General features: G+C 33.7%; 3 protein-coding genes and 1 non-coding gene across 8 annotated transcripts; 3 read left to right on the top strand and 1 right to left on the bottom strand.

Annotated features, from left to right (window-relative positions):
- Nucleotides 1-6,664: 6,664 nt before the first annotated feature.
- On the top strand, nt 6,665-6,737 carry trnav-cac (transfer RNA valine (anticodon CAC)). Its single transcript has one exon. It is a non-coding gene; the product is annotated as a tRNA-Val (tRNA).
- A 344-nt stretch (nt 6,738-7,081) lies between these two features.
- On the top strand, nt 7,082-17,671 carry LOC127152234 (guanine nucleotide-binding protein subunit beta-2-like 1). Its single transcript, XM_051092771.1, has 8 exons — nt 7,082-7,288; nt 8,830-9,001; nt 9,080-9,227; nt 11,282-11,377; nt 13,173-13,283; nt 15,933-16,073; nt 17,026-17,136; nt 17,225-17,671. The coding sequence occupies exons 1-8, from the start codon at nt 7,180-7,182 to the stop codon at nt 17,288-17,290; spliced, it is 954 nt and encodes a 317-aa protein (XP_050948728.1). The 5' UTR covers nt 7,082-7,179; the 3' UTR covers nt 17,291-17,671.
- Nucleotides 17,672-18,977: 1,306 nt separating this feature from the next.
- hnrnpabb (heterogeneous nuclear ribonucleoprotein A/Bb) lies at nt 18,978-24,107 on the top strand. Of its 3 annotated transcripts, none has more exons than XM_051092770.1 (9): nt 18,978-19,114; nt 19,539-19,703; nt 21,039-21,207; nt 21,282-21,440; nt 21,515-21,646; nt 22,250-22,343; nt 22,426-22,590; nt 22,674-22,757; nt 23,461-24,107. In XM_051092770.1, the coding sequence occupies exons 2-8, from the start codon at nt 19,558-19,560 to the stop codon at nt 22,742-22,744; spliced, it is 936 nt and encodes a 311-aa protein (XP_050948727.1). In that variant the 5' UTR covers nt 18,978-19,114; nt 19,539-19,557; the 3' UTR covers nt 22,745-22,757; nt 23,461-24,107. The 3 variants fall into 3 exon arrangements, with proteins under 3 accessions (XP_050948727.1, XP_050948726.1, XP_050948725.1); XM_051092769.1 differs by having other exon boundaries at nt 21,515-21,670; nt 22,426-22,575; XM_051092768.1 differs by having other exon boundaries at nt 21,515-21,670.
- A 3,665-nt stretch (nt 24,108-27,772) lies between these two features.
- LOC127152232 (zinc finger and BTB domain-containing protein 7C) lies at nt 27,773-62,290 on the bottom strand. 3 transcript variants are annotated; one of them, XM_051092767.1, is made up of 4 exons: nt 62,155-62,284; nt 45,887-46,060; nt 33,140-34,472; nt 27,773-29,920 (listed from the first exon to the last, which is right to left on the bottom strand). In XM_051092767.1, exons 3-4 carry the CDS (start codon nt 34,456-34,458, stop codon nt 29,347-29,349), a joined length of 1,893 nt encoding a protein of 630 aa, XP_050948724.1. In that variant the 5' UTR covers nt 34,459-34,472; nt 45,887-46,060; nt 62,155-62,284; the 3' UTR covers nt 27,773-29,346. The 3 variants fall into 3 exon arrangements, with proteins under 3 accessions (XP_050948724.1, XP_050948722.1, XP_050948723.1); XM_051092765.1 differs by lacking the exon at nt 45,887-46,060 and having other exon boundaries at nt 62,155-62,290; XM_051092766.1 differs by lacking the exon at nt 62,155-62,284 and having other exon boundaries at nt 45,887-46,151.
- Nucleotides 62,291-72,089: the final 9,799 nt, after the last annotated feature.

Here is a 72,089-nt window from a genome sequence, read left to right as displayed (position 1 = left end):
TTTATTTTAAAGCACTGAATCAACATCCATATGCAATTTGTATAGTGTCCACGCTGTGGTTCCAGAAATAAAACTAACCAGATTGCAAAACTCTGAAATGCTTTCTGACATGCATCATAGGACAAAACACTACCCTGCATTGTATCTGAATGAAATCCAATGCGTTCCTTACTAATCTAGAGCTGCTTATTTCAAAAATAGTGGCTTTTTTGTTTAAACACGTCACACTTTCTTACCAAATATGATGCATTTTGTTGCATTTTTTGGTTTCAGTGACTACTTGTGTGGTGAAGAAGTTTCATACCCTTACCCTTAAGTTTATTTTATTAAGTATACTTAAGTAAAGTTCAAGTATATTTTTAAGTATACTTCATGTAGTAAGTATACAAATATCAGCATACTAGTAGTATACTTTCCAGTGTACTACTTTAATACTTCTTGGGACTAAATTGGCCCACTTTCTACTACATAAAAGTATACTTTAAGTATAACAGTAGTAAACTTTGAGTACACAACTAGTTTACATCTGTTTTCAGTTTGTACTGCAAGTATACTAAAAGTGAACTAATAGGTATACTGATTAAATACTTTTTATGCATTTTTAATACACTTTGAAGTATAGTCTCAGTAAAATACTAGATTAGTAGTTTTATATCGTAAGTATACTCATAAGTTTCCTTTAAGAGAACTTTATATCATACTTTAAGTATACTACTATATTCATATCTAGGTATTCACTTCCATACATTTTGTTATATGAGTATCTGAATATACAAAACTTTATGAATAACTTAGTCTAATATGTAGACAATGCTGTCTTTGTTTGGGGATGAATATAAGTGATCGAAAGTATCTAGGCCTCAAAACTAGATACACAAACCTCAAGAACGGTGGCAATCAGCAAATACTAAAAAGATTAGATCTTTACATCACAGTACAACAAATAACTAACAATAATGACAAAACAGCAACATAAAAGTTTAAATGCTTCTTTAAATGCTTCTAGTCAGCAAACAGCAAAACAATAATTCTATAACAATAACTGGATAATTTATTCAGGCTGCAATGCATGCTGGGAACTTACAAAGCCTTAAAATTTCAACAATATGAAATTCTTTGCTCAGACAACTGCGTTTGACTAGTTGGGACAACATTTGCGCAATTTTGTTGGTCTGGCAAGGGTTTTTAGTTTCAAGAAAATAGCATTTTTTTAGTATTTGAGACTCAAAATATTTCGTAAAATGGAAAATATGTATTTGCATTTTTTGCAGTGTGGAAGCATCTGTTTTTTGTTTCTTCTTCACTTGTGTTTTGGAAATTTTGTACAGAAGATGTGTAATAGCATCTCTCATGTATAACAATGAAAACAGAGCACAAGTATAGCTCAAATATACTTAGACTTTTTCTAAGTATAAATCAAGTATACTTAAATGTCATTTTAAGTATATTTCTGAGAAGTACATAAAAAGTAGACTTTCCTATTTTTAGTTTAAAAGAAGTATACTAATAGCACACTTGAATAAACGTCTTTTTCCTAAGGGTATTCCCGCTTAATTAGCAGGAAAAAATGTAAAAGTAACATTCGTATAATGTTTGCAAAATGTTCCTTATGGAACGTTCGCAAAAGAACATGTTTTTGTTAGTTGGGATCAAATTGTTTTTGCAAATCAGCAGAACTTCTTCATTTTCTTATTTGCAAACAATGCTAACCTATCCATTTACATGCAACGTTTGTTAAAAACTCAAGCAAGCTCCCAGATGTCCCAGTCACTGAGAGTTTGAGGTAAAGCCCAGCCTGCCTTTGAGTTTTTCTGGTATGAATCAAAATAGAAAGCCAGGAAGAGGAGGAGAACATCTCTTTGAGCGTTAGAGAAAGCCTGCGGCCGCGCAGTATATTAGAAACGCGGTCGGTCTCCGAGGCAGGAGCCACCCTGAGCGGACGCTAGTGAGAGCAGCACATGAAAGGGATGCGGTTTCCATGAGACCCAAACTCTCCATCTGAACGCAGATGTGCTGGCGCTCCCGACTGCTGACTGCTTTGTTTCGCGGGCAAAGACAAAAGCGCCTCACCAGAAAACACTTATAATTATATTAGGGCTGACTGGATGTAAAAAGCTCTGGGAGGAGGGTTATGACGGATTTAATCTGAAGGGTAAAAGTTGTCAAATTAAGTGCCACAATTTTTCGTCTTCATTTTTAACACTAGGTTACATCTCATTTCAAACTATTATATAGGTATATATTGTAAATGTTTTGCTTGAAAAGTCTGCTTTGTTACGTTTAATCAAAATAAAAGACATTTTATACCAAATACACTGAGATTCAGAATTTAATGTGAATGGGCGTCCGAATACTTTTTGGAGCCGCTGTTGATCTTGAGCGACATCTTCTGGACATTTGTTGTTATTGATTTGTTTCTCTTTTTTTGTAGGAAACACAATATACAGGTGCTGGTCATATAATTAGAATATCTTCAAAAAGTTGATTTATTTCACTAATTCCATTCAAGAAGTGAAACTTGTATAATGTACACATTCATTCCACACAGATTGATATATTTCAAGTGTTTATTTCTTTTAATTTTGATGATTATAACTGACAACTAATGAAAACCCCAAATTCAGTATCTCAGAAAATTAGAATATTGTGAAAAGGTTCAGTATTGAAGACACCTGGTGCCACACTCTAATCAGCTAATTAACTCAAAACACCTGCAAAGGCCTTTAAATGGTCTCTCAGTCTAGTTCTGTAGGCTACACAATCATGGGCAAGACTGCTGATTTGACAGTTGTCCAAGAGACGACCATTGACACCTTGCACAAGGAGGGCAAGACACAAAAGGGCATTGCAGGTCATTTACAGAGCTCTGTGTCCAAGCACATTAATAGAGAGGCGAAGGGAAGGAAAAGATGTGGTAGAAAAAAAAAAAGTGTACAAGCAATAGGGATAACCACACACTGGAGAGAACTGTGAAACAAAACCCATTCAAAAATGTGGGGGAGATTCACAAAGAGTGGACTGCAGCTGGAGTCAGTGCTTCAAGAACCACTACGCACAGACGTATGCAAGACGTGGGTTTCTGCTGTCGCATTCCTTGTGTCAAGCCACTCTTGAACAACAGACGGCGTCAGAAGCGTCTCGCCTGGGCTAAAGACAAAAAGGACTGGACTGCTGCTGAGTGCTCCAAAGTTATGTTCTCTGATGAAAGTAAATTTTGCATTTCCTTTGGAAATCAGGGTCCCAGAGTCTGGAGGAAGAGAGGAGAGGCACAGAATCCACGTTGCTTGAGGTCCAGTGTAAAGCAGGGGTGCTCAACCCTGGTCCTGGAGATCGACTTTCCTGCAGAGTTCAGCTTTAACCCTGACCAAACACACCTGAACCAGCTAATTAGGATCTCAAGGAGCACTTGATAATTACAGACAGGTGTGTTTGATTAGGGCTGGAACTAAACTCTGCAGAAAAGTCGATCTCCAGGACCAGGGTTGGGCCCCCCTGGTGTAAAGTTTCCACAGTCAGTGATGATTTGGGGTGCCAAGTCAAGTCAAGTCACCTTTATTTATATACCGCCTTTAACAATACAGAATTGTGACAAGGCGGCTGTACAGTATTAAATAGGAAACAGTACATCAACAATGCCAAAGCCAACAGTAAACACTCACTTTTTAGGTAAAGGTAGTTAATCAAAAACAATAAAATAAAATGCAATATTGTGTTAAGAGAAAGTGTCCCCAACTAAGCAAGCCAGAGGCGACAGCGGCAAGGAACCAAAACTCCATCGGTGACAAATGGAGAAAAAACCTTGGGAGAAACCAGGCTCAGTCGGGGAGCCAGTTCTCCTCTGGCCAAAGTTCCCATGGTCTTGTGCCGACAGCCGTCTAGGTGATGTGGTCTTCACTGTGGATCCGTCTCTGGGGCTCATCTAGTTGATGTTGACTCCGCTGACATTCAGGGCTGTAGAGGTCGTCTCTAGGTGCTGATCCACCATCTGGGCTGGGTTCGGACTGGATCCGGGGGACTGCAGTGACCATCTGATCTGGATACAGACTGGATCTGGTGGTTAATGTGACCTCGGAATAAGAGAGAAACAGACTAATATTAGCGTAGATGCCATTCTTCTGATGATGCACTGAGTACATCGGGTGTTATGAGAAGTGTTCCCAGTTCCAGTTGACCTAATTAGTGCAGCCTAACAATCCTTTAACGGATTTGAATTATAAGAATACGTTGATTTGTTATGTGTAAGCAAGGTTAAAGAGATGGGTCTTTGATCTAGATTTAAACTGACAGAGTGTGTCTGCGTCCCGAACATTGTAGGGTAATGCATGCAGCATGTCATCTGCTGGTGTTGGTCCACTGTGTTTTCTGAGGTCCAAGGTCAAAGCAGCTGCATACCAGGACGTTTTAGAGCACTTTATGCTTCCTGCTGCTGACCAACTTTATGGAGATGCAGAATTCATTTTCCAACAGGACTTGGCACCTGCTCACAGTGCCAAAGCTACCAGTACCTGGTTTAAGGACCATGGTATCCCTGTTCTTAATTGGCCAGCAAACTCGCCTGACCTTAACCCCATAGAAAATCTATGGGGTACTGTGAAGCGGAAGACGCGATATGCCAGACCCAACAATGCAGAAGAGCTGAAGGCCACTATCAGAGCAACCTGGGCTCTCATAACACCTGAGCAGTGCCACAGACTGATCGACTCCATGCCACGCCGCATCGCTGCAGTAATTCAGGCATAAGGAGCCCCAACTAAGTATTGAGTGCTGTACATGCTCATACTTTTCATGTTCATACTTTTAAGTTGGCCAAGATTTCTAAAAATCCTTTCTTTGTATTGGTCTTAAGTAGCATTCTAATTTTCTGAGATACTGAATTTGGGGTTTTCATTAGTTGTCAGTTATAATCATCAAAATTAAAAGAAATAAACACTTGAAATATATCAGTCTGTGTGGAATGAATGTATACATTATACAAGTTTCACTTCTTGAATGGAATTAGTGAAATAAATCAACTTTTCGAAGATATTCTAATTATATGACCAGCACCCGTATATATAAAACGTCAGGGCAACGTATATCCAGTGTTGGGAAGGTTACTTTGGAAATGTAATAGGTTACAGGTTACAAGTTACTTGATTTAAAATGTAATAAGTAGTGTAACTTTTCAGTTACTCTATTAAAGTAATGTAACATTACTTTTAATTACTTTTTGATTACTTTTCTAATATTTTCAACTGTTAATGATTTTGAAACATTTAAACCAGGCAGAGTGAACCTTACAGGAGCACTCAACACTGATTACTGTCAGACTTTCAAAATCCTTTATCATTTGAATTAAGATCATAATAAGTAAGGGATAATATACATCTTTATTTTGCGATAACAGCTGGCTGAATGTACATGATCTCACTTATTACACAGCTGCTTGATAGATTATTAGATGTTTTGTGTCAAAATTATTAGACAGAGTTGAATTATTTGAACACAAAGCTTCCATGAAGAAATCAGTTGCTAGCAAACGGCAAGTTCAAACTAGACATTTTAGGGATACAGTGCAGTCATACCACTTTTCTTACACAGCATTTCACCACATAAATAATTAAGTAGTAGTACTAGTTTGTTAGTTATCTTAAAATCCATTACAGTGTACAAAAAATAAATAAATAAATAAATAAATAATGGTAGCAGCTGCTTTGTATGAAACAATAGAGCAAGTCCACGATACCCAGGATGACAGAAATAAGAAATTGTCCACATAATATTGAATTAAGCTTTAATATTTTATTAGCTAACCAAATGCAAAGCTTCTGCCAAGAAAAATTATCAAGCATATAGCACTGACTTAAGTTGCCCCGAATGAGTCTGAGCTGTGTAATAATTTAAAGCACAGCCACCACAAATTCAGACCTTTTTACTTATATTTTTGGGCTTTTTATGCCTTTTATTGTGATAGGACAATAGAGAGATGACAGGAAAGAGCTGGGAGTGGGATCAGCAAAGAACCTCGAGACGGGAATCGAACTCGGGTCATCGTGAGCGCTATATGTCATAACAAGATCATAACATAAATAACATCATAACAAGAAATAGTTTAATCGCTATGATACTGGGTTTGAAATCAAATGTTTGCATAGTTATGACAGAAAACACTAGCATCTAACAATGCCTTGGAAAAAAACAATCTTAAAAAATAAAGTTTATGCATAAAACCAAATAGGAAATAAAACAGTTATCGAATAAGCATGTGTCCTATTCTGTGTCCTAAACTCCTGAAACATTGGTGTCTCATTTTAGAGCAGTCAATGCAATTTAAAAGAAGTCAATTAAATGACATTTTTCAAAAGTAACTGTAATTTAATTACACATTTTTTCTCAGTAACTGTAACTAATTACAGTTACATTTATTTTGTAATTAAATTACGTAATTCCGTTACATGTAACTAGTTACTCCCCAACACTGCGTATATCACACAGGAGACAAAAAAGAACAAAGATAAGCAATCTAAACCAATTAATAAAATAACAAACTATAAATATAATTAAAAATATATATATAATTAATAAAGAATTAGAACAAAATTATTTTTCCACCGTACTTAGACACGTCGTTCACGTTATAGTAATGCATTTCAAATGTCAAAACTCGAGATGGGCGTCCACGCAAGTTTCCGTAGTGTAGTGGTTATCACGTTCGCCTCACACGCGAAAGGTCCCCGGTTCGAAACCGGGCGGAAACACGGAGTTTCTTTTATGTCCGTTTTTCTCACTGAAGCGGTAGATACGAAATAAAAGTCATAAAATGTGGACACACAAGAAACATTACTAGTGTTCTGTGTGTCATAATAGTAAAACGGTATGTAACGTTACTTTGTTTCCTGATCATTTTGACGAAACTTGTCATTATGATAATGATTATTATTTTGTATTATTTTGTACTGATATATTATTGTTATTATTAACATTATTAATATAATAATGAGTGATGTACAAAAAAATAACAAAAAAACACGACGTTCTGAGCCGGACTACAACTCCCACAATGCACCGCGCCATCGCGCAGGCATGAATATGTACTTCCGCCGCTAAGCCGGTCCTTTTCCTGCGCTGTAAACTTGAGTAAAGCGGCTCTTCAGCCCGACCAACTCAATCTACAGCCATCGACCGGTACCGATCGCAGAGATGACCGAACAGATGACCGTGAGAGGGACCCTAAAGGGCCACAACGGCTGGGTGACCCAGATCGCCACGACCCCGCAGTTTCCGGACATGATTCTGTCCGCGTCCAGAGGTGACAGATGATACTGTTTATCCCGCTCAGCTACTACAGCTGTCTGACGTAACAAGTACTGTGGTGGTACATTTACCGTGGTATTTCCGAGGTAGTTCAATGAACTTTTATGAAAGGAAAAAGTTAAAGTTTATTTAATAAAGAATGATGAAATATTCCTTACAAAATGCACCACGTATTCGGATGATTCTGACAGCTGTCAGTGAAACTTTTAGACTCCTCCTTCTTATTCTTGTTATTTATATGGTTGTAATTATTATTGAAAACAATGCATCAAAATTCACTTATGTTGCATGTTTTATTTTCTAAAATTAAATGAGTCTCTTTAAATAATTCCATATATATATATATAAATACACTACCAGTCAAAAGTATTTGAAAAGTACGATTTTTTTGTTTGTTTGTTAAAGAAATGCATTTAAAATGCAGCAAAAGCAGTAAAATTGTCATTTTTTTCTTTTACTATTTAAAATATCTGTTTTCTATTTTAATATATTTTAAAATGTAATTTATTTCTGTGATCAAAGCTGATCATTACTTCAGTCTTGAGTGTCACATGATCCTTCAGAAATCATTCTAACATGCTGATTTGCTGCTCAAGAAACATTTGTTGTTATTATTATTAGTGGTAGTATTAGTTCTTTTTTTCAGGATTCGTTGATAAATAGAAAGATCTAAAGATCAGCATTTGCCTAAAATTAACAACAAAACAAAAAAATTTCTGTAACATTATACACTATAGCATTCAAAAGCTTGTCAGTATAATTTATTTATATATTTAGGGGACAAAATGATAGAAATTAATAGTTTTATTTAGCAAGAATACTTAATAAAAGAATTTATAAAAAGTGATGATAAAGACATTTATAATGTTACGAAAAATTTCTATTTCAGATAAATGCTGTTCTTATGAACTTTCTATTCATCATAGAAACCTGGAAAAATTTAATAACAATAATGCATGTTTTTTTGAGCAGCAAATTAAAATATTAGAATGATTTCTGAAGGATCATGTGACCGGAGTAATGATGCTAAAAATTCAGCTTTGGTCACAGGAATAAATGATATTTTAAAATATATTCAAATACAAAGCAGTTATTTTAAATAGTAAAAATATTTTACGTTTTTACTGTTTTTGCTGTGTTTTGGATCAAATAAATGCAGGCTTGGTGAGAAGAGACTTAAAAAAATCTTTTGATTGGTTGTGTGTATATATAAAATATTTGTATTGTTTTATAAGTATTTTACAACATGGATGTTTATATGAATTATGTAAAAACGCAGCAAAATTAATTTGTGTGTTGTAAAATAAGTCTTTTAAAATAATTTTAACTGCTTTATTTTACTCAGAAATCAGAGATATTCAGCCTTAACTGTTTAATATTAACTAATAACTTAGAAAATGGCTTTTAATGATGCTTTATGAATTTTGACTGTTGTTTTGGTTGATAAAGCCTCATATGTGTCCTGGTTGCTCTAACATTGTTTGAACAGCTACTAACTAGTCACTTGCTTTACTATCTCTGCTCTTGTTTCTGTAGATAAGACCGTCATCATGTGGAAGCTCACCCGCGACGAGACCAACTACGGCATTCCTCAGCGAGCCCTGCGTGGACATTCGCACTTCGTGAGCGATGTGGTCATCTCATCGGATGGTCAGTTCGCTCTGTCGGGCTCGTGGGACGGGACCCTGCGTCTGTGGGATCTCACCACGTGAGTACGGGACGGACGCTGTGCTTTAAATGCTGTCGCTTTAAGACATCAAACTCACTCTTTAAATGTTGTTTATAGTGGAACCACCACCCGTCGGTTTGTGGGTCACACCAAAGACGTGCTGAGCGTCGCCTTCTCCGCTGATAACCGGCAGATCGTGTCCGGCTCTCGGGACAAAACCATCAAGCTGTGGAACACGCTGGGCGTCTGCAAGTACACCATTCAGGTGAGAACTAGGGTTTGGAAATGTGATTGTTTTAGCGGTGGTATCTAGGCCTGATCTGACTTAAAGGAGGAGTTTACTTCTAGAACAAAAATTTACAGATAATGTACTCACCCCCTTGTCATCCTAGATGTTCATGTCTTTCTTCAGTCGTAAAGAAATAGTTTTATATAGCAAGTTTGAACTTCCAAAATGTAGTTTAAATGCAGCTTCAAAGGGCTCTGAATGATCCCAGACGAGGGATATATAATTTATATACTTTTTAACCTCAAATGCTTGTCTTGTCTAGCTCTGTGTGAACTCTGTGTGTGTATTCCGGGTCAAGACAGTTAGGGTATGTCAAAAAACTCTCATTTTCTCCTCCAACTTCAAAATCGTCCTACATCGGTGCAGAAGTACCGACCCAGAGTTTACAAAGTAAATATGCAAAGTAGATCAAACACCCTTTACAGAAAAAGGTAAAACAGCAGGATGATTTTGAAGTTGGAGGAGAACATGAGATGGGAGTTTTTCAACATACCCTAACTGTCTTGAACTGCAATACACAGTTCACACATTTGAGGTTGAAAAGTATATAAATTGTCAGTTTTTTTTTTTTTTTTAAGAAAATAACAGTTTGTTTTGCTAGATAAGAGCCTTCTTCCTCGTCTGGGCTCATTTAGAGCAATCTGAATCTGCATTTAAACTGCATTTTAAAAGTTCAAACTCACAGACAACAAATCCTGAACTTTTTCCTCAAGAAAAATTTCTTTATGACTGAAGAAAGAAAGACATGAACGTCTTGGATGACAAGGGGGTAAGTAAATTATCTGTAAATTTTTGTTCTGGAAGTGAACTTCTCTTTTAACAAAGTGTTAAAACCTATTTGATATGCATATTTGAGAGTTTATACTTTTTTAGCAAATAAAAGGCCTTTTAGTGTAATAGTACAAATGTCCACCTTCATGGTGCTTCACGTGTCTTTTTGCTGTCAAGTCTTTACTTATTTTTATTAAGTAAACACAAGAATAACTTGAGTAATATTTCCAAATGAACACTTACTACTTTTTTAATAAAAACTAGTAAGTCTCAGATTTATGGAAGCCAGTTTCCGCCACTGAATAAAAAATAAAAAAGGTAATTGCGACTATTTATCTCACAATTCTGACTTTTTCTCGCAATTATGAGTTCGTATTTCACAGTTCTGACTTGTTTTCTCAGAACTGTGAGATATAAACACACAATTGTGAGAAATAAAGTCAGAATTGCAAGATATAAACTTTGTTTTTTAATGGTTTTGTGGCTCTTGCAGTTCTGATTTTTTTTTTAATCAAAATTGTGAAATATAAACTCTGCAATTGCAAGATATAAAGTCCATTTCTGAGGAAAAAAAACAGACCGATATGTTCACAGAATTGCGAGTTTATATCTTACAATTCTGAGAAAAAAAAAAGTCAGAATTGTGAGAGAAAAAGTCACAATAACCTTTTTTAATTCTTTTATTCAGTGGCGGAAACGGGATTCCATACAGATCTGATTATCATTATTATTATTATTACTATTTTTTTTTTTTTTTGAGGAACGTTTGTTTCCAGAAGCTTTACTTTCACTGTTCCTCAGTGGAGAAATGATCTTCCCAAAGCCTTTTGAGAAGCGTTTATTTGTTATCTCTCAATCATCATTGAATTTCATTGCATTATATATTTGGATCATTTCAATCTCATCTTACTAAGACATATTATTGGAGATATAGATTGATTACTGATATTTACATCATTTTATGTCAGTAGCTGTTGTTGTGTTATAAAGATCTCATTGATTTGCATTACAAGCATCAGAATTCACTACCTTTTCTCCCTATAAATATTAGCATTTGCACCAATTTTTGGTCTGTTTGGTTAATAAAATGTAGCTGTTTTTTGCTCCATATCCACATTATATCAGACTGTAGGAGCCATAAAAGCCTGATGTATCCAATATATAAACCAAAACACATGTAAACTTTTTTTGTATAAAGGTTCAATACATTATTCAAATAAGCGACTGTAATCTGAGCTGAGATGTTTGTTTTTTCTCAGGACGAGAGTCACACTGAGTGGGTTTCCTGCGTGCGTTTCTCTCCCAACAGCAATAACCCCATCATCGTCTCCTGCGGCTGGGACAAGATGGTCAAGGTGAGAGCTGAGTAGAATTTAAGAGCGTTTTCAGACAGGTTATTGGTTTTGTTTCTCCTTGGTTCTGATTGGTCAAAATGCACCATGTCAATGTTCTGAAATCAAGATGGATTAACAAGTCAGCTCGCACACACATACATATACAATTCATTTAGTTTTTCCTACAACAGTAAACGCAAGCATTTTAGCATCTACCTTTAAAGTGCCTCTATTATGGATTATGAAAGGTTCGTGTTTTGGCATGCATGCAAGGTCAGAAAACATTTTTATTGTCTTATAATATGCATTCTTTTTTTTTCCTTTTTTGCTCAATGACTCCCAAATGATTTACTCAAGGAATCCTTTGCGTGATGATAATGACCCTGTCTGTTGTGATTTGTCTACTGTGTGCAGCGCATGTCAGAAACAGAACTCCAATCACAATTACATTAAACACCCAAACAACCATGGTATATGCGTTAGCCCAATGCAGAAATTTATTAATAAAGCACTTCAGTTTGTGCACCAACGTATTGCTCTATTTTTTTTTTTAGAAATCCAAGTAATAACAACAACTAACATTCACTATTCATCAATGCATTTCTAGACAATTGTGAGCGAACAGATTATAGCCAACACAACTAAATGTGTATTTTGCATGCTACGCAGTACATGAGAGCGATTTTAAAGGATTACTCCACTTTTAGAATAAAAATTTCCTGATAATTTACTCACCCCTATGTCATCCAGGTTGTTCATGTCTGTCTTCAGTTGCAAAGAATTTAAGGTTTCTGAGGAAAACAATCCAGGATTATTCTCAATGTAATGTAGTGGACTTCAGTGGTGTTCAATGGATTGACGGTTAAAAATGCACTTTCAGTGCAGCTTCAAAGGGCTCTAAACAATCCCAGCCGAGGAATAAGGGTCTTATCTAGCGAAACGATTGGTCATTTTCTTAATGCTGATGTGTACTCAGTCTGTGTGTATTCTGGTTCAAGACAGTTAGTGTATGTTGAAAAACTCCCATCTCATTTTCTCCTCCAACTTCAAAATCGTCCTACATCACTTGTTTACCTTGTTTGTAAAGGGCATTTAATCTTCTTTGCACATTTACTTTGTAAACACTGGGTTGGTAATTCTGCAGCAATGTAAGACGATGTTGAAGGTTTTTTTCAAGAGCTTGACAAGATAAGCATTTGCGGGTAAAAAGTATATACATTGTCAAAAAAAAAAAAAAAAATTCAGCAAATAACCGATTGTTTTGCTAGGTAAGAACCTTATTCCTCGCCTGTGATTGTTTAGAGCTAAATATAAACTGCATTTTGGAAGTTCAAACTCGCGGGCACCATAGAAGTCCACTATATGGAGAAAAATCTTGAAATGTTTTCCTCAAAAATTTCTTTATGACTGAAGAAAGAAAGACATGAACATCTTGCATGACAATGGGGTGAGTACATTATCTTTAAATATCCTGTTCTGAAAGTGAACTACTCCTTTAAATTGTTACAATGTTGCATTTTCTCCTTGGTAACATTTCAAAGCATTCCAAAATGTATTTATTCAAGTCACATGAGTACAACTCTCCTCTGATTGGTCAGAATGCACCTAATGTTTATGTTCTGAAATCAAGATGTATTGACAGGTCAGTTTTGTAGACCAGCTGTCATTAGGCACATATATACAGATACAGTCTTTTTTTTCTACAATGTTAAACTCAAGCATTATACATCAGCCTTTAAATCAACATGTCTTCATAGGTTCATGTGGAATGTAAGTGTGAACAGTCTTTTCACTCGTAGTGTTTTGTGTCTTTCAGGTGTGGAATCTGGCCAACTGTAAGCTGAAGACCAATCACATTGGACACACCGGGTTCCTGAACACCGTCACGGTTTCCCCTGATGGATCACTCTGTGCCTCTGGTGGAAAGGTCAGTTTCACTGTGTATGGTCCTGTTTGAATGCCCCGATATACTTGAGATGAAATTAAAGAACAAACTCATATGACGTCATTTAGAACAAAATCAAAAGTTCGTTTTGGCAGTTTTAAAGTTTGGCAGTATGTTTTGGCTCCTAAACAAATTTGAGCTCATTTGGGCGATTACACAATCGGTCGGGGTGTTCTGGACAGAGATGCACCGATCAGTCAACCAGGGATCGGATTAGCCGGTTTTCCACGTGAATGGCCGGTCAGTTTGCCGATTCCTAGGTGATCCGTTTTGACATAACACTTATGGTTACTGATAAAGTATTTATGTCGTGACAGATGAAGCTTGCACAGCTTAAAATGTTCAGTAAACAAGACGTTTAAATTAAGCGACTTACATTTTGGACACAATATTGAATGTTTTTGCTCAATTTCATTGGTGAAAATAGTTCCAATCAAAGCCACAGCAGAACTGATGCATGACTCCGAGCAACACTGGTGTTTTGTTAATGAATCCACTTTTTTGAATGATTCAGAAACCCATTCATAAAGACTAAATGACTCGCTCATTAAAACAGTATTTTGCCACCGCCTACAGATGGTTTGGTTTCATATTTAAAACTATCATTACATTTTTTACAACGTTTCTTATTTGCATGTTTAAAAATTATTTAAAACATTAATCTTATAAAATTATTTATGCATTTGAAATTTTGCAGCGCAAATGCATTTATAGAGAATATCTTTAATTTAGTCCAGAGTGGGGGAATTGTAATGTTTAGTAATTTGTTTTATCATGTAAATTTTTTGGCATTGGAAAAAAGTATATATGTTATTTTTGTTTATATATGTGGTCAATTATACTTCTTAGAAAGAAAAGTGGCACCGGCAGGTCACACTTCGGAGGAAAAAAAAAAAGGAAATCAGAATCGGCCAAGAAAATTGCAATTGTTGTATCTCTAGTTCTAGAAACTAGAGTATTTCCCAGTGTATTGCTCGTTGCATGAAAATCAGACAAGAGAACAACCTTTTTAAACAACAGCAAGTTACTAGCAGTGTATCCGCACCTGTGCAATTACTTGCAGAGACTTTAAAGATTCCAAGAAGGCCTTTAATTCCTAGAAAACATTTGCAAGGAAGCTTTTTATTGAGATGACTCCTTTTTTTTTTAACATCAGCTAAAGTATTCAGAGCCATTCACACTTCCCATAGAGGACTGATTATGCTAATGGTTGGCTCTTTTGTATTGCAAACATGATACTTTGACTCTGAACTGCTGCTAATCATTCTTTTTCTGTCTATAATATTCTGACCGTTGGTACAGGTCTCACACCAGGATACACCGCCATCGCATCGTTGTTGTGTTTAGGGATACGTGCGAATGGTGCGACACACATTTACATTAATCCACACCCCGCCTTCAGCAGCATGGGGGTGTGGGAATTTTTAAATACAGTATATCGTTGCACAGCCTTTTCAGACTTCTTTTTACCCCCAAATAGGGATGTTCATTTAGGTTATTTTTCGTAACCCGACAGCTGACGCTTGTTAAACGATTATTAACCGTTAACCGACAAGAACTTTTAGAAAGGATAAGTGTCTGTGACCTTTTAAAAATACCAAAATTTGTTTTCCAGGGGTTAATTTTACATGCACAAAAGCAGCAAACAACAGAACATGAGGATTCACATGAACACATCACGCACCTGCAGCATTTTTGCGAACGAAGAAAAACATATATAATGAATGAATAGGCCTATACAATAAATATTTTTACTTGCTGTGCAATAAGTTGCTAGTATGCAGAGTTTTGGTTAATTTTTGTGCTGCACAAAAGGAAAACGGCTGAAAGTGGCATCCTATTTTTCTTTATTTTACAAAAGCACAAAGATTTGTTTTTATTGTGAATGTACACAAATAAAACTGTTAGACGGGAAAAAATCAAGTGATTGCACCACACTTCAGTGCAAGTGAAGCACAAAACTAGTTTTACATAATAATTAATATTTTGGCATTCAAATATACATCTCAAATGCATAAACATTTGGATTTGTGTCGTATGAGAGACCCAACGCTAATTTTAGTTTTGCTGTAGCCTAAATGAATTTGTTTTGGCTTGTTGTTTATATAGCCTAGGTTTTTATATTTTTCATTCTTGTTCTTTTCTGAATATTGTTGAATTGAAAGGATTTTTTGTGGAGTGAGGGGATCTAAAATAGCCTAGCCTAAGTTTATAGTGTTTGTAAACATTTCGCGTCGGCATCAGGTCTATTTCTGAATGTAATAATAAAATGCGACTTGACGTTATAGGCCTACGCGATTTATTTTTTTTTTCTCTCAAAAATGCAATTTTATTTTAACCATCCAGAAAATGTTTTAAAATATTTTGATAAATTACTGAAAAGAAAAAGTGAAATGAGGTTTTAAAGCGTTTAACTGATTGTATTAATCGGTCAGAATTCTTTCTGTCGGTTAATGGTTAACCAACCTCCAAACGAAGAACAAACTGTTTGAAGTATATCGGGTCCTAATCTGAACCTAGGACACATTATTTGCAGAAAATTTTATAGACTGAGCCAAACTGGGGCCTGCAAGGAAGTACTTGGGAGTCAGTGACAAAAAAATTTAAATAATTCTGTGTCTCTGTCTTTAGGATGGACAGGCCATGCTCTGGGATCTGAATGAAGGGAAGCATCTGTACACGCTGGACGGTGGTGACGTGATCAACGCGCTCTGCTTCAGTCCCAACAGATACTGGCTGTGTGCCGCCACAGGACCGAGCATCAAGATCTGGGTACCATCATTTATCACTGGTTTACACATTGTTCTTGGGAGGATGGTGTTCGTTTAGTGATGCTTTAATGCATTGCAATTTTGCTCTTTTTACCTCATGTATCATAACTATGTTTCAAATATATATATAGTTGATTCACAAATGAATCATTCGATTGACAGTTTGAACTGATTCACCTAAATTAATTGACCTCGCCAGCCCTAACACCATCTTTATTAAGTTTAACAATGAGTTTCACTTTAAAATAAAGTGAACGAATTCATTTAGGTGAATCAGTTCAAACTGTCAGCTGACTCTAATGATTCATTTGTGTCACCACTTAATGTTTATACTAAATCAAAATGCTATTTTTAATAAAAATGACTAAATGTGGCCCTGAACCACAAAAACAGTCTTAAGTAGTACAGGTATAGTTGTAGCAATAGCCAAAAATTCATTGTATGGGTTAAAATTAGCAATTTTTCTTTTGATTTTCGCCAAAAATCATTACGATATTAAGTTAAGATCATGTTCCATGAAGCTATTTTGTAAATTTCCCACCATAAATATCAAAACTTAATTTTTAAATAGTAATATGCATTGCTAAGGACTTCATTTGGACAACTTTAAAAGCGATTGTCTCAATATTTTTGTTTTTTTCACCCTCACATTCCAGATTTTCAAAGAGTTGATTCTCTGTCAAATATTATCCTATCTTAACAAACCACACATCAATGGAAAGCTTATTTATTCAGCTTTCAGATTTCCTTATGACTGTTTCGTGGTCCAAAGTCACAAATATCATACCCTATTTATAATTTTAGACTGATTGGAAAGATTTTACTTGCATTTTGAATCTGCTTGAATGTCTATGAATGTGATATCTGGCTTTTGAATGGTTTGATTTGGTGTCAGTTTGCACACCACTGACTCTTCTCTCTCATTACCATCATGTCTCTCTGTCTCTCTGCAGGATCTGGAGGGAAAGATCATCGTTGATGAGCTCAGACAGGAAGTCATCACCACTAACAGCAAGGCTGAGCCGCCCCAGTGCACGTCTCTGGCCTGGTCTGCTGACGGACAGGTGAGAGATTGGTGGATCATCTTAAATATAAACCAGTGGACAAACAAAAAGGGTTGTATTAATTACACTATATTTATTTTTTTCTCAGACTCTCTTTGCTGGATACACAGACAACCTGATCAGAGTTTGGCAGGTGACCATCGGAACCCGATAAAGGTGTACATCTCAAAGAACAGAATGCCAAATATGGAAAATTGAATAAAAAAGCTAAAAATAAAACCGATCTTGTCCTTGTTAGTATTTTTCTCTCGTGCTGATGTTAATTTGTATTACATCAATGCACTTTATGGTTATTCTTTTTGATGATTCTTTATCTAATGAAATCTGTCTTATGTTATATTACTCATGATGTAATATCATGATGATCTTGATGTATACATGAGGCTTTGCATCAGTTTGGGACGATAAGATAGACTGGATTCTGTGATTCCTGTAGGAATGATGTACCAGTTTATGTATGATTGAGCAAAGCTTTGCATTTATATACTTTCTGATTATATTTCTTACATAAAATGTTGCAGATTTTTGGGTTAAACATCTGATTTGTCTTTTTTTAAGTACTGTTTGTGACCCTGGACCTAAAAATCAGTCTTAAGTCACTGGGGTATATTTGTAGCAATAGCCAAAAATACATTGTATGGGTCAAAATTATGGATTTTTATTTTATGGCAAAAATCATTAATGTTCCATTAAGATATTTAGTAAAATTCCTACTGTAAATATATCAAAACTTAATTTTTGATTAGTAATATGCATTGTTAAGAACTTTATTTGAACAAGGCAATTTTCTCAATATTTAGATTTTTTTGCACCATCAAATTCCAGGTTTTCTCGACCAAATATTGGCCTGCCTTAACAAACCATACATTAATGGAAAGCTTAATTATTCAGCTTTCAGATGATGTATAAATCTCAATTTTGAAATTGACCCTTATGACTGGTTTTGTGGTCCAGGGTCACATTTGTCATTTTAATATTACCATTTTATTAACGTAAAAACCATTTTATTAACATTTTAATATTACCATTTTATTAACGTTGAGGGCGAAAGAGAAGTGTCTCTTTTGCCCTCAATTTTTAATGTTTTATTATATTAACAACTTATTATTATTAATATACAGCTTACAAGCTATGTAGCCTAATCAGTTGGAAGCTTGATCCATTTAACACACCCACAAAATACCTAATGCTACATGAAACAACCATTTCTGAATAAGAAACAGATTTATGTCATGCATAGGATGAGTCTGTTTATGAAAATGTATGTTAATATGCGTTATTTTATGTTCAGAAATAAGCAATGAGTGGTTTTGGTCTCTGCAAGCCATTTAAACTGTTTCAGTATCTCGTTTTATAGGAAAAAAGGTTTATAATAGAAGCAAATTAGATTTTATTGTCAGTGAAATGAAGGTGGTATACATGGTATAGTAATAATGTCTAAAAAAAGAGACTGTAATACAACAAAGGCCTGAAATTAGTCACGAAAACTGTTTAAAAGTCAGGGGAAATTCGAAAATGTATAAAATAATCGTCTTGATAACCTCAGCTCTGCTAGAAACTCCTCTTTGTGAGTGCAGCCCTTCATCGAACATTAGTGGAAATCGTTTAAAATTGATAAGGAAGCCAAGTTTATTTTTTTAAAGCATTACTACATATTATACACGCATATATTCATTATGTTTGATTGCACAACACCTTTACCATCATGTTTTATAGTGCACATGCTCTGGTACATCTCGTGCTAAACCGTTCGACCGTACAACAGAAAAGAACTGCGCAGGAGGAAACCATAGTGGGGCGGTGCTTCACCAACTCTGACCAATCATAGAACGCTATCATTGCCTAGTCACACGCTGCCGTCCAATCACAGCTTGGTTTATTCCACCGGACTCATCCGGTGCTATAAAGGTGGCCACGAGTTGGTACTGTAAGCGAGAGTCCATTTTGGAAAGCGGCTTTTCAGCGCCAATATTTTACAGTAAGCCGGTTAATTTGAATTTAATTCGCTTGGTTGCTTGTGTTGGGTGTGTTTATGCTTCATATGAATATTTGTAGAACAGCGTTTTAGGCTAAAAACCTGTTTTGTGCATTCGGCTTAGCCGACAAAATAACGTAAATGCGGTCGCGTAGCTAGCTTAGCTTAGCACGCTGCTTTAGTTTTCATTCCGCGGCATGAATGGATATTTTTTTTTGTGTTTGTTTTGAGCTAGATGCGTTTTATACGTTCCTAACACATTTTCACGCTTGGCTACATTTGTTGTTTATGCATTTTAATAAGCTAGGAGTGAATTTGAGCGTTTGCGCCAAATCCGATGGCGTAGCCATGCTGCTTCTCTATTATTCTAGCATCAACCGTTGTATCTCGCATTGTGAAACTAAAACAAATCATTTCTGACTTAAAGGTAATCTAAAGCTACCGAAATGGCAGACGCAGAGCACCAGTTCATGGAAACATCCGAGAATGGGAATGAGGAGAATCTGAACGGAGCAGAGGAGGCCGCGGATGAGGAGAACGGAGCCTCCGAAGGAGGACAGATCGACGCCAGCAAGGGCGAGGAGGATGCCGGGTGAGAATATTGAGCGGTTTATATTACGTTTTCACGTTTGTTGTAACGTTAGACGTTTTGTTTCAAGTCGTGTTGGTTGGCGCCGTGTGTCTTTGTTGATAGAGGGGGGTGGGGTGGGTTTCTGATCGTGTTCTTCTGTCCGGTTATTGTGTTCATTGTTAAAAACGAGGGTTGTTTGCGATTGAATCGGGCGCTGGCGGGTGGCAGCAGATGTTTGATCTGTCGATACACGAAGCGAGTGTTAAGATCACTAACAGTCCCTCTAAAGTCGCTTTATTACACAACTATGCAGTGCTGTTCATTCTAATGGTATTTTACTTCATTAGCCAAATTGTAGACTGTTTATGGTTGCCAAGCAACTGGATCTTAATATAGTTTAAGTGGATACGGTGCGTCCAATCAGAATTTAGAGTTGGTCCTATAGCGGGCAACAGTCCCCGCCCACTTTTCACCAAGCTCTTTTTTTCCCTCATTCGTTTTTTCCATAGGGATTTTTGAGGAGTCTTACAGGCAGTAGATCTATTACAAACTGATTTGAAGCAAAAAGTAATAATGTAAATGTCAGAATATGTATTTGGTGGCTTTAATGAATGGAAGAACTACAGTCCCTATAAAAGGACTGAGGTTGGCCTTTGTTTATATAGAAACAGTGTTTATTGCAAAATATGTACATGTAACTATTTGAGACTATATCTGCTTGTGATTTTCTGATTGGTGGAAATTTGTGGGGAATTCTGGGTAATGTAGTTTTTCACCAGGAATTCTTTGGCTGGGTAATAAGTTTTAATTATGTGCTGATGGCTTTAACAAAAAGCCATAAAAACAGCTTTAGACATAAGACATCTAGACATAAAAACAGCTTTTTCCCAAATGCCATCTCCACCTTAAACAGATAAACATGAATCATTACCTGGGTTCTACAATTCATTTCTGTATTTCTTTCTCCATTCTAATTAATGTCTCTTTCTGTAGTATTATGTAAATACTCGTGCACATCTCATTTATATAGCTGTGTATATAGAGAAAATAATGCACAAATCTGTACATAAGTCATCTGTTCCAGATTCATACATTAAGTTTTTATTTTATTTAAATGTTATGTATGTACCAGGAGCACCTTAAAAAACAACAAATTCCTTGTGTGTTTGCGCACACTTGGCGAATAAAGCTAATTCTGATTCTGAAAAGCATATAATCTATTACCAACCTTGTAGGTCTGTTTTGAACAGTTTAGGAGTTATTTATTCCCTTATGGATTAAGTAATTGTATTTAACTTAACTGTTTTTGTTTGATGTCAGTGTCTCATCAACTTGTGGTGTTGCTGTTTTGTGCAGTAAAATGTTTGTTGGAGGCCTCAGCTGGGACACCAGTAAGAAAGACCTCAAGGACTACTTCTCAAAGTTCGGCGAGGTGACAGACTGCACCATCAAGATGGATTCAAACACCGGCCGGTCACGAGGGTTTGGGTTCATCTTGTTCAAAGATGCCGAAAGCGTGGACAAGGTACGGATGCTCTCCCTTCCCTTGAATCCAAACTCTTGCATAGTGGCAGATATTCACGTCATCTCTTCAAAAAGGTGCTGGAGCAAAAGGAACACAGGCTAGACGGCCGGCAGATCGATCCCAAGAGAGCCATGGCCATAAAGAAAGAGCCAGTCAAGAAGATCTTCGTCGGTGGCCTTAACCCTGAAACCACAGAAGAGAAGATCCGTGAATACTTCGGAGCCTTCGGAGAGGTGAGTTTTGACTCTTGAGCATAAAACCCATGTTTTTAGTTTTTATTATTAATACTATATTATGACTCTTGCAGATTGAAACAATTGAACTTCCGACGGATCCAAAGACGAACAAAAGAAGGGGCTTCGTCTTCATCACATTCAAGGAGGAATCTGCCGTCAAAAAGATCCTGGAGAAGAAATACCATAACGTTAGCGGAAGCAAGGTGACGAACGGAAAGGAAGATGTTGTATGCATTTGTCTCTTCTTCAGAATTACAAAATATGAGTGCAGAGTTGTAAAAGTCAAGTCAATTATGTATTGTTTTGTTTTTGAGAAATTTGCAAGGAAAAGTCAAAATTGTGAAATTTATTCCAGATGCTAATTACTAATCCTATTCCCTAAACTGCAGTCTGAAAATTGTGAAGACATAATTCAAGTTTTACTTTTTACTTGATCACAATTTAGATTTACATTTACGAGTTGTAACTACCCTAATTTAATTTTTTTTATTATTATTATTATTATTATTATTATTATTTTATTTATATATGTAATATAATTAAATATAATAATAATAATAATAATAATAATAATAATTATATATATATATAATAATATATATATATATATATATATATATATATATATATATATTATATATATATATATATATATATATATATATTTTTTTTTTTTTTTTTTTTTTTTGGGGGGGGGTGCAGAAATTGGCTTTATTTATACACTCTTATTTTGGTGCATAACTTTTCTTTATCTAACATGTTAGAGTTTGGCTTTGCTCTTATTTGTTTTGTGCCTCTGATTCCAGTGTGAGATCAAAATCGCCCAGCCCAAGGAAATCTACCAGCAGCAGCAGTACGGCGCCCGTGGAGGCTTCGGAGGTCGCGGCAGGGGTCGTGGAGGTAAGCGGGGTGCTTTAGTTGCTATAGTGTATATACATTAGTACAAATCTCAGTCCTTGACCTAATGGTGTTTGTTTTTTAGGCCCAGGCCAGAACTGGAACCAGGGCTATAACAGCTATTGGAATCAGGGCTACGGAAACCAAGGCTATGGCTACGGTGGCCAGCAGGGCTATGGCGGTTATGGAGGCTATGGCAATTATGACTATTCCTCTGGCTACTATGGATATGGTGGTGGGTATGACTACAGTAAGTTGACATCTTCTAATTGCTGTCATGGTGATCCTGACTTCAATGCCATGTTCACTTTTTCACGTTTTGTTTTTCTCCAGACCAGGGCAATACAAGCTATGGGAAAACACCAAGACGTGGAGGCCACCAGAGTAGCTACAAGCCATACTGATCATGTAGAACAGGTAATGTATGAATTTATCAATGAATAAACATGCACATTTTCTTATTCTTGCTCATCCATTTAGAAATGGATTTGACTGCACTGATATCAAATGGGATCATCTTGAATTTAGGTTCATCTTGCTTTTTAGAGCTGCATTCTGCAGATCCTAAATCCTTTTCTGAGCTTTTGCAAATTGGGGCCTTAAATGAGAGCAGGAAGTCTTAATTTCATAGTCACTGCATTAAATGCAAAACAACAAAAATTACCATCTATGGTCCGTTTTTGTTTTGCAATATCAATATCTAAATATCCTAGCATTTAAAATGCTTTTACTTGATGTGAAAACTAAATGTTTACAAATCTTTGTAATAGGGCTGGGCAAAAAAATCGATTTTCCGATTTTTCTTTTTTTTCCCCGACATTTATTTACAGACGTGCAGATTCTAGCATCTCTGCAGCCTAACAGACAACCGAAGATTTATTTTATAAATGTAGGATTTGTATTAAATCTATATTCATTCATATTGTCAAATCAAGAATTGAAATCGAATCGAGAATCGGAATCGAATTAGGAACTTGAAAATTGAATCGGAACATCTGAATCGATACCCAGCCCTACTTTGTAAAAAGCTGCTCAAGATGCATGCAAATGCTGCTTTGCATTTGTTTGTCTTAACATTTTTCCAAGCTGCCACTGACCGGGGCTCTCCGTTTTCCATCAGGACTAAAGTATTCCCAAAAACCAGGAGTCTGACCGTGACGACGACAGCAGTTCACACACCTGCGGGCTCTTTCCTTTTACCGGATGAGATCATGACCCATTTGTACAGAACAGATGAATAGGGGAAGCAATGTCACACTTCCACATTTTTATTTTAATTTTATTTTCCTTTTGTCCACATTTCCAGAGATGGAAGTGTTATTTTTACTGTACTTTTTGGTACCTTTTTTGAATAATGTATTGTATGGTTGTATTTTACATGTCTACTGGATTTGCCACATGAGGTTCGGGAGCTGCCAGAGCTTTTGAAATAAAACGATTTTGAGTAAATTTTTCTCAATGTTTCCAGATGCTTGTTCTGCTTCCTGTTGTTGCGTAGCGTAGGAGAGCCGTTTAAAACGCCAGAGTCCCGTGAATGTCAGCGTTTTGGGTAATGCATCTAATAGTGACTGGAGATTTTCACTTTTGTTAGCTTTGATTTTTAAACTTTTTTTTTTTTTTTTTTTTTTTTTTGACTTGCTTTCTCAATTATAATGCTTAAGTTGAATCTTTTTGTCAATTAGGATACTTGCTAGCGACCAGCAATGTTGATCGTTGAAATCTCATTCCTATAGTGTTTTTGGTAGAAATAAATGATTTGTAAGTTTTTGGAAGTGTTCTTGTTTACTGGCTAACATTAATGTTAATTTGTCAATCTTAATGGTTTAAATGGTGACTTGTGTTGTGATACTAATTTTTATTATATAATTTTTTTTTTTTTTTTTTTTTTTTTTTTTGAAGCCAAGTTGTAATGATAGCTTTGCAAAAACACCTTTGTTTCAAAACCCTGATAACATTGCATTAACAAACATTCTTGCACTGTCTGAAAATCTTAATTGTGGCGTAAAACTGTATCCACCCTATTTTTCCAAAAGCAAATGCGTTTCTGTGACAGTGCAACTTTGTTTTGTGCTATAAGGGAATAACGTGCAACATACAGTACAACTTTGCTTTTTTTCAGTACAACTGCTACAGGGTTTTTGCAGGTATTACTTTCTTAATTGGCCTTTTCACAATTGAATCTTTGATCTTGATTCTTAAATCAGAGCATAAAATCATTGCTTTAAATGTTGCATAAACTGCAAAAGTATTTGTCTTGTTTTCCAATTAAAATACATTTACTTGAGATGGAAAATTAAGATTAGTCTTGAAGAAACTTAGTTTCATGCCCAAAGAGCAAATATCTGTCAGTGGGGTATGAAAACTAATCTTTAATTTTATTTTGATCTGGAATCTTATGTTTTGTTCTCAAACATGTTAATTTCACAATCTTTTGTTCTGACATTTGCACTAAGGAAAAAAAAGGGAGCACTTCCTTGAGGTGTCATTTAAAAGGTGTATCTGTCATATTTTTGCATTTAGAGAGCATGTTAGCATTTTTTTTCTTTTAATTCCTTTTCCTTTACTTGGCCATAAAGTATTCAATTTACCTTTAAAACCTGCAGAAACAATGTAAAACAACCTGAATATTTAAATCAGACATTCAAATTTAAAAACAAGTCATGCCCAATCTTGCTAAATATAAGGTGGATAATGCAACTAAGTCTTAAGCAAATGTTTTAAGGCTTTAATTGAATAGTTTCTGTGGTTAAGTCTGAAGTTATATTTAGGTTGGTGCTCAGTATCCCAAATATGCACAGTATGCACATTTTCTGTATACTTAGGATACTTGAGTAGTTGTCTTCATTTGCCAAAAGTGCATTATGTAACACGCACTGTACTGTAGCTTACAGTGCAATTCACTTTTGACCATTTCCAGTGTGATGAGACAGAAGTAACAGGCAAATTCCACTGGAAAGTCAGCATCACTATGCCCTACACACTATGAAGTGATCAGGGTGCAGGGCATTCTCATTGGCTGATGGGAAACCCCAGCACAGTCACAATATGCTTTTAAAAAAATTCAACTAAGGTTGTTGTAGAAATGTATAAGTTTGCATATATTTGACAGATTTTAACTCATCACTGTATCATCTCTTCCTTTGGCATTTGGTAAAATGTAGGCCATCCCGCAACTCCCTAGCTCTTGTCAAAAACACAATATACAATTTCCTTGAAAGTTTGAGTTAGAATACTTTGCAAAAGTGTGATTATAAACACAAACCAACTAGTAAGTAGATGAGTTTTTCTGCTGTGTGATGACGTAATGTCCCCAACAGTCCTATTTTAGCTATTTGTTAGCTACTGCCTTTTTCAAGACAAGTAAAGGCTTTAAAACAGGAATTATTTCTTATGTATTTTACGCCATTGAATATGACTTACAATCGTGTCAACCACAGTCCTTATTTAAGGCATTTAACCAAAAACCCACTGACTTTAGGATGACAGAGCTGGTTTTAGTTGGTTTATGGCCGACACTGGTCTAGGCCAGACTTCTTTGACCTCTCTAAAACCAGCAAACTGAGCAGACTAGCTAAGACCACTTTACCATTGACTCTTATGATAATATAAAATATCACTGTTTAAAAAGTTTTAAGTGCAATTATGTAAGTGTAATTAATAATAATTAACATTTCAACTTACTATTTCTAGGTAGTATGCCTATATAGTGTACACTATGCGGTATTTAGTACGTAGTAAGAGTTTTCCATTCTGTACAGAGTCAGAATCGTTTGAGCGAATCGATTCAGTCTGAGTTGTCGCTACTTGTTTATTCACATATTTTGTTAAATATTTAAAAACTGTTATTTATGATTACTTTTTCACTTAAGTCAAATTAATTGCGTTGTACGCCATGCATATCACAGTTTTACTCCTAAACAAAGTTCGTACAGGTAAAAGATGAATCGGTTCGTTCGAATCATCTGAAGAACCGGTTCAAACTAACGGTTCAATTTACCATTTGATTCACTTGACTTGTGAGAAAAGTAAACACGCGGTAAACGCGGTTGAGTTCCAAGACAAGAAATAAAAACATGGATTACAAAATAAGCAGAAAGCTTATGGATGGTGGCCAGAGGAAGTTTAGGATGTGTACAACTCAATGTCGCTAAAGAAAGGTGAGATTAACGAACTATTAGCAGGTGAGGTAAAGTTAAAACGATGGGAAAATACAGTTCAGAATCGCAGAACACTTGTTCAACACGCTGTCAGAATAAAATAATTGATATATTCATTAATAGATCAATTAACTAGCATTTTACTATCTTATATACGGTTGTTTACCTGAAACGCCGTCTTACGTTGTTTACAGGTAAACGGTTTTTAACGGTTTTTAAGTTAACGTTATTATCTGTGAAGTGACAAATATAGTGTTATATTTTTCTTAAGTAAATAATTTTAATTTGTTTTTATACCGTCAAGAAAAGTGTGAGAGAAAATATGTTTGAAGTTAAACGTTATAATTTTTTGTTATGTGTATTTTATCTTGATTTCCAGTAGAGGGCGCTACATAGCAATAAAAGACATGTCATATAAAAGTCGTATATAAAATACATTTTGTATTTAAATTAACAGAAAATAACATTGTATATCGTTTTAATTTTAGGGCTGTATTTTGTGCAATTGTTAATTCCCCATTTTGTATTTTTAACTTTTTAAACTTTGAGCACTGATAAATAAAGGCTAGTTGTGTTGAAGTAGGCCCTAATCCAATGTAAACTAGTAAACCTACTTTAAAATCTTTCAGAGAATTTGTCATTTAAACTACGTATGTTCTCAAACAACACATTATTCTGAAAAATACAAATTATTTTTAATAGTTTCATTTGATTAAAATTGTAGTCAGTTTGAGGTGCTAATCCAAAACTAGCAGTAAACATGCATATACATAATTTTAGTCATTAAAAGAAGTGATCAGAAAATCAACTTGCTAATCTAATAGCAGTCCTACTTTAAAAATTCTTCACAATTCAAAACAGCATCAGTACGTGTTTGGGAAACTGGCTCCTACTAAAGCGTAGTTATAGCGTGTGGGTTTAGATTACTCACAGAGATGGTTAATTGTGCCAGAGAGGGCTGTCTGTTGGATCCTCACCGCCTTGTGTCATAACAAACTACCACATGCTATGATTTCAGAGTAATTTTAGGTTGAGGTAAGTTAGCCGTTAAAAGATCTGCCCCATCATCCAGAAAGCTGGACATTTAGGAGAACCAATCTGCCTTCGCTGTACTCTCATGGCATTTAATGTTAAAAAAATACGCTAAAGAGAGCTTTAATGCACTTGATTTCTTCTCTGTAGATAAAAGCCTCATCAGATGTCCTGCTTCTGTAGAGCTGCCTTTGTCGGATTTCCAAGAAAGAAATGAGCCATAAAAGAGATGAGGTTCTTGAAAAAAGTTTTTTTTTATTGTATTCCAGTTCTTTGATTCCGTTTACCAGGGATTAATCTAATATACAAATACCACACACATTTATAAAAATGACTTTCACTGAAATCGTTCTTGTGTTAAAGAGGAGTAAAGTGCATATCTCAGACATGTTCTGTGATTTTTATTTTTTATTTTTTTGTATGTTTTTAAATCTTTAAGAAATATCAATATTTTGTAACCGATAATAAAACATCATCAAACAAATAGTGCAAGTAAGTTCCCACCGTCGCCACAGAAGGGCTTCATATATATATTTACACACGTCTTTAAGCACCTTCATTGTACATGGCCATTGAAACATCTTTGCATTTTGCACACCAAGATAAAAAACATTTTAAATGTCTCATGTGAAGTGCAGAAACATCATTTTTTTTCAGATGATCTGGAGTACTTGTGCATTTTGTTTTGTGGGCGTCTTACAAGTCTCAAAGGGGGGGGATTTTATTTGTTAAAAGCTTTTTTATTACCGTATTGTTTTGATTTCTAATATCGTACACTGCGTTGACATATTCTCTCTTGAAAAACTGATGAACCAGAAATGTGTTAGTGTCTTTATAAAGCATCTTAGTAAAATATAGCCGAGGCTTATTTAAATATGCATAAATAGCATGAAAATATGTTTCGTTTCAGTTTAAATGCCGCTGAACTAGCCATTCAGATGAGGAACGATGTCAAAGTTGTGGACGTTTTCCCCCCGTTTTATTTTCCTGTACACGACAAGCACCTCCAAGACACTTCGTATGTGAGAAAGACTGCTTTGCAAACAGATTGGATTTCAAGTTTGTTTTTTAACAACACGTCTTTGGATGTTTTACAATAGAAACACTCACAATAATGAACAATTCCACCGTAGAACCTGAAAGCCGTCTATACAAATTATTTTAAACAGCATTCGATTTAATCAAGGGTCAATTTGAAATGCACAATATAAATAAATCAATCCTGAAATTGACGCAGATTGATTTGACATCTTATTATGTATAACGTGATATTTTGGCTGTAAAAAAAACTTCTAATCCTGAGAGTTTTTCCGATTAATTTGATCTTTCTAGGTAGGTAATTCTAAAAAATGCAACCGCTTTTGCATAGTGGATTACAATGTGTAAATTTATAATTTTCATCTAGATTTAGCTTGTGAAAACTCTTTAATTAGAAAACCTGTCAGATCATACAATGCAAACATCAATGCTTCTAGCTTATTCAGCAGGACTTTTTTTCTTTCTGCATACCTGATTGTCAAATTTTTGCATTCGATTTTCACATACTCCATTGCACTGAACAGTCTATGAGCGCATCACCCTTGTTAGCAAACGCTGAAGCATCAAAAACAGCTTTAACAAATGCACATCCAAGATATTAACAAATCTAGTCATTTAAAAAGTATTTAAAATCCCTGTCATCCCATTTGGAAGCTGACTTATGAAACAAACGAACAAACAAAGTTGTAATTCTCATTTAATATTACAGAGTCTGAACCCGGTTCGTAAAGACTTTGTGGCGTCCGAAGCGAGCAGCTGTTTCAAGGATTGAACGAAAGTCACTTGGCGGCCTCGGGAATGGGCGGAGCTCGTTCCAGTCTCACGGCCCAGGGGTCAGAGGTCGCCGAATAGAAGGGCGGGTGTGGCAGAACGTCCTCGGTCGCCACGGCGAAAGCAAACACGCCCCGCTTCCTGTTCACATCCTCCGGGATGAGCTTCCTGTCCGTCTCCCGGTTGTCACCGTCGATGTCCTCTGGTGTTTTTCCTCCCGTAGGCTGCTGTTTCGCCAGCAAGGGGGCGCCGGTGCCAGCGGCGGGAAGCCGCATGGTCCTGTCCGGTTGGAGGGCGTTGGGATCTGGAGGGAAGAGGAAGTTGGTTGACCGCCAGGCGGAGGGCTTTCGGCCTCGTCGTGGGCGTGAGACGCGGCAGCTCTGCCGCTTGATGTGTCGGTGCAGGTGGTCGGAGCGTGTGAAGCTCTTGTAGCAGTGCTCGCATTGGTACGGCCGCACACCTGTGTGGATGCGCAAGTGGTTTTTCAGGTCGTAGTTGTGAACGAACTTAGAGTTGCAGTGCAGGCAGATGTACGGCCTCTCGCCGGTGTGCTTGCGCATGTGAATCTTCAGCTTGTCTTGTCTGAAAAAGAAAAAAACAGCCATTTGAAGGATTTAAAGAAACAGTTCACCCAAAAAACAACCAATGGATTCTTTGCAGTGAATGGGTGCCGTCAGAATGAAGTGTCCTAACAGCTGATAAAAACATCTACCACTTCAGTCCATTAGCTAACACCTTGTGAAGCCAAAAGCTGTGTGTTTTTAAAAAAACAAACCTATTTTTAAAAACATTTGTAACTTGAAACCCTTGCTTCTGGCCAAAATGTGCATCAATAATCCATAATAACACTTTCTTGAGAGGAAAAAAATCTATATACTGCTTGTTTTGGCTTGTAAACAGTGCATATTTCTCTCCTGATTCAGACTGGTAAAAGCGTTATTATGGATTATGGACTTATATTTTAGCCAGAAGCATCGTTTGAAGTTAAAAAAGGTGTTAATGATGGTTTTGTTTCTTACAAACACGTGTCTTTTGGCTTCTCAAGACGTTAATTGATGGATTGGAGTTGTTTGGATTACTTGTGAATCATTGTGATGTTTTTATCAGCTGTTTGGACTCTCATTCTGACGGCACCCATTCACTGCAGGGGATCCGTTAGTGAGCAAGTGATGGAATAAATTTCTCCAAATTTGTTCCAATGAAGTAACAAAATTTCCAAGATGTAGATGAGGTTGATTCTTCATCAGATTTGGAGAAATGTAGCATTGCATCACTTGGTCACTAATGGATCCTCTGCAGTGAATGGGTGCCGTCAGAATGAGAGTCCAAACAGCCAATAAAAGCAGTACAATCATTTTCTCTCACAATAAAATCCACCAACATATTTGTTTAGAACTGTTTTGGCTTGTAAGCACAGCTTGATCTGTGCAGATTTCTCTCCTGATTCAGACGAGACAACTTTTTCACTGGAGAAAACAATAGAATCCATAGAAGACTTGTATTGTTCCAGCAGTTTAAAGTTAAAATGCGTAGCTTTTGTTTTTATCAGCCGTTTGGACTCTCATTCTGACGGCACCGATTCACTGCAGAGGGTCCGTTGGTGAGCAAGTGATGAAATAAGTTTCTCCAAATCTGTTCCAATGAAGAAACAAACTCATCTACATCTCGAATGGCTTAAGGGTGAGTATAATTTCAGCAAATTTCATTTTAAGAGTGAGCTATTCTTCTAAATTTGGGGTTTGAGGTTATTTTGCATACCTGTGCGAATCCCTGCAAAACCTCAAGACGCAGAAAAACGTGCACGCATGCAGAAAAACACACGAACAGGTGTACGCCTTCGTACTTGAAAAGCAGACAGCTGCAAGTTGCTCAACAGTGGCAGCGTCAGAAAAACCCAGAAAACATGAAAACCGGATTTAGTGTTCCTGTTATGTGGTATCCAGATGAGTTATCCAGAAGCTCAGAAGCCTTCGTTTGATCTGTTTCTCAGTCTAGATCTCACTCATCGAAATTTCATTCCTCTACAGAGCGTTTGAGCCCAAAAGTGAAATGTAGGTCTTATATTAACATCACTACGCTTTGGCTTTTATTACAGTGTGGAAACCTCATGCGGCTCCGACCACAGTGATGCATAAAGTGTTTCACAGCAGGTTTGTCCTTATGATGCTGCTCTAGTTTTCATGTGCCGTTTCATTGTTGTAATACCGAAGCCTAGCTCTTCAGCTTCAAAGAGGCTATTTATTCTAGTAGACAGTCAGTGTAATTTGTTTGAGGGGAAAAGTTACATGACAGCAAGTCAGAATTCTTTCTCGTAAATCTGTCATTGTAAAACATTCTTTGCCTTCTTCAGTATGTCTGTTCCTTTTTAGTGACTGTTCATTTTAAACTGTTATTCTTGTGCTGTATCTGTTTGAACTGATGTTAAAAACAGCCCTGAAATGTTAAAGGGATAGTTCGCCCAAAAATTGTTTCGCCCAAACGTTCTGATGTGGTTTTGGACCCCACTGACTGTCACTGTACAGACAAAAACAGTTTTTAAAACATCTACTTTTGTGTTCTACAGATAAATGAAAGTCATAACGCTTTGCAACGACTTGAGGGTGAGTAAATGATGATAATATTTCAGTTTATTTACAATTAAAATCCAGCTTGTGGTACTTCATGATGCCATTGTGCATTGTCTTTCATTTTAAATAAAAGTCCAGTGTTTTTGTTAAATAATAATTTAATAAAATTAAATTACAAAGAATGCAAAAAATGTCAAATATAAAAATAGTGAAATTAAATGCTAAACATTAATTTTAACTATTATTTGAAACAATAATAAACAATAGTTTTAATAATTAGACGTGTGTAGATAGTTACAAAATATAGCCATCATTCCCATCAACTATCACTAAAATTATCACTAAAATTATAATTGTAACAAAATATAGAAAAATTAAAACTACAATTATAAATAATAAAAACATTAAATTGTAATTAATAAAATTAAACGGTAAATAATTATTTTAATAATTAGAATGTATACAAAAATACCAAAATATGTAATATATTAATATATGTAATTTAAATATATAGCAAAATATAGAATTCCCATTAACTGTCACTATAATTAAAAGTGGGGGGAAAAAAACCCTGGAATTTAATAATAATGTTAATAAAATTTATGACAATAAAAAATAAAATTGTCAAAATAAATATTAAATTAATATAAAATAATAATAATTAAAATATGTAATCAATAATAATATAATAATAATAATAAATAATAAATATAATTTTAATATTACCCACCATCATTACCATCAACTATCACTATAATTAAAAGTGGCAAAAAATAAATAGGAATTTAATTATCATTTTAATAAAATCTAAGAACATTACAACTAACATTATAAATAATAAAAATATTAAATTGTAAATTATAAAATGAAATGGTAAACAATTATTGTAATAATTAGAAATGTATGCAAAACTACCAAATATAGCTAAATATATAATTTCCATTAACTATCACTATAAATAAAAGTGGCAAGTTTTAATAGTTATTTAATAATAATTAAAATGTAAATTCTAAGTAAAATTGTAAATATTAAAATAATATGTAATATTTTATAGGTAATATGGCAAAAAAAAAAAATTAAATATAATAATACTTTAAGGATACTTTTATACTAATCTAGGAAAGTATACTTGACTAGTATGACTTCTTTATCTTCTCTCATTTATGTTTTTTTACCTAGGAGTGAGGGTTCAAGTTCACGGTACTCGCTTTAGTGTCACCTTAACCCGACTCACCTGGTGAAGCGGACCTCACAGATGGTGCACATGTAGGGCTTCTCTCCGGTGTGTGTTCGCATGTGCCGTGGCAGCTTTCCCGCTCCTTGAATCACCTTGTTGCAGATCGGGCACTGCTGTGACGCCTTGGGCTTCATCTTCCTCTCCTCCTCCAGCTGCCACGGAGGAAACAGCGTCCCGAGATGGGAGGCGGACAGAAAACTCAGGTAGGACCGCAGATCCGCTCCCTCTTTGATCGGACCGAGGGCGGGGTCGGAGGTTATTCCCAACCCTGGACTCATGAAGTCTTTGAGGAAGTCTCTATGGAGGATAGGGTTCGTAGGCTCGTCCTTTAACTCTTCTTTAATGACTTCTTTCTTGACCGCAAGGTCCAAAGGACCGTTTTCAAGTGAAGCATTGGGGAAAGGATGGGAAGGGTGATGGGGCTCCAGAATCTGAGGGTAGCCTGGGAATTCTGCCGCCCACATGGGCGGATAGAAGCCTGGGAGAAGGGGTGAGAATCCGGCGCCTCTTTCCAAGCCTGGCACCTTCGGATAGAGCCCCTCTTGGAGTAAGGACTCTATTGAGAAATCCTTCAGCGCCCGGCCCTCCAATCCCTCCGGCGCTCTAGGTTTCTGCGCTTCCGGAGTGTCCGATTGGCGTCTTTGGAATTCTTGGCCATCCCGGTCCGGCGCCCCTTGTTGAGAGCTACAAGGTGGGCTGTCCGTTCTTCTGTCTTCCCAAACTTTTGGTTCCTCTCGGTTTTCTGCCCCTTGTGTGGATTTCTCGCTATTGTTGTCCTCAAATTCTCCGTCTTTGGAGTCGACCTCCTCCTCCATTTCCTCCTCATCCTCTTCATCCTCATCTTCCTCATCATCCCCCTCAAACTCCTCTCCTTCCGGAGGTCCTTCTCCACCTCCTCCTCCTGGTTCTCCTCCTCCCGTGTCCATGATTTCCAAACACACGTTTATAATGCAGGGAATTTCCAAAAGCCTCGCGGCGCTTAGGATCTCCTTAACGTTGGATGCCGTGACGGTCAGCGTTGACGTGTATGCGAACTCCAGAATGGCCGTGAGCGATTCAGGCGCCACGAAGTCCAGCTCGTAGACGGAGTGCTGGTTGGAGTCCCGGCTGGAGCCGGTGGCCACTGTGAAGAGTTTTTTGAAGTACTGGCTGCATGCGGCCAGGACGGAGCGATGGGTGCGGTACTCCTGGTCACGGACCACTAGGATGACGTCGCAAAGCAGGCCATCCCGGCGCTGCTCGTTAAGACTGCACAGGACGTCATTGCTGTGGTTTGGGAAGGGGATTCCAATCAGGTCCTCGTCTGTGTGTGCCATCCTCACAGAGGAATCTGCATACAGGTAAAATTGAAATCGGTCAGAGCTGTCATGTGTTAAAATAAGATTTTTATTGAAGACATAGATGAAGTCACTTAGGATAAAAGCGTTTGTTTAAAGGATAAATGCAATTGTAAATGGAAAAAAGTAGTCGCTATTTTTCGTTTCAAAATAAGAGTTTACACTAAAATAGTGTTTACACAAAAGTACGCAATTATATGTATATATTTAAAAAAATATTTGCATGTATTGCATGTATATTTATATTATATATAAATATAAATATTTAACGTATAACATTTTTCCTTTATATATACATGTATGTGTGTGTATTTATATATACATCATAAATATACAAAGTACACACACATATATGTAAACACAAACTTTTATTTTGAAATGATTAATCGTTTTGCAACTCTAAAAAATGTCTGAAGTATTAATTTAAGTAAAATATTTAGGTAAGGTCGACAATCATCTATCTCTTCATGGCAAACCGGCAAAATAAAAGTTCAGTTTAATTTGTAAAAATTACAGAAATATTTTACTATGGTATTGTAAGATGTATACTGGAAAAATAGGTTTAAAACAATTTTTACTTAGAAATTGGTAGTGCATTTCACAAATAATTACAAAGAAACAGCAAGTAATACATTGAATTAAATATGAAAGTTTGAAGTAGAAAGACTAAAATTATATTCTTGTCAAACCTGCTCAAGTAATATTAATTTGCAACTTTGAAAACGTATGTTTTTTTTAAACAGTGTACGTCTCCTATTATTATTATTATTATTTATTTTTTTAAATTTATTATTATTTTTTTTAATGGAATATTAGACAATGTTTTTAATCTATGATTTAAAAGCTCTGTTGTGATTAATAAAATATTGATTAATTAAATTTATTTCATTTAAACACCTTTTTGATAATAAATTTATTGTAAAGCATTAAAGCATTTTGTATTAAAGCATAAAACACAGAATCCAGAAAAATAAAATAAAAAACACAGAGAAAAATAAAAACGATTTCACTATAAAGTTTAGTTATATTTTAATTTGACTGCTTGTTAAAATATTGCTTAAGCTCATTTAATTAAACACCATTTTAATAATATATTTATATTAAACCATAAAACAAAATCTAGAAAAATAAAATGGAAAACACTAAATAGAGGACAAATAAAACCGATTTCACTTTTAATTTGATTGCATGTTAAAAGATTGATTAAATTCACTTAATTAGACACCGTTTTGATAATAAATTAATATTAAATCATAAAAGACACAAAATCCAGAAAATAAAATGGAAATCTGAATATCGTTTTCACTCTATTAAGTTTAATTATATGTTAATTTGATTGCATGTTTAAAAATTGAGTAGATTCATTTAATTAGACTCGTTTTTGATGATCAGGGTACTGATTTCACTCTATGAAATTTACTTATAAACAAACAAATGCTGTATTCATTCATTTTCAACGTCTGACAGACATGTGGAATGCATTTCCTTCCCAGTTACTTGTATATAATGAATATCATGACAAGTATTCACAGTAAATAAGGTTTTTGGCCATATCGCCCAGCCCCACTTTACAATAACTGACTAAAAGTGAGATTTGAGTTAAGATACTTGTTTCTGCAAAAGTGCGTTACTCTGTGAACTTGTGTATGCTTGCACTTCGCGGTTAAAGAGGATGCGTCACACCATCAGATAATTAATTAGCTCCCATAGAGCGTCTGAGGAGCAAATCTCTGTTTCTGGTTCTCTCTGATTGCGATCAAACAGCAACTCCACTGGCTTCTGCTTTTCACGCAATGTGTACCGATAGCTGAGGCTATTTTGTTGTAGGCCTAAAAAGATAGCGAATTAAATCTGATCGTTTGCTTTGTGAGAAAAGCTGACACTTATCTTTTTTTATGTTCGGAAAAAAAAAGACAAGACAGGAAGGCAAAAGGGGTCAGGCTCTAGTTTCTGCTTTCCACGGGAAAAAAACGTCAGGGCATGAGTAAACGTAACCCACCGCCCCCAGATCTACAAGCGTTTCATGAGAGGCCGATGCTGTTTAATTGCATTTACTTTAATTGCATGAAATGCAACATTTTTTTTGCTTCTTATAATTGACTCAAGTCTAGTTCAGAAGTGCTCTTCTACAGAACCCTGTCCAAAAATAATATCAAATTCAAAAAGCTGTATTTTCCAGACTGCAGATCTGCGTTTCAGATGCTTTTAAACTACAGGCCTACATGAATGGAGCCCGAATTGTACCTGCGGATTCCCTGAAATGTTTACAGTGACTTTTTAAGAGGCGTTTTGGCAGCATTGTCCTTCATTCATGGCTATGAATAGAGTTTAATCTCAGTGTGTCTCGTCCCCGTGGTCACTGGAGGCATGTGGACGGATGCTTTCATACGTCCCGCCGCCACCGGAGCTGTCGACTGGCGTTCAGCGGGCCAAAAACGGCCTGCGCGCCAAAGTAAATGAGCTACTGGTGTTTTCGGGTTTTATTTTCTTGTACGTTGTCTGTCTTTGTTCTCTATAAGATTGAGCTCAGCTCTTACCAATCAACATTTTAATGTCCCTTCCTCTGTTGCTAGGAGACGGTTGCTATAATTACAGTTTGTACATATAGTCCACTAACAAGGAATGTATCTTTCAAATTAAGAACATTGTTTATCAAACAATGTGACCCTTCAGGTAAATATATATTTATATACATAGATGCGCCAGAAATAATAGATAAAATTTGGCCTGTATAAACGTACAATAAATTGGAAATGGAAGCTCGGAATAATCTGTTGGCTTGTAGATGACAAATTATATATATGCATGAATTTATATATATGTATACCTCAATCATATAAATCTTAATCATGCATGATTAGTTTGATCCTTGCTGATATTAATCCTTGAATGTGTCCGGGTTATTATAGTTAATTAAAACTAAAATTAAAACCATTAAAAAAAAATGTGCTTGAAATAAACGTATTCTGATATTAAAAAAAAATATTGAAAAACTTTTTTTTAGCTAGCTGCCAAAGCAACATTTCTTAATTTAAAATTAGAATAAGTTGATGTATTAAAATAAATATAATCACAAAACTAAAAATAAATGATTTAAAAAATATAAAAAGATTTATTTTTATTATATATATTTAATAAAAATAAATATTTAATTTTTTATAATTTTATATATTAAACTATATATATACCTTACTTGAAATAAACACATACTGAAATTAAATAAAATATTTATAAACTTTTTTCAGCTAGTTGCCTAAGCAACATTTCTTATTTTAAAATTAGAATAACTTGATGTATTAAAATAACTAAAACAAAAATGAATAAAAACTAAAAGAAAAATAGAAATGATTTTAAAAAATTAAAAAGATTTATTTTCATTATATATATTTAATAAAAATAAATATTTTGTTTTTTATATATATTTTTTTATATAATCCTTACTTGAAATAAATGCATACTGAAATTAAATAAAATATTTATAAACTTTTTTCAGCTAGTTGCCAAAGCAACATTTCTTAATTTTAAAATTAGAATAACTTGATGTATTAAAATAACTAAAACAAAAATAAATAAAAACTTAGAAATTATTTAGAAAAATAAAATAAAATATATATTAAAAATCAATATTTTATATGAATTATATATAATTTTTATATATTTAAAAATATATATAATCAATCATATAACAACTCTCTCTCTCTATATATATTAAATCACATATATTTACATAATATTTACATTTAACGGATGTTTTTATAGTGACCGTACTCATAACACACTGACAAAAATAAATTTTATTAAATTTTTTTTTGTCTTTTCCCATTATAAATTAAAAAAGTTCAATTTGTTCAAGTCAAGTTGCAAATTCATTTGTTCAAGTCAAGATAAATTTACTTCATAAGCCTTGTTTTTAAGTCTCGTCTATGCTTGAAACAAGAAAAATATTTGTTCAGAACTACCTTGTTTTTTTTTATTAAGTGTATTTATTTTTTCTAATCTAGTATATATTATATATATACACAGAAGTCTTGCTTATGATAGCGAAAAAGTCAAAATAAAAGCTATTATATTGTTAATAAAACTATATAGACTTATATAAGAGAGGGGAAATCTACAAAAATGACCAAAAACACACAAGTTTAACAAAACGTAATAACGGAAAATATAAGAATAAAAAAAAAAACTGTTAATAAAGGCAAAAATAGTACTGGTGTGATATTTTATTCACTTTGCTTCTGTATAAATAGCACAAACACTTCACTTAAATTGCAAACGTTTGCGGCAAAAAGAGAAAGACAGAGGAAGAGGGAAGGATGAGATCTCATGTCCCCAGAAGTTCCCTGACAGGTTGGGCAAAACTCAAAAAAAAAAAAAAAAAAAAAAAAGGAAAAAAAAAGTGGTGCCCCACCCTGGAAAATCCAGCCAAGTTAAATAGGCGTTTGGAGCTAAAAACAACACTAGGGAGGGAGTGAAAAAGAAGGAAGAGAGACACAGTGAGGTCTCCCACCCACCCTGGGAGCACATGCGCTTCTCCGTCCGGCCCCCCACACCTCCTCACTCACTCCCATAATTATAGTGTGCGTGTTTGAGGGCCGACTGGCCCCTCCGCACATGCTTAGCACTGAATAACTCCTTCAGACCTTGACAATTTACTCCCTCCATATGACGCAATCTACAGGCAGACGCACCACAGACTTCTGCTGCTTATGTATAAAGATAATTACTAATATGACAGATTAATCTAACAGTAAATCTGTGTTTTTTGAAAATATTGACTTTGTCAAAAAATTTTGTTGAACTTTAAGCACGGCTTTTCTTGGATTTCTGTTGTTTTTAAAGTGCCGTACTCTTAACACACTACCAAAAATGATTTTCTCATGCTTTTTTGTCTTTTCGATTGCAAATATCAAAAATGTTCAGAAAAAAATAAGATATTAAGATATTATATCAAAATGAGTTGATATATAAAACAAGAAAAATAGCTGTTAATTAGGTTGGAAAATAATTAAGTGTATTTTTCTGATCCCTTTGACAGTTATTTGTTTTTGTTTTAAGTGTAAACTCTTAAAAATGCTGTCTTTCTTAGTATTTTTGTCTTTTTTTTCCATATCTAAAATTCTTTAATCAAGATGCATTTACTCGAGAAGGAAAAATGACTTAAGATTCTAAATCTTATTTTTGGGGAAATTAAGGCAGTTTATGAGAATAATATCTGTCAGTGGGGTCAGAAACATAATCTTGTTTTCACTTTGAATAAAGCATAATTTCAATTTGATTGTAGTTCAGAAGTCTTTTTTGTTCGTAGGTAAATGCATCTTAATTTGCCTTTTTTGTCAGAAATTTTTCTTTGATTTATTTATTTTTTTTTTTATTTTTTTTAGTTTTTATAGTAATCGTACTTTTAACACACTGCCAAAAAAAATGTCTTACTTTTTTTTGTATGTCTTTTCCATTGTAAATATAAAAAATTCAGAAAAAAATGTATAAAACAAGAAAAGTATCTGTTAATGTTTTTAGAAAAAGAATAATTTTCCTTAAAATTAAGTGTATTTTTCTGATACCTTTGACAGGTATTTGTTCTTGTTTTAAGTATAAACACTTTAATTTGAACATTTTTATTTATTGTCTTTCTAAGTATTTTATTGCCTTTTTTTCCCCATGACAAATATCTAAACATTTTAGATGCATTTACTTTAGAAGAAAAATTACTTAAATTAAAAATGTTTTCACTTTGAATTAAGCATAAACTCATTTCAATTTAATTGTATTTCAGAAAGCAAGACTTCATATCTTAAGAACATTTCCATCTTAAGTAAATGCAACACCTTAATGGCCTTTGTCAGAATTTTTTGTCGAACTTTAACTTTAGCTTTTCTTTGATTTTTGTTGTTTTAAAATTTTCTTACGCTTTTTTTTTTGTCTTTTCCATTGCAAATATCAAAAAATTAGATATTCAGAAAAGAATTAAGATATTAAAAAAATCAAAATGAAGTGAGTTAATGTATAAAACAAGAAAAGTGTCTGTTAATGAGGTCAGAAAAAGAATAATTTTCCTTTGAATTAAGTGTATTTTTCTGATCCCTTTGACAGGTATTTGTTCTTGTTTTAAGTGTAAACACTTCAGTTTTCAGAAAATAAGTCATATTGTCTTTCTTAATATTTTTGTCTTTTTTTCAGTACAAATATCTAAAAATTCTTTAATTAAGATGCATTTACTTGAGAAGAAAAATGACTTAAGATATTAAGTCTTAATTTCTGAGAAAAAAAGATCAGAATTAAGTGAGTTTATGCTTAAAACAAGAACAGTATCTGTCCGTGGGGCCAGAAAAAATAATCTTGTTTTCCTTTTGAATTAAGCATAAACTCATTTCAGTTTAATCGTTTTTCAGAAAACAAGATTTGTACACTAAGTCAATTTCTGTCCTAAGTAAATGCATCTTGATTAAAGAATTTTTAGGCATTAGTACTGGTTAAAAAAAAAGACAGAAACAAGATTTTTTACTAGTTTGAAGCAAAAAATGCACTTAATTTTCATTGTTTTTTTTAAAAGCGTACATGCATCTTGATTTAATTTTTATTTTTAGATACTTGTCATAGAAATCAACACTGAGGAAGAAAATCAGTTTTGCACGGAAACTCTCATGCAACCTTTCTGCATTTTGACGTGTTCATTGATATTGTTTAGTCGTTGTTCCCAGCATGTAGGCAAAAACTGACCGACACACACCTCAGCAATAGATGCTATCTGAAATCCTGTCTAAAGTGTTGATGTGGCTCTGCTAGTAAAGCAGTAACGCTTCAGATCGGTATCTTCGACTGGACCGCAGCTCATTTTGTCCATCTCTAGACGGAACGTTTGTATTTGCGCTTTTCATTGTGAAATGATTTGATAATCAGTTGGAGTGTAGTAGATTTTTCTGTAGATATGTTTTAGGTCCCTTTGTTGTTTACTTGTGATGTTTTTAATGATAGGAAGACGTCATTTTCCACTGAGATATATATTATCATAAGGTTCACATGCAGCTGACAGCACATTTTGGTGGATAGCCTATCATTATAATTTCAGAAAATCCATTTCGTTTGACTGTTTGTGACCTGAAGACAAAAATGCAGTTTTTTACATGTAACTCTAACCTAAGAAAACTTGTTAAATTTTGTAAAAAAAGAAAATTAAAAAATAATAATAATTAATTAATAAAAAATAAAAAAAAAATAAAAATAATATATGTATGTATATATATATATATATATATATATATATTATTATTATTATTTTTATTATTATTTTTTTTTCTGGTTTTATATATATATATATATATATATATATATATAGTACAAGAATATAAGAAATTAAAAAATAATTAAATTTTTTTCTGGTCATATATTTTTAAATTATATAATATATTAATATACTATAAAATTTTATTTATATATATTTACCTTCCTTTAAAATATATATAATGGAAATACATGTTTTGGACTCTGAACAATTAAAAAAATAAAAAAATAAGCAACTTATTATTTTAATTAAAATCAATTATATATATAAAATTAAGCATTTAATGAAAATAATGTATAAAATTAATAGTTGCTCAATAGAAAGTAACAGATGCTTATCAGCTGGATTTTTTTTGCATGTCAAATCGTTGTCGGCCGTATCAAATGTCACGGCTGAGGGTAAAGGCTGTTTAGAGATCATGTGAGGATATGAAAATGATGCTCAGCGTTTGTTCTGCTGTTTTTTTTAATCTACAGTTTGTAGAAGGAGGTGAAGAAAATACCCTCTTTAGCCCCACAAAGTGCCACATACTCATTTCAGACCCGTTTGTCATTTGAAAAAGATGCATGCGTGTGCGTATCAGTGTTTCCTGCACTGCTATTCAGGAGCAGCACTGCAAAAAAAAGTTATGCAAAAAGCATGCAAACATTCACCGAGCACGTTTTGATTCACAAAATCGCTCGGCTCGATTCGTTTCAATGAATCAGTTTGCAATTGAGCAGCTTTCATAAAGGAATGCATGCGGTGTGATTGAAGTGCCATCAATAATAACCTTTTTTCCTATTTTCATCTTTGCATGTTCATACATTACTAATTCAGAGTTCAACATCAATCATAAAGTGTCATATCTCAAAACACAAATGACAGTGTGAGTAAAAACCCAAACTACCCCCTCAGTCCTTTGATCGTTCAAAATAACACACCTGTGTTTGATGTTTGAACTAAATGCTTACGCACACGGCAGCTTTTGATGATCGTCTTAACTGGGACAAAGACTTTAAGGCTCGACAATTAATAGCGATCTTTTTTAAAGTAAAGTCGAAGCGTTGCATGCATTTGGTGCACGCCGGATGCCTCGTCTGACTTTGTGATGCAAAGATGACCAACTCTTGATAGGGTAAAGTTACAACATCTTCTCCAAAAGTTAAAACAGTTCACATTTGTGAGAGATATTTCATCATGGCCTCTTTAGGGAGGCAGGGCTCGAGTCTCAGACAGGAGCGAGCGCGTGTCACGCTGCTCAGACTTACGGCGACTCAGACTGCTGGTAAATTGGCTAAATCCAGCCGTGGGTTCGTGGGTCCTAAGGGAGATCATTTAGGGGCCTCACCTGCAGGGGCACCTGTAGGTTTTAGTCTATTAGCGCTTCGCTGAGACTCACGGCCCTGTTTACAGACAGAAGTGCCTCCCGCCCGGGCGCTCGAGCCACGGTGCGGCAGTCGGCCAATAGAAAGCTGCGGATTTGAATACGCTTCGCCTCGCTGCTGTAGATGATGAACGCTCTGCATGTGCACAGCTGAAGGGCTGATTTACATATAACACACAGCAAATGGTTTAATGGTGGTTTTTGGGTTACTGTAATTCAGATTTCCGTATCAGATTAGAATTTTTCAGACATATGCCTGTTGTCTTGACAGTCTAGATAATATATATTGAGGTTCTGGCATCAGATGCAACCATTTGCATTAAATTGTAATAGAAGTTTTGAGTTGAAATATTAGAAATGCTGTTGTTAGTTTTGCTAATTGGTAGCTGAAGTGGTTTGTCATGTTAATAGTTTTAACAATTAGATTTTTTCAGGGGTTTTTTTTTGTTAAAAAATGTTTCAATATAATGTATTTACATGCAAGTATTTTTTTTATATATATATTAAATAATAATATTTAACATAAAATGTATATACTATAACAATATTAAATTAAATATTATTTAATATTTATTTATTTAATTATTTAATATTATATTATGTGCATATATATGTAAACACATGTGACATAAAATAAAATGTATACATAAAATATATACATATACTGTATATAACAAATAATTAATAATTATTTGCTTTATTTTTATTTTAATAATTGTGAAACTTTATATATTCATTGTGTGTGTGTGTGTATATATATAAATAAAGTGTAATATTTAGAATTATTTAATATTTAATTTATCTATCTAGTATTAATTGTGTAGTAGTATTTATATATTATTTTTTATAGAAAATGTATAATTCATCATTTTTATTTTTTGTGTGCACATAAAAATATATACAATATAAAAAGCAAGTTAGAATAATTTAATATTTAATTGTATTTTTTATAATTTAATTATAATATATAATAATTATAATATTTTTACTTTTTGTATTTATATGAAATATATTTTATATATTTTATGTCTATTTTTAGTACTTTTAGTATCTATTATATCTAATATTATATCTATTTTTTAAGTGTATATATGCTTGTATCTATCTAGAATTTAATATTTAATTTAATTTTATTATAATATCATAAAACTCCTTTTTTAATTTTTTATATATATATATATATATATATATATTTTTTATATTTTTTATATATATATATATATATATATATAATAAATAAAAAAAATATATATATTTTTTTTAAAGAATTGTTTAGTATCTATTATATCTAATTTTATATTTATTTTTTATTTTTTATATATGCATGTATCTATCTATGTGTGTATGTATGTATTTATAATTTCAGATAAAAAAAGTTTATGTCCAAGTTCATTGTCAAGCACTCTTAATACAAATTGAGGACTGACCACAGACTTAAACCGGGACCTTGTTCAACAAAGTTAAAGAAAACACCATAAATTGCGGCGTGTAGGTTTGGCCTCGTGTCTTGGATGGACTTCTGTCTGCTGTATATTTGAGCTGCTTTTCACCCGTAGACTGATTCACGCAGCGGCAGATCACAATGAACGTAAATGACACTTAAAGAGCCTCGTTAGGATTACACAGTCATTGTGTAACGTCTGCTGTAATTCGTCTGTTTGGTAAATATGTGAAGCAAGATGGTACAGACACCTGCATCACACGTTTCAGCTGCTACAAACAGTAATTTACACTGTTTTTAATCTGCGTTCAGCCCTGTTCAAACACACACACACACACACAGATTCACCTGTCATCTTATGACAACCTCTTAAAACCTTATAAAACACAAGACTAATCTAATGACTTTAGTCATTTTAATGCATTTTATTGCATTGTGTTTTCGGTGGATTTTTGATAAAGTAAGTGACGTTCCCATCACAGTTGTGACACAGATCTGTTTTTGATAATATGAACAGCAAAAATCACAATCTGACATTTTCATATCTGATCTGGGCCAGTTTTGGGTGGAAGTAAATCTGATACGTATCAGATTTTTGCGACGTGATGTAATTTTGGACTTTTTTTTAAAACTTTCAACCCAACTGATTTACGCTTTGCATAAATCATAGTTTATAATTTCTAAATATCACTAACAGAAAGATGCCATATAGAATTTATTGTGTGTGTTTATATATAAAATATTATAAATTAAAAGTCCATAGACGGAAACCCAAAGTTCTTTTCATGTCATATAACATAAAAACATAGTGACATATGTAACGATACTATGAAAATAGTTTGTTAGATGACTACGTGTGACTATGTGGGTCAGTCGCCCGTTTAGATCAGTGGGCCGCATTGAAAAGGTCATGAGAACAACCTCTCAAAAAATGAATTGGCACTTTCTTAAAGTGCGCAAGCGTCAAATTGTTTTTTAGAAACTCCTTTCATAACACTTTGCATTCTTACACATAATAGCCAGCGGTGTCTGGCACGATTGTCGATTTGCTGTGTCATTACTTGTTTGTGTTAGTTTGCGTTTACAGCGGGGCCAAAACTCCACACGCTCATTTTCTGGAGACGACATCTAAAGAATGGCCCAAATAATTACGTGAGTCATCAAATTACTGCCCACAGACAGGCTGTTCTATACCTGAGATGCACACAAACAAACACAAACAGACCTCGGACGCAAGCGTCCCGCGTATCCCGACTCGAACGCGCACTTTCCCGCATGCACAACTCTTGAAAACAGGTGAATTGGGCTGTAACGCACTCACCCGTCCAGATCCTCAGGTGTGTGTAACTGTACGTGTGATTTATTCCAGCTCTTAAGTGTCGTTTCAGATCCGAGCCTGTCTCATCTCCGTCTCTGAGGGACGCAAAGACGTCTGTCCATCCCGTCTGCCCGAGCGTCTCCTCTCCATTCACAAAAAGCACAGCCGAGCATCCAACTACAAGCCCAAAACAACGGCACACGCGGACAGACGGAGAGGTTTGTGTGGACGCTGACAGGAAGGAGGAGAGAGAGAGAGAGAGAGAGAGAGAAAGAGAGAGAGGGAGAGAGAGAGAGAGGAGGTGGATCTACTCTAGAGCAGCGATGTAGTTTTTATAGCTGGGTGGGAAGCTCAGGATAATAATACCCATCCTCCTCCACAACACAGTTTAAGCTCAGTATGTAATAAAGCCCATGGTGCACAAACCCTCTGATTTGGGGTCAGACAAAATGAATTTTTAGTTTTATTCGTGAAGGATTTGCAACTCAAACTTGGGCACAAATGAAGTAAGAGAGAGAAAAGTACCAGTTCTATATATGCATGTGCTGTGACTTCAGAAGATGAATTAGACGAAGGAACAAGGTGGAAAACCTGAAGTTCAGAATTTACTGTAGAAACCAATAAGTTTCACAATGAGCTACAAAGTAACTGCAAGTAATGCATTGGATTAAACATGAAATATTGACAAAGATTTTAATATTTGATGTTTAATTTAATGCATATATATATATATATATATATATATATATATATATTAATGCATTAAATTAAACATCAAATATTAAATATTTTATACTTTTTTTATAATAAAATGTGCTCTAATAAGCTCCCTTAATTTATAACTTTAAATAATATATATATATATATATATACTTGTATTCACACTGTATACTGTTTATATTATAGCACATCAAATAAAACATCAAATATTAAAGATTTTACCATTTTTTTCTAAGACGTGCTCAAATAATCTCCATTAAGTAAAATTTTGATATATATATTTAGATTTATGTGCTCTAATAATCTCCCTTAATTTACAACTTAAAAAAATGTGTATGTGTAATATATATATATATAAAATACGCATTGAATTAAATATGAAATATGAATGAAGTTTTTTGTAAGACGTGCTTAAATAATCTCCATTAATTAAAAACGTAGATATATATATATATATATATATATATATATATATTTAATTAAACACAGTATATGGTATATGTTTTAAAAAAAAACAAATCATATTTTCACATGATTTCAATGCATTTTATTCAGTTTGGGGGTTATATATATATATATATATATATATACACACACACACACACACACTAAATACTGAACAACTTACAGAAGCACCACAGAATTACTAAAGATTTCACAAAAATGAAAATGGAAAATATAAAGATAAAATCCAGTTTGAGATATTTAGCAATATTATAAAACAACACTCCAGTGCACAAGCATAAATGCCATATAATGCAGTAATATCGTTATGTAGAATCTATATAATGTTTTGAATTGTTTTTTATGTGGCTTTCAGTACAAATTTGCTTGTATTTTGCATGTGTGTCAATTTAATTAAACGACATGTTTTGGCAGAATCGAGACGTTATGACTTTCTAGTTAATTAGAAGTTGGTTGTTTTATACATGCGGTTTGACCCATATTGCTGCTCACACAGCGTGTTCCTCAACAGGGCTGTTCAATTTCCCTTCGTTGAAACTGAAACCAGAGGTTGACAGCTAATCAGTTAGTTAACATGTAAACTTATACTCAGAGTTGTGTGACGAGTACATTAGTTCAGCCAACTCCTACTTTTTATTTACTTATTTAATGTGGTGAAAGGGAAAGATGAAAGAATACAGTATAATGTGGTTTTCCACATGTTCATCTGTAGCAGGTTTGGGACACTTTGAGACACGTTTCTAATGATTGGGGTAAAAAAAATGATCTAAAAAAATGATATAATTTTTTTGGTGCACAAACCTTCTGATTTGGGGTCAGGCAAAATTTGAATTTGGGCGCAAATGAAGAAAGAAAGAGGAAAATACTAGTTTTGTATGTACATGTGCTGTGACTTAAGAAGATGAATTAGACAGAGGAACAAGGTTTAAAAAAAAAAAAAAAACCTGAAGTTCAGAATTTACTGTAGAAACCAGTCACTTTCACAATGAGCTACAAAGTGCAATTGCAAATAATGCATTGAATTAAACATGAAATATTGAATTAGATTGTATGAAATCTAATTAGTGTGTTTAATATACCTGCTCAAACAATATATAGAGTGAATACAGGTAAATTGGGACACTTTTTTTTTTATTTTTTTTGGGGGGGGGAACCCTGGATCCTGTGACCCTGGATCACAAAGCAGTCTTAAGCAGCACTGGTATATTTATAGCAAAAGCCAACAATTCATTGTATGGGTCAAAATTATGGATTTTTCTTTTATGCCAAAATCATTAGGATATTAAGTAAAGATCATGTTCCATTAAGATATTTTGTAAATTTCCTGTCATAAATGTATCAAAACTTAATTTTTGATGAGTAATATACATTGCTAAGAACTTTATCTGGACAACTTTAAAGGTGATTTTCTCAATATTTTGATTTTCTTTGCACCCTCATATTACAGATTTTAAAATGATGTATAAATGTATAAATCTCAATCAGATGATGTATAAATCTCAACTTAATAAAACACAATTGTGTTTTAATATAAATAATATATAACATATAATCATTTTAATGCATATTTTAATATTTATTAATATAAATGTATATATAAAAATTATATATATAAATAATATATGAAATATAAATTTAAAAATGTGTTGAACATGTTGTCAAAGTCAGTAAAGCTAATAAGTAAACCTCAGTTATGACAGTAATTATGTCTAGGTGAAACTAAATATTTGTATATTCTTAAAAAAGAACCAGAGTGATGCAACTAAAAACAAAAAATGTAAATAATTTTTGCTTAATAATTGAGTGTGTGATTTGACACATCTGACAGTGTCTTAATTTTTGACATTAAACGTTTTCCCACTTTTAGCTGATTCTGGGAGTCAAATTTAGCATGTATTATGCATTTATCCTTCTAATAAATGTTTACTGTTTTAAGTTTATTATAATAACTGAAAAATTTTATTTTTAAATTATTATTATTAAATATTTTTTATTATTTTTAATGATTATTTTTAATATATTAATTTAACATTATTTTAGTATATTTAATTGAGATTATAGATTTATTAATATTCAGATTTTTTTGTTTGTTTTTATTTTTATATCTTCCGCATTCATTAAATTTTTACAGTTTTTTTATTTTTTTTTTTTTATAGGTTGACACTGGTGATCAAGAAGATGGAGAATGTCATCCTATGATGCACTAATACCTGATTAATGGTCAGTCTTCCGGTTCTCAATATGTTTTATTTAGTATATGTTTGTATTTTAATGTAACATCTTTCAGATTTCTTTAAATAAGACCATTTTGTTTTAGTAGTAACAGTAAAAGTCTCTGATTTGCCACCTGTGTTTGGTCAAAAAATAACTGAAAATTCGAATCGATGTGAAATTTAAAATTCAAGCAGATTTTTCAAATTATGTCAATCAAAATCAGAAGGTTCCGTCAGTCAATTCACTGCAAGTGTTGTTTGCATTTCTGTAAGCAGACATAGAGACAGAGTTACAGAAATGCCAAGCTGCAGTATAGTTTACAGTAATAGAGCTTTGTGTAAAAGGAGAGAGAGGGAGTGTGTTTCCTTAAAATCTATTGTTTCAAAATCCATAAAACTATTACAGTCTCTCTTTCTCTCTCTCTCTGTCTCGTTTGTGTTTTTGGCACTCTGACATTTTCCCGCCGCGTCTGTCTCTTTAAATCATGACTCGACGCTTTAACACGGACAGGATTTCCTAAATGACATCAAGAATCCACCTAGTTATGTAATTTATGAGATTCATCATGACCTGCTTTTCAACCAGCACAGTTACTTAATAGCAAAGCCGGTGTCTTACTGGGGGATTCTGGGTAAAATGTGATTTCGATGGACTTCTTTTCCTGCTGTGAACGTGATGAATATGAAGTGTGAACATTTAAGAGATGGGCAAATGAATTATGGACACGCGTGTCTATTATTAAGTTAAAAACGCACGCATGCAACATTATTTGTAGGTATTCTCAGTTAGTTGTCATAGAAACCTCAGACAGGTGATTCTCCGTGTACCTAAAACAGATTCCTGTATTAGACACACTTAAAATGTTTTCACTCTCAGACCGAAGCGAAATGCTTCATATACGCTTAATAAACGTTCTTCAAATGAATGGTTCAGCAAAGAACCTTCTTTTAATTCTGTAAAGCCTGACATAATAGTGCGAAAAACACATTCTGTTAAAAATGAACCATTTAAATAAACCTTCAGACAAAAAAAAAAAAAAAAAAGGTTACATATGGGTTTTGTGTTGAGTATCATATTTAAAACTTTTATGGCTCATATAGTATGATGTAGTGAGAATATGGAGCTCATACTTAAGCAAAAATATGCAATTTGGCCAAAAAATGCAAATCAATCAGATCTTTATAACAGTACAGCATGATATAACTACCAGTCGTCGCTCTATATTTCCATTAATATGTCTTAGTAAGATGAGATTTATATAAGCCGAACATATAATGCAATGCAATACAATGATGTTTGAGAGATGAACAAATATACGTTCCTCTGAAGCCTGATGATCATATTTGAGACTCACATTCAACATGACTTTTCTAAAAAATAATGTATGTTATGCATGCAAAGTTTTGATCATGTTGATTATTTAGAAACATGCATATCAAATATGATACAGTAGGATTTATAGGGTTAAAGAGCCATGTTCGGTTCTTGATGTGTCATTGCCAGCTCTTTAGATCAGTGTTTTGGCATTAGCACATTGATAATTTTCTTAAGAACTACAAAATAAAAATGATTTATTATATTTTTAATTTTAATAATTAATTTTTAATTATTTTTAATGATTTTTTTAAAAACACTAATTTAATGTTATTTTAGTATAATTGAGATGATGATTTAGTCATAATTATGTAGAATGAATGCAGAAACAATTTTTTTTCTCCTTTTTCATATTGCAACAAAGACTTGTGATTATGTGCATTCGTGCAGTTGATGATTAATGGTTTGCGTATTTCAAATGTGAACTATTTGTTCATTTTTATAAGTTGTAAATAAAGAACAAAATAAAAAAGATTTGACATTCTTGTTTTAGTTTAACAAAATGAAGCACAAATAATGTGCATTAGTGAAACTGATGCTTTATCATTTAAAATATTTAATTTTTTTATTATTTTTATTTTTGAATAATTATAATTTTTTAAATAATGTTTAATGATTATTTTTAAAATATTAATTCAACATTATTTTAGTTTTTTCTTGAGTTTTTATTTTTATATCTTCTGCATTCATTACATTTTAACAGTTTTTTTTTTTTTTTTTTTTTTAAATATGTCTGTATGGTTTTCATAATTTTTTATTTTAGTTTTATTTTGTTAAAATAACTTTAAGTTATTTATTTCACTTAACATTTATTTTATTTCAGGTAACCTAAATGTTTTTTTTTACACTTTCGTTTAACTATAACAACCCTGTTTAGCATGAAGATCACATTTCTCAGACATCTTTTGCAGTTCATATGCGTTTAAAATTATTTATTTATTTAATTATTCTTTACAGCAGCGTTCAGACGAAGGTGAGACACATTCAGAACCGCGACTGACGTTCTCTTGTGTTTGGTGACCTTGCAGTGTCTCATTTCAGGTAAGGTCAGATGTTTTTTACCTTCTCTCTTTATAGTTTGCAAAGTCAGTCATCTCTAGTACTGTTGCTCATCAATGTATAGACCAATTCAAACCTCTGTCACAAAGTCCTTCTGCGTTTGTGCTCCAGACACGAATGATTCATCAAGTCATGCGTCTCGTTCAGGAAATACGTGCTGATACTAAATAATCAACTACGTTATTTTATTACCTAGCAACCACACCAAACATCCTTTAATTCTTTAAAAATCTCAATACTGTGATCGACTCTGATGCATAAATCCGTCAGTTTTGTATTCTCTGTTGTCTAAGCCTTAGGATTTGCAATGTGGGACGCCGTGCACAGATGTATTCTGGGAGTGGGGGCTCTGGTGCTCCAGGGTGTGGGCTTTGGGAAGAATTTGTCATCTCTGCCCATTTACAGACAAACCCACCAACTAGGGTGGGAAACAGCCATCCAAGGACGACGCACACACACATATAGAGCCTAAAATATGCGACAAGGTCATCAGTGAACCCCTCCACACTGCAACTCCTGTTTTTACTGGAAGTGTTGTGTCTTTTGGACAGTTTCATCTGTGTTATCTGCTATCTTCTACACACACACACACACATAGTGGACGTTTTTGAAAAAGGTGCTTTTATCAGTGGTTTTGCTTTGGTGAGTCTGTGTGAGTGTGGACTGCATGTCAATAATGATCTAAACGTTTTCCATTTTTAAGACTTTTTTTTTTTTTTACATTTCATGCAGATCAAAGTCCAGAAACAACAACACACAAGTGTGTCAAAATGCCACCGTATTTTTATTTGTGTGATTTGTTAGCATGGCTTTTTAGGCGTTGACTTGTGGCGCAGTTGGTTACAGGGACGAGCACTTTTAGTTGGTGGCAGAGCAGCGTAAAAAGAGAATTATGGGATGTACACATGCTTTATAGTGTGAAAAATACATGCACAAAAAACTTGCATTCAAAATGTGTACCGTGAATGCAGTCTAAGTAACTTTACACTGTAAAAAAACAATTTGTTGAGTCAACTTAAAATAATTGTACACTTATTCTGGCCAATCAAAGGCCAAAACGCCCCCAGCAACCAATCAGAACGCAGCACACTCAAGCAAAACCAGTCGGGAATTAAGAACTACAGCCAAATAAAGCTCATCAAGTTGTTAGATTCATTTAAAAGCCATTTTATTTTAGATCAGCATGAGTGAAGATTGAATCTTCATATTGTTTTACTTTACCACTAAAATTCACAAGGCGTTGGGGAATGTGATATCACAAAAATGACTTTATTTCACCAGATTTGTGGCTAAATGTTCTTGTGAATGCATTTGTAAGTGCCCAATTGCAAGAAAAAAGTCCGAATTGTTAGGAAAATTAGAATTATGAGAAAGTCAGAAATGCAAGAAGTCAGAATTGCAAGAAATAAATTTGTAATTGCGAGAAAAAGTCAGAATTGTTAAGTAAATTAGTCAGAAAAAAGTCTCACAGAATTGTGAGAAATAAACTTGGAATTGTAAGAAAAAAGGGCAGAATTGATTTCATATCTCGCAATTCTGACTTTCTTGCAATTGTAAAAGTTTCTATGATGTAATAAAAAAAGTCAGAATTGTGAGATGTAAACTGCGAGATGCCAATTTTTTTTTTTTTTCCATATTGCAACAGACTTGAGATTATGTCCATTAGTGCAGTTGATGCTTAAATGCTTGCGTATTTAAAAGTTGAACTATTTTTTGTTGTAAATAAAGAATAAAACCAAAAAGATTTGACATTCTTGTTTTAGTTCAACAAAATGAAGCACAAATAATATGCATTAGTGAAACTGATGCTTTAACAGATGCTTCATCATTCCTCAGGACTTAATGGGAATTACAGTTTCATTCTGCAAGCCTGTGGAAATTCATTAAAGCTAATTTGTACAATTAACAATTACATGTATGCCTTAGGTAGATGCATTTATCCATTGCATTCAAGGTAAACATTTTATTAGTTCGTGCAATCCCTGGAAATCAAACCCACGCTTTGCTGTCTGTGCTACAGGAATTACAAATTATTATGATCGAAACCAATTAACTTCCACAACGATTCTGTAATTGACACACCTTCAACCCAGAAAGTCTCGTGGTTATGGCATTGTGCCGGCGTTCATGTGTGAATACAGGCATTGGAAGCATTTCCTAAGAGCTCAAATTGACCGAAATGCACTTGTCATTAATCAAACTAATCATGCGTGTAAAACGCACATCTCACACGTGTGTTTGAGACAGATGGAGTGTGTGTGAGGGTGTGTGTTTTGTGTTTTTTGAGATGCTCCTTCTGAAAGGACATTTTTTGTGGAGGATTGTGAGGGGGAGGCTGGCCCGTATGTATGTGTGTGTGTGTGTGAGTGATTATGACTAGCCCCTGTCTGCCCTCAGGCCCTCTGGCTCTACCTAATTAAAACCAACCAGGCTGCAGGGCACAGGAGACAGATGTCTGTCAAAGCGCACTCACACACACACACACACGCGCGCGCACACACAGACACACACAAGATGCAAGCTTTCATAGTGATCAGTCACACACCGTATGCACATATGTCGCTTCATGCAAAAAATGCAAGCACATATCACAGACGTGTTCTCACACACATGGTTCATAGAAGTCTGTATTGATAATGGCACTGGATATTTAGCTTTATGTGTGACTCACAAAAACACGGTATACATATTTTTTATAAAAAGCTAAAACAGAGAAATGTAGGGGATTTTAAAGAGTAAATCTGTTACCATATCATGTAAACTGTAAAAATATCAGAATATTGTCAGATTAATTTTCTTTGACAATTTGACCATTTTTTAAAAGACATTTAAAATATATGTATGTATGTATGTATGTATGTATGTATATATATATATGTATGTGTGTGTGTGTGTGTGTGTGTGTGTGTGTGTATATATATATATATATATATATATATATATATATATATAACTAATTTATTTGCAGGTCTTCTTATTTTATAGATGAAATTTTGATATTAAAATTTAGTTTAAAATTTTTATACACAATATAGTTAATAATTTATACATTATTTAATATTTAAATTATATTAAATATATTTGATGCATATATAATTTTAATTATATGTAGAATTTTTAATATATTAAAATTTAGTTTAAAATGTGTAGACACAATATAGTTTATAATTTATACATTTATTAATAAAAATAATTTTTTGACAGTGACTGGCTGGTCACTGGACTGATAGCAACATTTTAAAACTTTATCTTTGTATATGTAATTAATTTTATAATCATTACAAATATTTTTTGTTTATTATTATTATTATTATTATTATTAATTACATAAATTATTAAATTTATGTATTGTATATATATATTATTAGTATATTATAAAGACATGTAGTATATTTTAACACATATATTTAATATATGATGTGTATTATATATATATATATATATATATATATATATATATATATATATATATATATATATATATATATATACACACACACAGACTATAAATAATAAATATATCAGTTTAATATTTTATAGATTTTATAATTTCTAAACATTAATACATTCTATTTAATGGTGACAGTCTGAAACTAAACAGGAATTGACAAAAATGAAAAAACTGTACTGAGAAATTGCTCAAGCTGGAACTAAGATGGAACAAGCTGGATCTACTCGCCCGGCCTGTGCAGTATCCATCAGTCCAAGACATTTCCTTCTATTTTGGAATAAATATTGTGTAAAATGTGCTTATTCGATTTTAATACATTTAATCTCTTTAAACTCTTTTGTCATTGTCTGTTTAGCGGCCAGACTGTTCTGAAGATATCTTATCAGCCATTGAAAGTCAAGTTTTTCGTGAACAACAGTGCTGTAACCAGCAGCTACCAAACGCCGAGTTGATTCCTCAATCATGCGTACTTCCTGCCGTCACACATTACAACCCGTCTGTCAGTCCATCAGGCCGCTGTGATACCTAAACTCTTCTGCTGAGGTATCTGCTCCAGTCTGAAAGTGTGTGTGTGTGTGTGATGTGAGGTTGGGGTGGGTGGATCAATGTGTCCTTATTTTAAACTGAGAGAGTGAGTGAGTGAGTGATAGCCCACACACTCATTTCTCTCTCAGTCTTTCTCTCCCTACACCCCTCCTCTGTGCCTCTCCTCTTTTCTCACACCAGTGGGTGGACCCAGTTTCAAAACCAAAATCTTACAGCAACATTACAAAACGGCCCGTTTTCCCTCTGTGTGTGTGTGTGTGTGTGTGTGTGTGTGTGTGTGGTTGACTGAGCTCGGTCTCTCTACGTAAACGTGTGTTGTGGTGCGTAGCCCTCAATACTGTGTGTGTGATCATTTCAAATGTGTGTGTGTTTCTGTAATTTACCCAGAACAACAGAGAAAGGAGAGAGTCTGGGAGTTGCCACTGGTTACAGTGACTCTTCTCATACAGGAAACACCTACAGGAGTTTAGATGCTCCCCAATCAGCTGCTCTCACTTTTCATAGAAGACCAGAGCAAAGGAAATCACTCAAACACACACACACACAGGCCCAAAGCATTCAGCAAAAATCACACCAGATCAGGCTTAAATGAGAAAAAAGACGCATCAGCTAAAAGAAACTAAACTGTGTTACAGTACAAATACTTTGTTTACAGTTATAGTAAAGTTTAGCTATAGTATAGAATATACTTCACAGTACGGGATAGTCATGCTTAATTGTAGTATAGTGTAGTTTAGTCTAATTATAGAACAATATACTTTAGTTCTAGTGTGTTAACGCCTAATAAAGTTTGAGTGTAGTATGAGAAAGTATAAAATCATGAGGTATACTCTAGTTATACTAAAGTAAAGTTTAGTATAGTAAAGTGTAATAAAGTTTGAGTTTAGTATGATAAAGTATAAAATCATGAGGTGTAATCTAGTTATACTAAAGTAAATTTTAGTATAGTAAAGTAATAAAGTTTGAGTATAGTATGATAAAGTATAAAATCATGCAGTATAGTCTAGTTATAGTAAAGTACAGTTTGTATAGTAGAGTCTAATAAAGTTTGAGTATAGTATGATAAAGTATAAAAATCATGAAGTATAGTCTAGGTATACTAAAGTAAAGTTTAGTATAGTAAAGTCTAGCAAAGTTTGAGTATAGTAAGATAAAGTATAAAATCATGCTGTATAGTCTAGTTATAGTAAAGTACAGTTAAGTATAGTAGAGTCTAATAAAGTTTGAGTATAGTATTATAAAATATAAAAATCATGAGGTATAGTATAGTTATACTAAAGTAAAGTTTAATACAGTAAAGTCTAATAAAGTTTAAGTATAGGATGGTAACATAAAATCATGAGCTATAGTCTAGTTATAGTTAAGTGACGTTTAGTATAGTAGAGTCAGTTTTGGTTATAGAAAAGTATGGTTATAGTCTAGTGGTAAAGTAGAATGTTTATTTATGAACTTAATCAGCTATGGTTAGTTTAATATTTAGTTACTGTCTAATCTAGTGATAGAACAGTAAAGTTACTGTAGTTATAGTAAGTCTAATAAAAATGACTATGGTCTAGTTATTGATTAGTCTAGATATATGAAATATTACAGTATAGTAAATAATTAAGTTTGATTACAGCACAGCATAGTTCTGGTATAGTCCGGTGATAAAAGAGTATAAATATAAGAGATAAAATTTGGTAGTTATTGGTTTAGATTTTGGCAAGTCTAATCAAGTTTCGTTATAGTATAGTCTAGTCTAGTGATAGAACTGTAAAGTTTATAGTATAGTAAAGTATAATAATATTTAGTTATAGTGTAGTCTAGTTGTAGAACAATAAACTTTAGTAACAGTCTAATAAAACCTGGTTATAGTATAGTAGTGATAGAACAGTAAAGATTAGTAATAGTGAAAAAAAATCTGGTTATAGTATAGTTTAATTATATTAGATTATTACAAGTATAGTAGTCTGACCAGTTTTGGTTGGAGTATATTTTTAGTTTGGTCTAGAGATAAAATGATGGATTTTAGGTATAGTAAGTCTAGTAAAGTTTGGTTATAGCATAATCTAGAATTGATTATGGTATAGTAAAGTCTAATCAGGTTTGGTTAAAGATCTAGTATAGTTTAGTAATAAAACCGTAAGGTTTAGTTATCGCAAGTCTAATAAACTTTTATTTATAGTAAAATTGGTTACAGTAAAATATAATTTTAATATGGTCGAATATAGTAGAATATAATTCAAATAAGTCTGGTTATATTATTGTAAAGTCAAGTTTAGTTGAACTGTATAGCAACTGAAGAGCGTCTAGTTCAGATTATGGTTCTAAAGAACTGATCATCCGTTTCGTTTATGTGGAACAGATGAGCTGTATGGAGTCATTGTATGAGCATAAAAAGCTTTCTCCTTTCTGAGGCCTTTGACCCAAATTTGTGGTTAATTTCCTGTTTGCGATGGGCGATTAGTCATGTGATGTGTAGGAGCAAGAAAAAACACCTGTTGAATTCTTAAAGAAAGTTCATATAATCGCAGCGCTCAGAGTTTATAAATAGCAGCTCGACTCAATCACGGTGACCATAGTGATGGACTTTAGAAATGACCATGTGACCTGCTGAATTGCTATTAAAATTAGCATGCAATGACATCAGCATCGGGTAATGGGGCGGATGGCTGTGAATATCCATTGTTAACCGTTTAACTGGTGAATTAATCAGATGTGAGGTGTTTAATAGCCGGTTTTTCAGAGCCACGCATTCATGTCAGAATGAGTTTAACTGTCTCTGTGTGTGTAAAGGTGAGGTCAGGGCAGTCGTCACACTTTGAAAGACGAGCTTTAGCTAAATCACCACACAGGCTGTTTTGAAGATGAAACGAGAGGAAGGAAAATGACATATAGAAAGGCAGTATTTGACTCTCTGTTTGAGTGTGTCAGTGGCTGTGTCATCAGAAACATGTTGTTTGAGCGGATGTGAATCCCCTAACTTTCTCTTTGGGTTTTGAACCGGACAGACTCTTCTTCCTAATAGGTTGCTTCACCGCTTGTAGAGACACACAAAGAGGCTGGGTTTGCATGTCTCCAAGTTGTACTTCTGAAAGTGAAATTTTTTTAGTAACCAACCACAGACTTGTTTTTCTCTCACTAACTGAATTAAATAAACTGGTTTGTCCAGTAGAATTAAAGTACTAATCTTTTGCAAGTGGTAATGTGTGGTCAGCTGGTCATTATCACAATATTAACCCAGACCCCGATGTGAGAGTTGTATCACCCCGATGGGGGTTATTTTGTGATAGTGAAACTAACACAGATAGAGATGGTGAAGAGATCAGATTGAATAATTTAAGTTTTGGGGGTCTTTTTTGCAATAATGAAACTAGCACATATATGTAGGCCATCGATTGCCTGGGTCTGCAGTAATTTGTGGTGTAGTGTTGTGGTGCAAAAATATAACGTATAACCAGTCATGATCAGGTGCTCCAGAGAGCTACAATGAAATGTTATGAAATGCATATAAAAAGCAAAAGTGAATAATTTTTTTTTAAATGTACATTTTTTTTTTAAATATTTTTTTATTTGTTCTTTTTTACATTTTAGTTCTGATCTCTAAAACATTGCAAACCAGATAAATTGTTTAATATTTCTTCTTCTTTTTTTATATTTATTTGTTTTTTTAATTCACATAGTCTGTTCACATTCTGTTTTGAACTCGATCATTCTGAACATTATTGGTACTTTTTGTGCTTGGGTCCAAATTACTTTTATACAAAAATAAAATAAAAGCATTACTTTATAGAAATATTACGCGAGTAATTTTATTTATTCTGCAAGGTTGCTTTAAATGAATCAAAAGTGCAAGTAATTTATAATGTTTCAAAAGATTTTTTTTTATATTTCAAATAAATGCAGCTCTTCTGATTTTTATTAGTCATCAAAGAATCCTGAAAAAAGTTTTTTATGGTTTTCACAAAACAATTAAGCAGAAATATGAATAATAATGTTTTTGAGCATCAAATCAGCATATTAGAATGATTTCTGAAGGATCATGTGACACTGAAGACTGGAGTAATGGTGCTGAAAATTCAGCTTTGCATCACATGAATAAATTATATTTTAAAGTATATTAAAATAGAAAACAGTTATTTTAAATCCAAATAATATTTCATAGTTTTGCTGATTTTGCCATATTTTTAATCAAATAAATACAGCCTCAGTAAGCAGAAGAGACTTCTTTTAAAATCATTTAAAAACGCTGTGTATGTAAATTCTTGTCACTGTGTTTATTTTGACCTTTTAACTATTCTACTGTTATGTTAAGCTACTTTGAACACTAAATGTTGTTCTGAGCTGTGTTGGTGTGTATGTCTGTAGGGGGAGTCTCTTTGCATGTGTGTTTTGAGTAGGACGTACGGTAACGTACCCAGCAGCGATCTAGAACCGCTCCGAGATCCCGATCATTGTTCTGGTTCCCTCGTTCCCACACCCTCCCGCGGTGAGAGCGCACGGAGCGCAGCGCACTCTCGAATGTTTGAGAACACGCCAGTGTAAAAGTATCCGGCGTGTAACAAAAGCCCGCTTCGGATCAGGTTCAACTTTGATAAACCTTGTCCTAGTGACTCGACAGACAAAGGCGTGGTGCGTATCCCGGCATAACCTCACTCCCTCGTTCCGCTCTCCGCTCCTTCCCTCTCTCTCTCCCTCGCTCTATTGAGTGTGTAAGAGTGACGGTGAGTTTTGGATGCGGGAGATTTTATGTAATCACGGCCTGTTGGCGTGGGGTTAATCAGTGCTGCTCCAACACGCCGTGATGGATCTGAAAGCAGCTGCTTGGCATTGAAAGGAAATCTGGTACCCGTCACAGCCACAATTAAAACAAATGAATAATTGAGACCGCCGGTCATCTGCCCATTCACCTGATATACGGTGTCCCTGACCGCACCGAACAAAGCTCCCCCTCTGTGTTGTTTTAATGAGAAGTCTGTACTGTATTCACACAGTTTACCCGAGTGCACTGAATGTACATGTTTGAATATTTCACTCTGTAAGCCCTCAGATTCATTCTGCGCTCAGCTGAAGTGACAGAGTCTCAGCTAATGTTCACAAAGAGAGCAGATGAATGATGTTTCCTGTATTCTGCCTTAGACATGACCACCGCTGCTCACAGTCTCGCTCGTATGCAACGTTTATGCAAAAATATAACACGCCGATCAGGGTTTTCAAAGCAAATCCTGTTTTTTTAGAATGTTTAAATTTGAATTTTTGAAATTTAGAATTTTTAAATTGATTTGAAATGTATCAGATTTTCATTTTTGAAACAGTGCAGACATTCCAATAAAACATCGCAAAAATGATGTCACTGAATCAGATTATGGCAAAATATAAACTAATTACCTATAAGTGATCGATTTTTGGTAGAAAATACTGTTTTAGAGTTAAATGCAACAATAAAGTATGCAAACATTATATTTATTAAATTTTTTATGATATAAATTTTGTAAATAATATATTACGATATTTCATAAATTTTTAAATCACAGGTCAAAACATTTTTTTTGTTATTTACTCATTTATTTAATTTTTTTTCTTTCTATCTATCTAGTAAATATAAATAATTTAAAATTTAAATAGTTTTTAAGTATTTTTCAGTTATTAACAAAGCCTTTTATGGTTACTGGAAACTATATATATATAAAATCTGTATGTGTGTGTGTGTGTGTGTGTGTGTGTCAAGCAGAAATGCTAGATTTGCATTGTTACAGTTTTAAAATGTCGGAACTCATTCCGAAATCAAAAACTGACTTAAAAGTCAGTAATAATTGACGTTGTTTATAATTTTTCTTTTAGATATGCAATAATATATCCCTTACAGTACAGTACTGTGGTAATACCTTGAATTTTTTACTAATTTTTTACTTACGTTTTTTGTACTCTGATTGGACTGTTACGTTTCAAACATTACGTTTGAAAGTAAATGCTATTGAAACTGAAAACAAGTGCAGTTTTTTCTTAATTTTTATATAAACTTTTCCTTTCGGTTTGATTTTTGATCTTATGCATTTTTTGTGTAGTTGCTGTAGTGGCCTAATCGATAATGTTTGTCGCAGGTTTTCCTCTAAAACGCGAGTTCTCTTGCAGAGCAGCATTGAGTGATGCTGTGATAGCATCAGACCCCCGTCCCTGACCTGTCAGCTCATTTTACTGTATTAGACTTTCTAATTAAAGAGACGGTGAGAACGAGGGGGTGGGGGGGTCCCGCTGTCTAATACACTTTACGTGCACTCTAAAAAGTGACAGATGCACAAAACGAGCGAACAAATGCCATCAACCCTTTACATTTCACCACAGACAGTGATGGAGCAGTCAGACAGGCAGCGATTGAAACAAACTTAGTGAGAGAGAGAGAGAGAGAGAGAGAGAGAGAGAGAGAGAGAGAGAGAGTGAGAGAGAGACAGTAGTGGTTGCTGACCTTTAGGTGTTGCTGGCGGAGTTGCGTCTTGGAGAGAAGTCTCTGCGTGTCAGGAAACAGACTGCTATCCTCCGACTCAAACATGTGAAAGTGAACACAGACGAGAGAGAGAGAGCGACAGGGGGAGAGAGATAAGCAGAGGAGTTGCGTTTTGCACAGAAGGTGTGTCGTGAATCAGGGAGAGAGAAAGAGAGAGAGAGACGGAGAGAGAGAGACACTAAACAAAAGTTCACACCCACCCAGCCCTCCCTCCAAACCAAAAGTATGTTGGCAGCCGGCCGCACGTGTCCACCTGACATGCACCTCGCTATGGGAGGAGAGAAACACACACACACACACACACACGCACACACACACAAACCCTCCCGGTTTACCTGCAGACGCTGGCAGCCTGTCATGCACTAATAGCAACATGATCATCAACATGGAATAAATGCACACAGTGTGTCGCGTTTTTTGCACTGTGGTGTTGATGGCTTTTAACATATTTTATGAATTTTATTGGATTTTTTCTTTAACATAAAAGAACAGATTTAAAGTTTTACTAATGAAAATTAAGGTATGTATGGAAGTCTGTTTCTGTAATTGGGTTTTAAAAAAAAACAAAACAAAAAAAAAACAATTGCAACTTTTTATCTCACAATTTGGACTTTTTCTCACAAATCTGAAAAAAAAAAAAATTATCTCAAACATTTTTTTTTTTATTCTGTAAAATTGCAAGAGATAAACTTTTGCACAATTCTTTTTTGTTTTTGCCATGGAAATTTAAAAAAAAAATTATTGAGATTTTTTTTTTCACAATTACAATTATGTTTTTTTTTTTTCCGGAAGTGCATGTTTATATTTTACAAATGCACACAGTGTGTCATGTTTTTGCATTGACTTGGAAAGTGTTCAGTGGTGTTGATGGCTTTCAACAAATGTTATTAATTTTATTAGATTTTTCTTTGCGATAAAAAACTGATTTAAAGTTTTATTAATGAAAAGTATGGATTATTAGGCTTTTATGGATGCCTGTTTCTATAATGTGATTAAAAAAAATTAAAATAAATTTAAAAATTTTCCTCAAATCTGAGAAAAAAAATTAATTTTGAGGAAAAAAAGCTTTTTTTTTTTTTTTTAATCTCACAATTGGAACTTTTTTTTTTCAAATGCCTTTAAAAAAAATCTGTAAAATTCTGAATTATTCAATTTAATACTGTTAATTAAAATTTGTTCTCAGAATTGTGAGGTATAAACTTGCAATTTTGAGAAAAAAAGGCAAAATTGTGGGATTTAAACTCAAAATTGCAAGATATAATCAGAATTCTGACTTTTTTTCTTGCAATTCTGAGTTTACATCTCACAAATCTATTATTTTCCACAAAAAAAAAAAAATTGTGAGATGTCTGTCACTATCTGTGGTTAAATGTAAAGGGTTAATTGCAATTAATTTTATTTCACAATTCTGACTTTCCAGAATTTCATGTTTATATCTTACAATTTAGAGCTTATATCACATTTATTGTGAGATATATTCTCAGAATTGCTAGAAAATAAGTCAGAATTGTGACATTAAAAAATTGCAATTACATTTTTTTTAATCCCATTATGGAAACAAGCTTCCATGTATATATTTCCATATATAAAGTACATTTTATATAGTACATCCATACTGTTGGTGAAATGGCGGTAGCAGATGCTGTTCTGATATTGTATATTATTTATGAATATAAAAAGTTAGCATAAAAAGCAGTTTGTACCCGATCTGACACTTAGAAATAATGTTTGTTTGTGCAATCCGATGTAATCGCATCATTCAGTCATATTAAATCATATTTGTGACTGGAATAAATCCTGAGAATTTAGGTGAAAATATAGTGTTAATTCAGGATAATTGGGCCATTTTTTTTTCCTCAGTCATCTCAATGGCAAAAAGAGGCCCAATTTACCTGAATTTACCCTATTTGTGTTTTGCCTGACCACATTTTACACATTTACATTCTGAATAAATGCAGAAAACACACACTGTATTCGCCACACTTTATGTTAATGGCATCGCAGATGAATTATACATGGATTTTATTGTGCTTAAGTCAGAGAAACACATGTGGGGGAGTTTTACATCATGCAGTCTGTCATATTTCGTGAATTTCTTATCTAGTTAGTGAGGATAGTTTCGCAACATACCAATATAAATATATTTAGAAATATTAAAAATAGTTGATAATAAAAAATAGTTTCGGAAATATTATTTAGAACCTCACATAAGTCAAGCAGACATGTCCAGAAAAAATATTTATTTATTATTAAATTATTTTATTTTATTTTATTTGATTATTATATTATTATTTATTATTAAAACTATTTCTATTTAATTGATTTAATCAAAAATTATTTATTTATTTATTTATATTTAATGTATAAATGTATTCTTATGCGGTGTTATTATTATATTTATATATTTTAATTAAGAATATAAAGGTAAAGAATAAAACCATAGTGCTTATTTTATACGTGAATAATGGTCTAGTTAGGTAGGCTGCATATTTATCGTATATATTGATGTCAGCCCCCATAGAAGATGTGTATATGGGTGTGATGTGTAAATATGTGTTGATTCTTCTCATGGCTGCGTTCCCAGCATTCAGTGCCTGCGCTGTTACCGTATTAAAGTCAGGGAGGGGTTGGTGATCCGTGGGCAGCTCCATTAATACCCACCTAAAGAAGGGAGCGGGCATGTTTGAGTGAGGCTCATGAGTAAGGCGTTTGTGAATGCAGGTGTGCGCCGCACACATAATTACACAATGCATCAAGCGCGCAGCGCTAAACGCATTACCGTGTCATTCACGCTGCGCAAACGGCATCATTTACAGATCAAGATTAATTCGTGTTTACCCGGCTCAAATCACTCTCTAGCACTTTGATACCTGGAGGAGGATTTTAATTCGGTGGCGTATCATTAATCATGTGATGTCATGATCTGATGAGTGTGTGCTGCGTTTCCTATCGCCGCAGTCACATGGTCTCAAAAAAAACAAAAAAAAAGTGGGGTCATTGGATGCCACATGATCATGAAAGCCTGTTTCCACTGTGGAATAAAAAAGTAGAAAAGGCAATTGCGACTTTTCATATCAGAAATCTCAAAATTGTGAGATAAATGTGCAATTCTGAGTAAAAAAGTTGAATTGCGAAATATAAACTCAGAATTCGGACTTTCTTTTTCGCAGTAGCAATTTTACATCTGACTTTTTCCTAATAATTCTGTCTTTGTTTCTTGCACCTGCAACTTTTTCTTAGAATTCTAAATTTACCTCTTGCAGTTCTAAGTTTATATCTCAAAATTCCAACTTTTTTTCAGAATTCAGATTTTATATTTCAAAATTCCAATTTTTTTCTCAGAATTCTGAGTTTATATCTCAAAATTCCAACTTTTTCCTCAGAATTCGGAATTTGATTCTCACAAGTGCCATGTTTTCTGCAAAAGTCTGTTTGTTTCTCACAATTTATAGTTTTAAAGTCAGCTTTTTTTGTTTCCATAAATGTTAATTGAGACCACAATTCTGTTTTTTTTTTTTTTTTTTTTTTTTTTTGCAATTTTGGGGGGAAAAAAGTCAGAATTGTGACTTTCTTTTTCACAATTCCGTTTTGCAATGAGTTTGTGAGTTTAGATAATTAATGAATCTGAGAAATCTCAGAATTGTGAGATAAATGTGTAATTCTGAGTAAAAAAGTATGAATTGCGAAATATTAACTCAGAATTCTGACTTTCTTTTTCGCAGAACCAAGTTTACATCTTGCAATTCTGACTTTTTCTCAGAATTCTGTCTTTGTTTCTTAGAATTCTGAATTTATCTCTCGCAATTCTGAGTTTATATCTCAGAATTCCAACTTTTTTCTCAGAATTCCGACTTTGTTTCTTACAAGTGCAACTTTTTTCTCAAAATTCTAAGTTTGTTTCTCATAATTTAGAGTTTTGAGAGTTTTTGAAGTCAGCTTTTTTGTTTCCGCCATGAAAAATAAAATGTTAATTGTGACGTTAATTAATGTCCACAATTTTGAGAAAAAAGTCAGTTGCGAGATGTAAACCAAGAATTCTGACCTTTTTTTTATCACAATTCCAAGTTAACGAGTAATGATAATTGCGACTTTTCAAAATTGTGAGATAAATGTGCAATTCTGAGTAAAAAAGTGTAAATTGCAAAAATAAACACTAACATCTTGCAATTCTGACTTTTTCTCAGAATAATCTTTGTTTCTTAGAATTCTGAATTTACCTCTCGCAATTCTGAGTTTGTATCTCAAAATTCCAGTTTTTTTTTTTGGAATTCTGACTATTTCTCACAAGTTCCCTTAATGTTAATTGTAACTTTTTATATTGCAATTCTGATTTTATTTATTTTTATTGTTTATTGTTTATTGTTTTGTATTTATCGCAATATCAAAATTCTAAGTTTGCCTCTGTTTTTAGTTTTGGACAGAATAAAAAAACAAACAAAAAAAAAAAAAATTGTTTCTTTTTATCTCACAATTCTGTGTTTTTTCTTGCAATTCTGAGTTCCTATCTCGCAATTCCCACTAAAATATAAGAAATGTGAAAATGCCAAATTGAGAGAGATAAAAAGTCAGTTAACTTTCTTTTTTTACTCCTGTGGCGGAAACCAGTTTCCATGCATGCTTTCCATAATAAGACAAAATGAAAGTTTTTTTTGCTTTCTTTTTCTCTTAAAGAACTCATATGATGAGGATTCAAATCTTCCTTGATCTTGTGAGATGAAAGCGTTTGATGTTCGACTATGAAAACACACTGTAACTTTCAGCTTTACTGAAACAAAGGTACTAAAATGACTCGTCGTAAACTTCCGCAGCTCGTCAGATGAATACGTTAAAGCTTTAACCGCCCACATTCACACCAACATCGCCTATTGGATCATCAGAAACGAGCTGTTACATTTATTTGTCTCGTTGGACGATGAAACGGTGGTCTGACACATAACGGTGTTGATGCAGCATCACACAGAAACATGGGGCCTTTGTAGACATGCTTGATTTCCAGTTTGAGACAGTTGAAATGACAGGAGTCTTCATCTCCCTGTAAACATTTGCCAGAAATACCATTCATGTCAGTAGATGTAAGATTAGATTTTTTTTTTAGAGTTTTACTTTTGTGCATCTTTTGAATCTCTCTTTCATTGATTATTGCGATTCAGAAAGATGAATGGCACCGTCTCTTTCTCTTTCTGTTTTGCAATCACTGATTGTCTGAAATGAGACCTATAAATGAGGACTCACTCTTTTAAGCTGAAACTGCAAAAAATCAACCACTTCCTTTCCTGCAGTGTCTTTATGTGTGTGTGTTTCCCTGAGCAGTAACAAACATCTCCCTCCTAGTAACACACACACAGGGGTGTTTCTTTAACTTCGGGCCCTTTTGACCCTGAGAACTTGTTTGAAACTCATTTTTGTGAACTAAACTCATCTATATCTGCCACTTCTTGAATGATGTTGTGGGTTTGATCCTGTTCTGTGTTGGAAACGCATTATTTGAGTAATATTACAGATGGTTGGAAATGATGCACAATAAAAAGCCACCTCAAGCATGCATTGCACTCACATTGTAGTTTCCTTTGTAAACAGGTACTTTACTTTACCTGCTTGTTGGTGGAAATGCTTTGAATTAAATATGCAGACTTGACTAATGGATTTTCATTTTCTGAGAACAAGGTATATATTGTGGTTTTGATCTATAAATTAGTGATTACTTGTCTAAGATGATTAAATAAGGTTATGAAAGCACACAAAGAGTTGAAGAAAGATAATGAAAGAACATACATAAAATAAATTATTTTGGTAACACTACAATAAGGTTCATTAGTTAACATCAACTACGTTAGTTAACATGAACTAAGAATAAACAATACTTCTACAGCATTTATTAATCTCAATGTTATTTTTGGCATTTAATAATGCATTATTGAAATGACAAGTTGTGTTTGTTATAATTAGTTAATGCACTGTGAACTAACATGAACAAACAATGAACGGCTGTATTTTTATTAACATTAACAAAGATTAATAAATAAGTGTAATAATGTATTGTTCATTGTTTGTTCATGTTAGTTAATGCATTAACAAATGTTAACAAATGACAATATTGTAAACTGTTACCATAGTTTTTATTGAGTAATTATGGAAATATGCATATGCATGTAATTGATCCAAATGCATGTATTCATATATTCATATACGTGTATATACATTATAAAAAAACATTAAATTATGATTATTAAAAATGTATGTTAAATATTGAATATATTATAAACACACACACATATCATATATATATATATATATATATATATAAATAATAAAAATATATTACATATATATATGTATATATATACATACATACATACACACATATATACAAATATACATATATTCATGATAATTAGTAACATTAAAAGCACACACACACAATAATAATTATTATTAATATTATTATTAATAATAACGATAAAACAATATTTTATATATTGAACAAAATATTTTATATATTGTTGTATAACATATATATATATATATATATATATATATATATGAAGAGTTCATTTGCAAAAGCCGATAACTCTAACTCTATTTTTATTTATTTTTTTATTTTTTTTCAGAAATCAAATTAAAATTAAATTAATTGAAGTTATTTGAAAGTGTTTTTTTGTTTTACATTTTACATTTGTTTTATAGCAAACTCCAACAGTCGTTTTTTGGCAAAAGTAGATAACCACATTTCATGTTTTAGAGTTTTAAAAAACACTCGTAATCTCCTCAGATGACAGGGTAGATACCTGACAAACGTTGTTGTTGTTGTGGTCATGGACTATGAATGTGATTACACGCAATACATGGATCTTTTCTCTCACCATTGTGACGTGTTGCTTTTTCAAGGTTCCGTGAAAATGTTTCAGCTTTGATGTTTCTTTTATCCCCTGAAGAAGATATCACAGGTTCATCTAGTTTGCCGAAATTATCCATCCTCGATCACTTTTAGTCAGCTTTGACGAAACTCCTCTCTTTGACGAAACACGTCTTTTTAAAGTGAAAGTAGCCTTGTCACCTGACCCGAAGTAGTGCGTTGAACGTCATAATCTGCGTTTGCGACACACGTCTCAGCAAAAGTACACCGGACAGCAAATAATTAAACAAAGAAAGCGAAAGCGCTCGCATAGAAACTCAAAGCTAGGCTTGTTTATGCAATACGTATACACGCTATTATTTCCAATTTTACTTTCACTTTAGAATGAACATGTTCAGCAAGGAGCGTAGACGATTTTGATAAACATGACACAGTACACTATAGCTTTAACATAACAAAAAAGAGCTTGTAACCCTATTAAAGCATGGGATGAAACTGATGTAGAAAGCATTAATGCCATCCTTATGATGGCAGCATTAAAAAGCAGCATTTCTTTGTTTATTTATTTGCTGTCGGGTATACTTCCGACTTTGGAAAATATGAATAAGCAAAAGTCCATCCAGAATTTGAGGGTCAGTCGTTGCTCTAATGGTCGTGAAAGCCAGTGGAATGATTTTATGCTGGAGATTAGTGTAAACACGGACATCGGATACGAGGTGTGTCTAAAGTGAATGTAAACAGGCGGGCCAAAAAATCGGATATGGTGAAAAGATCGGATCTGTGCATTAAGACTTGCAGTGTAAACGCAATTGGATCTTGTGCGGATTTTTGTGTTTACACTCGTGCATCAAATTCCGATCTGTGTCAGATGTGCAAAAAATCTGATTTTTTTCTGCCAGTGTAAACGCAGCCTCAGAAACTAAACACCGCTGTGTAGCTTAGAGGCACACTATAATTCTGCTATGGCTTTAAAGGTAATTTCTTCTCTGCCAAATTGAGCATAAACGCATAATATAATGTTTAAAATATAACACAATATCAACTTCTTAATTACTGAACTGTTGTATAACATCACATTTCGTGATTTCGCTCGTGATAGATCGGGACCAAATCAGCACTCGTGCCATATTGATACGTAATATATATATAAAATATGAGATAAAACACACACAGGGGCATTTTTTGCACCAATATCTTGAATTGTAGGGCATAAATGCATTTATGGAATTGTTGCCCCGTATCATATTTGTCAACAGTGAACTGTATGAAATATAAGATGACGTACAGGTCTGGGGCGGGGCCAGTGCGTTAACTGCGTTAAAATATTTTAATCGCTTATTTTTACTATGAAATTAGTTATATTTCCTAACTAATTAACTAATTACAATATATACAATATCTGACTATATACATATATATATATATATATATATATATGATGTGTGTGTGTGTGTGTGTGTGTATATATATATATATATATATATATATATATGATGTATTTAAAAAGTATCGTGATACCCTGCTTTTAAAAATGGTACGATTCCGCATTTTACTAGTACCAGTATTTTAAGAATGCATTTTAATAATATACGTATTTCTGCTTGTCTGTGTTAGTGAATGGCACAGACGCGCAGTTTTGTTTACTACACACATACGCGTGACTCTCGCTGTGTTTTCACCCTAAAGGTCTTCACAGCAGCCCGTCAAAATAAAAGTTTGGTTTAACTTGACAGCTGGAAATATATTAATATGTTACTTAATGTAAAGATTGTACTACTGCTAATAATAAAAATATTACTAAAACAATGTTTATAGAATATTTATCATAAAAAAAATATTTACCAGAATTTATTTACCAGAAAATTGTAAATACACAACAACACAGTATCTCTGATACTGAAAAAATAGCCTATAATAAATTAATTCTTTATCAAATCTAATTATTCTTTATAAATAAATTAGACGTGCTTTTGATTATTAAAATGCAATGAAACGATTAAAATAGAATCCAGAAAGTTAATGGAAAACAGATTAACAAACAAAACTGAATTTGAAAAAAAAATGTATTTCATAGGGCCTTAAAAACGTGTAATTTCTGTTCAACTTTTAATAAATTGCTCTTAAATTCTGCAAGTTTTATGATTTCAATTAATTAGACGTGCTTTTTGATATATATTTATATATTATAATATTTTTTTTAATGTAACTATTCAAATAGTATCGGTTCAGTAAGAGTATCGTGATATTTTAGTCAGGTATCGTATCAAAGTCAAAATGTTGGTATTGTGACAACACTAGTATATTTGTGACCCTGGACCACAAAACCAGTCGTAAGTAGTACTGGTACATTTGTAGCAATAGCCAAAAATACATTGTATGGGTCAAAATTATTGATCTTTCTTTTATGCCAAAAACCATTAGGATATTAAGTAAAGATCATGTTCCATGAAGATATTTAGTTTCTTACCGTAAATATATCAAAACTTAATTTTTTGATTAGTGATATGCATCGACAAGAACTGCATTTGGTGAATTTTTTTTTTTTTTTTTTTTTTTTTTTTCAATATTTCATCAGATTGTATCTCAGCCAAATATTGTCCTATCCTAACAAACCTATTTATCATTATTTATTCAGCTGTCAGATGATTTATAAATCTCAGTTTTTAAAAATGGAACCTCATGACTGGTTTTGTGGTCCAGGGTCATATATGATGTGTTTTAGATAATGTATTGTTATGTAATTAATTATTACGCATTTATATTCTTTCGTTATCATTTGTGCAATACACATCCATACATAGTTGGATAGTTTGCCATAGTAGTGCTAGTAATTGAGTGAAATGTGTGTGTTTTAGAGGAATATACTGTACTGTTAGTGGTTGTCAGTGCCGACTACACCCCTAGAGTGATCCGACTGGTTCACACCAACCATCTCTTTCCCTCTCTCTCTTTCTCTCTCTCTCTCTCTCTAGTCCCGCAACCCACTGCATGAGAGGACAAGGCAAGGAATGTAATCCAACCACACACTCATAGATTACCTCAC

Source organism: Labeo rohita, chromosome 21, assembly GCF_022985175.1.
Source record: "Labeo rohita strain BAU-BD-2019 chromosome 21, IGBB_LRoh.1.0, whole genome shotgun sequence".
NCBI lineage: Eukaryota > Metazoa > Chordata > Actinopteri > Cypriniformes > Cyprinidae > Labeo > Labeo rohita.
The sequence above is the reverse complement of the archived record's forward strand: the minus strand, read 5'-3'. Positions and strand labels throughout refer to the sequence as shown.

Coding starts and splice junctions, on each gene's coding strand:
- LOC127152234 (XM_051092771.1), top strand. CDS start 7,180: ATGACCGAACAGATGACCGTGAGAGGGACCCTAAAGGGCCACAACGGC. Junction 7,289..8,829: donor GATTCTGTCCGCGTCCAGAG/GTGACAGATGAT, acceptor TTGTTTCTGTAG/ATAAGACCGTCATCATGTGG. Junction 11,378..13,172: donor GCTGGGACAAGATGGTCAAG/GTGAGAGCTGAG, acceptor TGTGTCTTTCAG/GTGTGGAATCTGGCCAACTG.
- hnrnpabb (XM_051092768.1), top strand. CDS start 19,558: ATGGCAGACGCAGAGCACCAGTTCATGGAAACATCCGAGAATGGGAAT. Junction 21,441..21,514: donor ACTTCGGAGCCTTCGGAGAG/GTGAGTTTTGAC, acceptor TGACTCTTGCAG/ATTGAAACAATTGAACTTCC. Junction 21,671..22,249: donor CGAACGGAAAGGAAGATGTT/GTATGCATTTGT, acceptor CTCTGATTCCAG/TGTGAGATCAAAATCGCCCA.
- LOC127152232 (XM_051092765.1), bottom strand. CDS start 34,458: ATGGCACACACAGACGAGGACCTGATTGGAATCCCCTTCCCAAACCAC. Junction 29,921..33,139: donor TGTGAGGTCCGCTTCACCAG/GTGAGTCGGGTT, acceptor TTTCTTTTTCAG/ACAAGACAAGCTGAAGATTC.